The sequence below is a fragment of the Stegostoma tigrinum genome, chromosome 2 (assembly GCF_030684315.1).
Source record: "Stegostoma tigrinum isolate sSteTig4 chromosome 2, sSteTig4.hap1, whole genome shotgun sequence".
Lineage (NCBI taxonomy): Eukaryota > Metazoa > Chordata > Chondrichthyes > Orectolobiformes > Stegostomatidae > Stegostoma > Stegostoma tigrinum.
In genome coordinates this window covers 97,108,238-97,180,326 of record NC_081355.1, presented here as the reverse complement: position 1 = coordinate 97,180,326, position 72,089 = coordinate 97,108,238, and positions in this window count along the sequence as shown.

Sequence of the window (72,089 nt, the reverse complement as noted above, 5' to 3'; positions counted from 1 at the left end):
TCTGATGCCAAGCTATGTGGATAGTAGTGAGGGAAAGGGGGATGTAGAGATGCAATGCTTTCCCCGAAATATTGGAGACAGATGTCTGGAGGAGCACACAGTGAGCTGGAGTTGCCAGGTATCTGCTTGATTTCGAGTTTGGATTTGCCGCTGCCTATTTTCTCTTCAGTGAGTAAATGTATGCCAATGAGCTGAAATTAGGTGAGATGTTAATACATGTAAACACATCTTGGCACTCACTGGCAAGATTCTTTAAAAGCTTGGTTTCAGAATCAGAAGTATTTTTTCTTGAATTTTTAATCAAATTTTTCTGATTTCACCCTATTTTTCAACTGAATCACCAATACTCACACAATGCAGCGGCTGGGAAGATTCTGACCAGAGTTTGAGAATGAGATGGAGTCTTTAAGTGTTAGAAATGAACCCTCATTGCCAGTGAGTGAGTGATGGGTGATGTTGTGCATCAAACAGTATGACAGGGCTTTGAGCAGTGTGTAGGAGATGTCCTATGAAGATCTTTTGCCTGATCCTGACCATCCATCTGAAGTGAATTGCTTCTATCAAAGTTGCTGGTTATTTCGGACCAGATTTCTGAAACTGTGCTCAGTGATTACTGGTTTTCGTTTCTTTCTGAAGGTTTTCCATGAACACCTCCTGATTCTTTCCTCACACCTCCTCCACCAATATCCCTGGTACAACTTTGGAAAATGATCTGTTTTGCTGCTCCATTTGGTATTTGTCCTTGCAGCAAGTTTGTTAGTAGGTAGTCACTGCTTTTGGACTCAACAAGAGTAGTTCCACTCTAATCAGGAAAGCTGCCTTTAGGACATGCAAGCAAGCTGAAACATTTCTTGGCCGTGCAGGCTACTTGGCTCCCTCTTGAGAGTGCAGCGATCCTGGGACTAGTAGCAATTTCTGAAAGCCAAACAGTCGATGTAAGAAAAATATAAGATTATTCAGTTTCTTTGAAAATGTGGTAATGCATTACTAATGGTAAACGTAATTGACATCTACCATAGTGGTTATGCGACTCAACTAGTATTCAAACATTTACACAACTTATTGTAAGCTAGAAAAGAAAAATCTGTCATTCACAGGATGCAGGTTTCACTGACTCTGTTAGAATTTATTGCTCATCCTTAAATTCAAAGAGGGCACTTAAGAGTTAACCATATTGGTGTGGCCACACATAGGCCAGACCAAGAAGGCATCACAGAATAGTTTCCTGTTGAAACATCAGGAAGTCAAATGGGTTCTTATGACAATCAACAGTGGCCACATGGTCATCATTAGGCTAGCTTTTCATTCCAGACGTTTTTCTCCCAAGTCAATGACAGGATTTGTACTCATGCCCCCCGAATATTACCCTGGAAGTTCTTGGTTAATACTCTTGTGCTCATACCACCATTTCATTGGCTCTGCAGTTAAGTTTAATAAGTGGTCACAAAGCTATTCTAAAAACTCAACTGATGTATTTTGGGAAGGAAAACAACTTATTCCACTTATTGTTATATGCAACTTTAGTTTTACACTGACATGATTGCCCATGAGCTATCCTCAGAAGTATCCCAGCAAGCTTTTCAGGTTTATCCCTTTGGTTGGGCAATAAATACTGTTGTTACCAATGATGCTTACATTCCAAGAATTTATTTTTAAATATCTGCTATCAGATTTATTTTGTCACTTGAGAGGTGGATACATATATTTTTGTCCTTCAGTGGTACATTGCAACTGGTTAACGTACAAGGCCCTTAGTTCTACCTGAAAGTTCTTAATAGTATTTAGGCGAAATAAAAGAGATGGTACATTATTTAGTCAAGAGGAAAATGGTGACCCTATGTCTGTAACTGTAAAGACAATTATCTTCATGGCATAGTAATCTTGGTGCCACAGGTTAAAAGCTGATTTGTACACATTCGTTTCACTGAAAACACATATTTATTTTTATTAAGGTGTGATAAGCTTTCAATTTGAAAATTAATTAATGCTAAATTATTGTCCTTGCTTTGCTGTGCACCAAGTTGTAAGCATTTTGTGCCACCTCTCTGAAGATTCTATTTTCTTCATTAGCCTTAGGTTTCATGTAAACACGACAGTAATCAAACTCATATTTCAGTAAATATAGACCATAATATATAACAGCAAAAAAGGATCACAGATACACCTTTGCAACCAATGACTGTCACTTGTAATACTATTGTATTATATGCACCTTTTTGTTATGAAGAAGCAGTTTTCCTTAGTAACAAATGGAACATTAAGCAGTCAATTACAAGCAGTACTCAATTAATGAATAATCCTTAGTTTAAAAAGTAAGGAGTAAATAGCAAGACTATGAAAAAGATATGTGCGCAGGGCACATTTGGCTTCTACCATTGACATGGCAATATTGTCAGCATAGTCTAAATATACCATCAGCAGCTGACCCGACAATAAAGCAGATGCCCTGGAGGAGAAAGCCTTATTTTCTTTTGCTCCAAAATTAAATTGACCATTAACACCACATTTTCAGCACAAATTCAATTTCAATATGGATCAAAAAATTGCCATACTGACAATTTGTGCGAATGCAGCCTTGTATTATCATCCCAATAGATAAACATGTTGTCAAAGATAACCAGAGGAGACAATCTAACATTAAAAATTCTGACAGTTTGTCGTATGTAAATTGTAATTTTGTTTATAGCAATATTTTAAAATGTTAATGTTTTCATTTTAAGTGTGAACTGTTTGGTGCTTAACCTATTACCATAGAACCACATTAACCCCATTCTTATTGCATTTCAGCAGCTGCAATTTGCTTGTTCAATGCATCATTATTTATTATCACTGAACATTAAATAGTACCACATTGGCCTCATGGATATCCTTCTTTATAATTATAATAACAATTACAAAAATCTATCCCTTTTGAGACTTTTAGAGGAGCTGTCATGTATGTACTGGTGCATTTGACATAAATCTTTCCATGTATGAAATGTCAATTTGACAGAACCATCACATATTGTTATGCTTGTTCCAGAGTTTAATCCATTAAACAAAAACAAAATGATTTGTCCCTGTCAAGCCAGCAGAGGCATGAACACCCATAGTTTCTCTAGCTTGACAAAATCCTTGTTATGGTACTAGAAGTCGCATTATAAATAGAAACTGAAATGACATTGGGAACAAATTTCATTCTTGAGATGAAATTAGAATTTAAATAGCAATTTATTGCTCATTTATCATTGATAATATTCAGTTCTATTTAAAATTAATTTATAAAGCAGAACTTCTTATTGGTTTAGTAACACAGCAAGCAATTGTAAACAATAGCAACTGGCGGAAAATTAAGTGTCTGGCATCGATATAAAATGTCTTGCAGATCAGTGGCAGTATTGGGCAAACAGTCAATAACTCACAATTTGCCTTTAATAGCAAAGCTTGCAATCCTGAGCAAAAATAACTAAGAAGCTAATGGCCTATTCAATACGTCCTTTTTTTTAATCCTTACTTGGGAGGTGGGCATTGTTGGATGTTAAAATTGAGTCATACATCAGAAAGTTAAATCCATTCTTATCAATTCATTCCATCCATAGCCAGAACATCCTTCCTCAGATAGAGACCAAAGCAAAGAACAAAGTACAAAGAAAATAATAGCCCTTCAGCCCTTCAAGCCTGCACTGACATGTGGCCTTCATAATTAAAACCCCCTACCCTTCCCGGGATCATAACCCTCTATTCCCATTGAATTCATGCATTTATCAAGACACCTTTTAGAAGTCACTAAAGTATCTGCCTCCACTACATCCCCTGGCAGTGAATTCCAGGCACCAACTACCCTCTGTGTAAAAAAAACTTGCCTCATACATCACCTCAATGTCCCTCGCACCTTCAACATATGCCCCCCAATAACTGAATCTTCCACCCTGGGAAAAAACTTCTGACTGTCCATTCTGTACACGCCCTTCATAATCTTGTAGACAACTCAAGTTTCTCCAACATCTCTTCATAGTTAATGCCTTCCATTCCAGGCAACATCCCGGTAAATCCTTTCTGTACTCTGTCCAAAGCCACCACAACTTTCTGGTAGTGTGGTGACCAGAATTGACCACAATATTCCAAATATGGCCGAACTAAGGTACTTTAAAGCTGCAACATTACCAGCCAATTTTTAAGCTCAGTGCCCCAGCCAGTGAAGATAAACATGCCATATGCCTTGTTGCCTACCTTCTTCACCCATATTGCCACTTTCAGTGACTTGTGTACACCCAGATCTCTCTGCCTATCTCTTAAGGGTTCTGCCATTTACTGTATATTTTCCATTTGGATTAGACCTTCTGAAATGCATTACCTCACATTTTTCTGGATTAAACTCCATCTGCCATCTCTCTTCTCTGCCCAAGTCACCAACGAATCTATATCCTGCTATATCTTCTGATGGTCCTCATTGCTATCCACAATTCCACCAACATTTGTGTCATCTGCAAACTTACTCATCAGACCAATTACATTTCCCTCCAAATCATTTATATATTACAAACAGCGAAGGTCCTAACATTGATCCCTGAAGAACACCACTAGCCATAGCCCTACATTCAGAAATGTACCCTTCCACTGCTACCCTCTGTCTTCCATGACCGAGCCAGTTTTTTAAAATCTATCTTTCAAGCTCACGTATGACCCCATGTGACTTTATCTTCTGTATCAGTCTGCCATGAGGGACCTTGTCCAAGACCTTACGAAAGTCCATGTATGACAACATCCACTGCTCTTCCCTCATCGATCATCTTCGTCACCTCCTCAAAAAAACTAAATCAAGTTAGTGAGACACAACTTTCCTATCACAAAACAATGTTATCTCTTGCTACTATGCCCAATTATTTGCAAGTAGGAGTAAATCCTGTCCCAAAGAATCATCTCCGATATTTTCCCTACCACTGACGTAAGTGTCACTGGCCTGTAATTAGCTAGATTATCCATGCTACCCTTCTTAAACAAAAGAATGACATTGGCTATTCTCCAGTCCTCCGGGGCCTTCCTTGTAGCCAGTGAGGATACAAAGATTTCTCTCAAGGCTCCAGCAATTTCCTCCCTTGACTCTCTCAGTATTCTGGGGTATATCCCGTCAGGTCCTAGGGACTTTTCTACTTCAACGTTTTTCAAGACCCCCAATACCTTCTCCCTTTTGATCTCAACATGACCCAAACTATCTACACACCCTTCCCCAGACTCATCATCCACCATGTCCTTCTCTATGGTGAATACTTACACAAAGTACCCATTTGATACCTCCCCCAGTTACCTCACCCAGTTTCTCTGGCTTCACACATAAATTCCCTTCCTTGCCCTCGAGTGGCACTTGACAATAGCCCCTCCACAAACCATCTTCAGGAAGCAGTGACTGCACTGACGTAAGTCTTCCCCATGTCAGCCACTCTGCTGCCCTCTTGTGGGTCAATACTCCAGGTGCTGTCACATCAAGGCCCTGCATAATTAACATAGAACATTACAGCACAGTACAGGCCCTTCAGCCCTCGATGTTGTGCCGACCTGTCACACCTATCTGAAGCCCATCTAACCTATACTATTCCATGTACGTCCATATGCTTATCCAATGATGACTTAAGTGTACCTAAAGTTGGCGAATCTACTACCGAGTTGGTGAATCTACTACCGTATAATTGCAGCAAGACATCCCTGATCCTTGTAATTGAATCCTCTCGGTATGAAGGCCAACAAACCATTCGCCTTCTTCACCACTTGCTGCACCTCTCTGCTTGTCTTCAGTGGCTAGTATACAAGGATACGCAAGTCGGATTCCACCTCCCCTTTTCCTAACCCACCCCCATTCAGGTAATAATCTACCTTCCTGTTTTTTTCTGCTAAAATAGATAACATCATGTTTGTCAACATTGTACTTCACCTGCCATGCATTTGCCCACTCACTCAGCCAGCCTGAAATACACTGATGCATCTCTGTGTGCTCCTCATAGTTCATGCTCCCACCCAGCTTTGGTCATCTGCAAACGTGGAGATATTATGTTTAGGCTCCTAATCTAAATAATTGATAAATATTACGAATATCTGGGGTACAAGCACTGATACCTGCAGTACTTCTTTTGTCACCGCCTGCAATTCGGAAAAAGACCAATGTATTCCCAAGATTTGATTCCTGTCTGCCAACTCATTCTCTATCCATGTCAGTACACTAATCCAATCTAATGTGCTTTAATTTTACATGTGAATCTCTTACGTGGGACCCACAGACTCCTTATTACCAACATGATTGGTTGGATCCGTGAAAAATTCCAAATTTATCAAGCAGGATTTCCTTTTCATTTATCATGATTTTGTCCAGTCCTGACACTGGTTTCAAAGTGCTCGGCTATTAAGCCTTTCATTGGATAAACATATGGATAATAATGGAATAGTGTAGGTTAGATGGGCTTCAGTTTGGTTTCACAGGTCGGTGCAGCATCGAGGGCCGAAGGGCGTGTACTGTGCTGTAGTGTTCTATGTTTATAAATTGATGCTACCAGTGTCAGGCTGACTAGTCTACAACTCCCTGCCTTTTTCTTTGACTCCACTTTAAATAATGGATTTACATTAACAACCTCCGAACCTGCAGAAACTGTTCCAGAGTCTATAGAATCTTGAAAGATAAGTGGATGATACAAGCTAGGGGAGAAAATACCTTAGGTTGGATTGTGTTATGTGAAAATAAATTTGTTATAAGACAGTATCTGAAATTAGATTTTTAAAAAGTATTAACAGACAACACTGTGACAGAAGAATGATGGTGATTGCTGTTTGCAAGAAACTTGACACCATCCAGCACAAAACAGCCTCCTTAATTGGCACCACATCCATACTCTCCAACACTGATATTCAGTAGAGCAGTATGCACCATCAATAAATTGCACTTCAGTTATTTTAGACTGTATTGTCCAAACCAATGACCATTACCATCTAAAAGGACAAAGGCAAGAAATACATGGGAACACCATCTATGACAAGTTCCCTCCAAGCCACTCATCGTGTTGACTTGGAAATATATCACCATCTCTTCCATGTCACTGGATAAAATTGCAGAATTTCTTTCATAATGGAATTGTGTGTCTACAAACAGCACATGGACTGCAGTGGTTCAAGACGTTGGGTCACCACCAACTTCTCAAAGACAACCAGGGATGGATAATAATAGTAGCCTAACCTGGGCCCCTAACCAAGCTGTTCCAGGTAACAACACTGGCACGGTGGCTCAGTGGTTAGCACTGCAGCCTCACAGCGCCAGGGACCCCGGTTCGATTCCAGCCTCGGTAACTGTCTGTGTGAAGTTTGCACTTTCTCCCCGTGTCTGCGTGGGTTTCCTCCGGCTGCTCTGGTTTCCTCCCACAGTCCAAAGATGTGCAGGCTAGGTGGATTGGCCATGCTAAATTGCACCCCTCAGGTGTGCGTGGGTTATAGGGGGATGGGTCTGGGTGGGATGCTTCAAGGGGCGGTGTGGACTTGCTGGGCCAAAGGGCCTGTTTCCACACTGTAGGGAATCTAATCTAATCTAATCTATCCGTAAATTGTCTAGGTATGTCCTGTGCACAAAAAAAACTGGATACATCCAACCAGTCAGTTAGCATTCCATCAACCTATTCTCACTCATCGGCAAATGTACTGAAGACACTGTGACACATACTTAGCAATAACCCATTTACTGATGCTTTGTTTGGTTCCATCAGGCTGACTCTGCTTCTGACTTCTTTAAAATCTTAGTCTAAACTTGGAAGAAAGAGGTAAACTCAAAAGGGTAAGTGCAGAAGCCTGTGCTTGACATTGCAGCGTAAATTGACCAAATGTGGTATCAAGGAATCTGAGCAAGATATGGAGTTAATATGAATCAAAGTGAAAGCCCTCTACTGGTTGGAGTCACGTCTATCACATGTGAAAATGTTTGTGGTTGTTACAGTTGATACATCTTACCACCAGGTCATTTCTTCAGAAGTGCCTCAGGGAAGTGTCCTTGGTCTAACCATCTTCAGCTGCTTCACCAATGATCATTCCTCCTTGATAAAGTCAAATGTGGCTGTTTATGGATAATTTCACAATGTTCAGCATTAGTTGCAAATCCTCTGTTGGAATTGTAATGAGGTTGGGCAGGTGGACCTCATAGAATGAGTTCTGATTGGGGCTCTTAATCTGGTCCACTGAAGGAGCCCTGGCTGAGAAATATAAACAGAAGTGTCAGAGGTTCTGTTCACTCTGAGAGCTGGCTCTGATGAAGCCGGACCTGTGCCACATACAAAGCATGTCTAAATAAAAGGTAACAAGGTGTAGAGCTGGACGAACACAGCAGGCCAAGCAACATCAGAGGAGCAGGAACATTGACGTTTCAAGTCTGGACCTTTCTTAAGAAAATAAACAAAAGGTGACTTGGTGACAGGATACCAGCCTCTGTGTAGTTATTTCATCCTCAAATACTGAAACAGTCTGAGTGTATATGTAAGTTGACTTTGACAACGTTCTGACATAGGCTTTTAATTGACTAATAATATTTGTGGCACGTAAGTGTCGGACAATGACCATCTCCAATGAGAGACTCTAACCCATTATCACTCAATGGCATTAACATTGCTGAGTCTTTCGCTACTGAAATCTGGGCCATTACTATTGACCAGAAATGGACCTGGACTAGCCACACATATATCGTGTACTAAGGCTGGACAGAGGCTAGGAATTTTGCGGTGAGTAACTCATCTCTTGACTTCTCATTGTCTGTTTACAAGGCATGAGCCTCAACTGCCACGGAATACTCCCCACTTACCTTGATGAATGCAGGGCCAATAACACTTACATAGCTACACACCACCTTGGTCAAAACAGCCTATTTGACTGGTACCACATTCACAATTCATGAAGGTTCCTTGGACAGCGCCTTTCAAACTCATAACCTCTAACTTAGAAGGAGAAACCTAGTGATGCAAGGGAACACTATTACCAGTAAGTTTCTCCCAAGCCACGCACAATCTTTACATGGAAATATATTACCATTCTTTCAGTGAACCACTAGGTCAAAATCCTGGAATTCCTCCTTTAACAGCTGTGGGTGAGCTATATCGTATGGACTGCGGTGGTTCAAGTAAGCAGTTCATCATCATCTCTTAAGGATAACTCAGGAAGGGGAACGAATGCTGGCCCAGCCAGCGTCACCAAACTTTAAAAAAAATTGAAGAGAAGTATCAATTCATATCTGAATTCTACTAATGATTGCTTTTAAAGTTACTTTCCCTCATAGCAGTGAATAAACTACAGTTAAAACATCAGAGCATTGCAGAATGCTAAGCAGTTCAAAACATACGATCTGCAGATGCCACTTCCCTTATTTGTCAGCTGCCTGCTGTGCAGCCATTGTGAGCAGGGATTAAAGAGCCAAAAATAGAAACCGAGAATTGCATAAACTGCATGGTGTTAACACAAAATAGATTGGGGATCAGAATTTGTTATTACAGGACAATGTAACATTTTCCAAAATCAATAGTGGATTTCACCACTTGCTCAACACTCATTCTCACACTATAATGCATATTTTCATGCTTTTCATGGTAGTATGTTTCCACACCTCTACAGATTTAATAGTTTAACCATTATTTAGATCAGATAAAATGGGAGATAATTATTCATAGCTAGGAAAGCAACTGGTGTCAGCATCTCTGGGATAGTGGAGGTAATCCAGCTGGGGCTACTAAATTCATAATTATGCTGAAATGAGGACATCCAATGTGGATAGGCTCTTACTCAGTTGTAAATTGCCTTCCATTGGTTAGTGTCAAACTTCAACATCAATGTTTGGTAAAGTTTCAAGAAGTATTCGGCACCAGTCAAACCCTATTGGGATTAATTATTTTTACAAGACAGGTTAAAAGAGAACATTTTGTGAAATAAAATATACAATGAGCTATTTTATGTACTTTCTACTAATCGATAAGACATAATATAATATTGCGCCATACAGAAGTTACATTCAATTCTGCTAAGTTGCCTGATCTAAGCTTGGGAGACAGTAACTTGCCTCCTCTGACAGAATCTGAAGAATCATCTAAGGCTCCTGCCTCTGTTTGATCCAGGTTGACCCCTACTGGAAGTGCATTGACACCATCTGGATGCCATTGTGCCTTTCTGAGATTGGGAAGCTGAGGGTGAAATCAGTGCAGGTAACAGAAAACAGAAAATCAATGATTGACTCTAAGAGAAGCAATGGCTATATATGCCAATGCAAGTAAAGCCAATGAGCTGACAGTATGTGGCATCACAATCCAATTGCTATCATGGAAATAGTTCAAGGTCAGGCAGCGCTCATTCTCAGCATCTCAAGACAGAGTTTTCAGGCAGAATAGACAGGGTAATAGGCAGATATTTCCGAAGCAACCAGTTGCGAAGATGTTATTACACACTCCTTTCGTAAGTGGAAAATGTCTGCTTGGTGAGAGATAGGGACACTACCACTATACCAAAGTGCCCCTGGCAATGTTGCAGCATTATTAGTTAAAAAAAAGAATCAAAACTGTGAGGGGAGGGATGACATGCCAAATTAATCATCAAATTATCCATATGGAGTGAGCTCAGAAATAAGGGCAGCTGCACTGTTAAGACTGTACTGTAGACCCTGTAGACAGAGGGGTTGAAAATAAAGAGAAACTATGGTGGCAAATTTCTAAATCATAGAATCATAGAATCCCTACAATGCAGAAACAGGTCATTCAGCCAACCAAGTCGACACCAATCTTCTGAAGTGCATCCCATCTAGACCCATGTACCCGCTTCCAACCCTATCTGCTGCATTTCCCATGGCTAATCCACCTAACCTGCACATCTTTGGACTATAGGATGAAACCAGAGCTGTCAACAGAAACCCATAATGAACCCAGGTCCTTGGCACTGTGAGGCTAGTATATTGGGCTATTATTAGATGAGGTCTTCAACTACCTTGACATCAATTAGTTTACCAACAGTGTGAAGGGGCTTTAATAAGGTAGGTCTTGCCTTCAGCAGGGTATATTTACTTCATGCAGCAATGCTTATATTATTCTTCATAACTTAAGAAATTAGATATTCTTAAAATGGTGTTGAAAGATCCAATAGACATTTAATCGAGCTCACTAATATTTCTAAATATTAGATTCTCATGCACATAAAGTCAGGGCTAAAGTTAAGATATTAAATTATTTAGAGCAACATGTTTCCATTTCCATGTCATTCTTCAAACCATTCCAGGTAAGATGGTGTCTGAGGCCATTATACTTTCAAGTCACATGCATGATACAGTAATGATATCCCAAGCATGTTTATTAAAGGTGTACTGCCATAGTGACCATGAGCCATGACCCAACATCCCCTTTTTCCAAATAATCCAAATGAAATATAAGGCATTTGATAAGGTTCCCCATGGCAGGCTGATGGAGAAAATGAAGTTGCATGGGGCCCGGGGTGTGCTAGCTAGATGGATAAAAAAAACTGGCTAGGCAACAGGAGATAGAGGGTAGTAGTGGAAGGGTGTTTCTCAGATTGGAGACCTGTGGCCAGTGGTGTTCCACAGGGATCTGTGCTGGGACCACTGTTGTTTGTGATATACGTAAATAATTTGGAGGAAGCTGTAGGTGGTCTGATTAGCAAGTTTGCAGATGACATGATGATTGGTGGAGTAGCAGACAGTGAAGGGGACTGTCAGAGATTACAGTAGAATATAGATAGACTGGAGAGTTGGGCAGATAAATGGCAGATGGAGTTCAATCTGGGCAAATGTGATGTGATGCATTTTGGAAGATCTAATTCACGAGCAAACTATACAGTAAATGGAAAAGTCCTGGGGAAAATTGATGTACAGAGAGATCTGGGTGTTCAGGTCCATTGTTCCCTTAAGGTGGCAATGCAGGTCAATAGAGTGGTCAAGAAGGCATATGGCATGTTTTCCTTCATCGGGCGGAGTATTGAGTACAAGAGTTGGCAGGTCATTTTGCAGTTGTATAAGACATTGGTTCAACCACATTTAGGGTACTGCATACATTTCTGGTTGCCACATTGCCAAAAGGATGTGGATGCTTTGGAGAGGGTGCAGAGGAAGTTCACCAGGATGTTGCCTGGTATGCTGGCTATGAAGAAAAGTTGAGTAGATTAGGATTATTTTCATTAGAAAGACAGAGATTGAGGGGGGGGGGGACCTGATTGAGGTCTACAAAATCATGAGGGGTATAGACAAGGTGGATAGCAAGAAGCTTTTTCCCAGAGTGGAGGACTCAATTACTCGGGATCATGAATTCAAAGTGAGAGGAGGAAAGTTTATGGAAGACACGCGTGGAAAGTTCTTTACACAGAGGGTGGTGGGTGCCTGGAATGCGTTGCCAGCAGAGGTCGTAGATGCAGACACGATAGTGTCTTTTAAGATGTATCTGGACAGGTATATGGATGGGCAGGGAGCAAAGGGATGCAGACCCTTAGAAAATAGGTGACTGGTTTAGACACAGAACCTCGATCGGTGCAGGCTTGGAGGCCCAAAAGGCCTGTTCATGTGCTGTAATTTTCTTTGTCCTTTGTTCTTTGAATAAACATGGCATGGGTTATCAATTTGGTAGTAAGCAAACAGCCAAAATAGAGTTTACGAGACTAAAACTTCAAACTTCAATATGGCGCTTTGGAGGTTTGACAAATCATCCTGGTCTGGTGATCATTCACCCATCTAGAAAATGTTGTACTTGTTTGACAAGCTAGTTCATTTTACTGCAATGAGAGCTATAAAAGTTCACTAGCAGCTAAAGGCCACTGAGTATCCATTGAAAAAAAAAAGCCAATGACTGGATTTCCAAGGCAGATTTGATCCCTCAAAGGAAGTGACAAACATGTTTCATTCTTGCCTGAAAAACTAAGTTGAAGAGCAGAGTCTGAACATCAAACAATAAGTTAAAAGGTGTTGGAACTATTTACTTGACACCAAAGTTAACAACAACAATTTACGATAACTCTTCAGGCTTAAAGAAACATAATTTGTAAAAGAAAGAAAAAATACACAAGGAAGTTATTGCTGAAACTCAAAGCTAGAGCATAACAGTGAAGATAGTGACATCTTAATATTTCTAATGGTTTGAATAACAAATTCAAAGTTTTATATATAAAATGATTTATTGATGTCATTCATTAAAGTCAAGAAAATGAGATAATTAAAAATAGCACTGATGAAATCACATAGTGTTGAATTTGGCAAGAAAATATCTCGGATAGAAAAAGTCATGGCCAACAAATATCACAGCAGACATCATTGAAACAGTAAAAAAAATTGAATCCAATTGAGAGACACTATTTTGAGGAAGATTGGCCAAAAGATTTTTTGGTAGCTCCTTCAGCCAACTAGGAAAAGGAAAATCTTTATTAATCATCATGAAAGCATAATATTGGTAATGGAAAAGTGAACTTTACATTGAGCAAAAACATTGAAAAGAGCACAAACACAGCTTTCAGTTTTAGTGCTACAACAGCAATCTTTGCAAAAATTACTCTGCCTCCACAACAACTTCAATCAACAAACAAACAAGGTAACAAATCAAGTGGAGTATAAAGAGACCAAAATCCAAGGAATCATCCTCTAAATCAATTAAATGATCAACAAACTCAATGCCTTTCAACAATCAGCCAAAGCAAAAACATTCACTAGTACTAGGCTTTCCTGCAGAGAAATTTAAGATATCAGATCCAATTGAAAGATTAGCTAATTGGCACAGGCATAAAGCACAGTTCCAAAAATTTCAAACAGCATTGGCAACAGTCATCTCATTTTCACATTGAGCATACCTACCCTCTACCCCCATCATGTCATGTGGCATTAGCTCTGTGCTGAATGGGATAAATATTGAACAGATCCATCAACTCAAGCCTGGGCATCCATGTGGCACTGTGGACCATCAGGACTAGGAAACTTGCATTCCAGCATAATTTGGAATCTCTAGGCATGGAATATCCCCACTCTACCATTACCACCAAGCTAGGCAATCAACGCTGGTTTAATGAGAAGTATGGAGCAACATGAGTCATACCTAGAAAAGAGATGTCAACTTGGTGGTGTCACAATATGAGGTTACTTGCCCACCAAACATGATGTGGAGGTGCCAGTTTTGTACTGGGGTGCTCAAAGCCAGAAGTCACATAACACCAGGTTATAGTCCAACAGGTTTATTTGGAATCATGCAAGATTTTGGAATGCAGACTCTTTGTCAGGTGCAGTGAGAGAGTAGGACACACAGACGCAGAGTTTATAGGCAGAGAGATCAAGGCAGAGAAATCAAAAGGTCATACAACTGGTGTGAGTGGAGTGTCTGATAAGTCTCTGCAGGTGACCAAGAGTGTTAGACAGTGAGTAAAGTGTTTATAAAGTCAAAGTCAGTGCTATGCTGTCAGTCAGGGCCAAAACGTCATGTGACTTTTGACTACATGCTGAACAGCATAAACAACAAATGATAGACAGGGCGTAAAGTTTCCACAACCAACGGGACTAAGCTCTGCAGTCCTACCACACCCAATGGTGAATGGATATGGACAAGTAAACAACTCACAGAATGTAGACAATTCCACAAATATTTTCATACCCAATAATAGTGCCGAAGACAGGTTGAGGAATTGCAACAATCTTCAGCCAGAAATGCCAAGTGGGATGATCTACCTCAGTTTCCTCCAGAGGTCTCCAGCATCACAAATGCCAGACTTTAGCCAATTCAATACACTCTATGGGACATCAAAGAATAGCTGAAGAAACTGGACACTGTAAAGTCTCAAGGCTGTGACAACATTCCAACAATAGTAAAACACAATCATTCACCCAGCAATGTGGAAAGTTATCCAGATATTTCCTATACACAGGACAAATCCAGGCCAGAAATTAATGGCCTATCAATCTATTCTCAATCATCAGTAAACTGATAGAAGGTGTCAACAACAGTTCAATCAAGCAACACCTACTCAGCAATAACCTGCTGTGTGAGACCCAGTTTGCTTTCCAGAGTCATTCATTCCTGGCCTCATTACAGCCTTGGTTCAGACATGAACAAAAGAGCTGAAAACCTGAAGTGAGGTGACAGTGCCTGTCTTTGATATCAAATCTGCATTAAACCAACAGTGACATCAAGAAGCCTGGACAAAACTAGAGTTGATGGGAATCAGGGAAAACTCTCTGATTATTGGAATCATGCCTAGCACAAAATAAGATGTTTGTGGGTTTTGGAGATCAGTCATCTTGGTTCCAGGGTATCTCTGCAGAAGTTTCTCATGGAGTTTCCTGGTCTCAACCATCTTCAGCTGCTTCCCTCCATTACAAGGTCAGAAGTGGGGATTCACCACTCTTCAGATAATTAAACAGTCCATGTTTAAATACAACAAAACCTGAGCAATAATATTTGTGCCAATAACTACCTCCAACAAGAGAGAATCTAAGCATTGTCCCTTGACATTCATGGCATTACAGCCACTGAATCTTACTAGTAACATCCTGGTGGTTACCACTGGCCAGAAACAGAACTGGGTTAACCACATAAATAATGTGGCTACAAGAGCATATCAGAGGCTAGGAATCCATTCACAAATAACTTGCCTTCTGTCTCATTAAGCCTGTTCACCATCTACAAGGCCTAGATGGAATAATCCACCCATGCCTGGAGGGGTGCAGCTCCAACAACACACAAATAGCATTACACCATCCAGGACAAAGCGGTCTACTTGACTGATGTCATGCTAATGCCCTCCATCACCAAAACTTTGCAGCAGAACACTGTACCATCTACAAGGTGATAAGCAGGATATCATCAAGGCTCCTTTGACATTGATTTCCAAACCTGTGACCGCTGTCATCCAGAAGTACAATGGCAGCAGATACATGGGATTACCACCACCTGCAAGTACGCATCTAAGGTACTCACCATTCTGACTTACAAATATATCACTGCTCCACACTCTCGCTTTTTCAGTACCATGGAGGTCCCTCCCTAACTGCACAATGCATATAATCACAGCAAATGGACTTAAGCAGTTCAAAGAGAGAACTTGATACCACCTTCTCAAGGGTAATTGGAGATAAGCAATTATAGCTGGCCCAATCCTTAACTGATGAATAAGAAAAAAAGCTTCAGATTTGGTTAAAAACTGAAAACAGATCATTTTGACTAACTTAGGCATAACAAACCATCTGACCCAAGGAAACAGACCACTCATCTGACCAAGATAACAAAGTGTGAAGCTGGATGAACACAGCAGGCCAAGCAGCACCTCAGGAGATGCTGCTTGGCCTGCTGTGTTCATCCAGCTTCACACTTTGTTATCTTGGATTCTCCAGAATCTCCAGTTCCCATTATCACTCGTCTGACCAACAGACTGTATGTAACAACAACAATGTGAAATCTTGCCCTTTTTAATGCTATAACATTTTGTCAAATGTGTGATTCCAAAACTGTTCGTCAATGAAGATGAAATTTCATGGCTCGTCTACCAACAATGTCCTCACTGTAGTAAAAGGGAGCACTTCTTGTTGGTGTGCTACAGCATGAAGAACAAGCGAAACAACAATCAAATTGTGCCTAACATATACGTTCATGCCTTCGAAGGATAGGTTGATGCAGCAAGGAAACAAGCTTTCTAACACGAAGAACAAAAACACATGGATGGACTATTTCATTTGTTCCTAGGCTAAGTAGCAATGACTAATACTGACACTAATGCTGGACAAGAATACATATAACAACCTCATAATTCTTATCTACAAATGCATTTAGATCACTGCAGTTTCCCTCAGTCAGATTGATTGAGTCTCTATGTTAGAAAGCTTCCATACAAAATACAAAACCATCAACTTTACTTCCATTGTGTCTACATTTGGTCATAGACAATCCTGATCTACCTATTGAAACATGAGCCAATTCAAAGACATATGAGAGGTAAGAAAATATGTACTGTAAGTGCTATAAAAATAAATAAGTTTGATAATTAATTGAGAATATATACAACTATTAATCGAGTTTTCTGATGAGGAAATAAACCTTGAGGGTGCTGTTGTGTAAGGGCTTTAGGGCCTTGGAGTAAGCCTGTGATGACATCATGGCACTACTTACACTGACTATGTATGGCATTGACTAGGTGGTTTTAGTGCTCTCTAGAAAGACATTATCAGACTGTAACCCTTCAGAATGAGAGACAGAGACTTGAGAGTACATGGACATGAACAAAGAAGATAGTATAGTCCTTATGTGATGATATGCCTGTGATTTATGTATATAGTTTAATACCATTTATTTTAGGGTTTAACTTTCAAACTAGGGGCACGTGGGTTTTGAATGATTGAAAGGAATTAGTAATTAATTATTCATTATTTTACTAGGCATGATTTCTTTAAAAAGATATTTAATATGAACATGGCTGAGCAGCCAATTCAATATCTTGTTCCTGCTTGCTCCCCATATCCTTTGATCCCTTTAGTCCTAAGAACTAGCTCTAACTCCATCTTGAAAACTGCTCTCAATGGCAGACAATTAAAAGAAACACTTGTTAACTGTACAAATGGGATAAAAAAGCAAACAATCTCTCTGCTTGAGTACTGTAACATTATGACATTGGGTTAGATGTGTTAGGATAGGCTGTTGTATTTCACGTTGTGTTTTGAAGGCTTTCAAGTTGTGTTGTATGTAAATAACTTGGTTTATTCTAATTATTTCATTGCTTTTGCATAATAAACATCTGATTCAATGTTAAAACCAGATTTGCAGCATTGTGTGTAAAGATCACTGTTTAATAAAAAGCAAAATATGATCTATAGAGCCACATTTAAGTCAGGGACGTGACCAGTCCAGTAATAATATCAGCCCTGATCCAAACACTTACCTAAATGCAGCATATAGTATATCTGTGATTATCATGTCTATTAGTATATAATTTTGATGCATAATGAATAGTGCTTCTAAGAAATCTTAGTCTAAGGACAATTCTTGACTTTGCCCATTCCTCAACTTGTTTGTCACGAACTGAGACCCATAATGTGTGGTATCACACCACATGATAATAGATTATGGTATGCATATACCTTTAAGGACGGTATTTTTAATTGCAGTCAATACTCGCCTCTATTCAGAATGTCATATGACATTTCCCTGGGATCAGTTAGTCCAGTTGGCTGAATGGCTGATTTGTGATGCTAACAGCAATGCATTCAATTCTGGCTACTGGCTCATGAGGGACTCTCCTTCTGGAACTCTTCCCTTCACCTGAGATAGAACATAGAACATAGAACATTACAGTGCAGTACAGGCCCTTCGGCCCTCGATGTTGCGCCGACCTGTGAAACCAATCTGAAGCCCATCTAATCTACATTATTCCATTATCATCCATGCGTTTCGCCAATGACAATTTAAATGCCCTTAAAGTTGGCAAGTCTACTACTGTTGCAGGCAGGGCATTCCATGCCCTTACTACTCTGAGTAAAGAACCTACATCTGATTTCTGTCCTATATCTATCACCCCTCAATTTAAAGCTACGTCCCCTCGTGCTAGCCATCACCATCCGAGGAAAAAGGCGCTCACTGTCCACCTCATCTAATCCTCTGATCATCTTGTATGTTTCTATTAATTCGCCTCTTAACCGTCTCTCTAACGAAAACAGCCTCAAGTCCTACAGCCTTTCCTCATAAGACCTTCCTTCCATACCAGGCAACCCTTTTCAATGCTTCCACATCCTTCCTATAAAGGCGGCGACCAGAACTGTACGCAATACTCCAAGTGCGATCGCACCAGAGTTTTGTACAGTTGCAACATGACCTCACGGCTCCGACACTCAATCCCTCTACCAATAAAACCTAATACACTGTACGCCTTCTTGACAACCCTATCAACCTGGGTGGCAACTTTCAGGGATCTATACACATGGACACAGATCTCTCTGCTCATCCACACTACCAAGAATCGTACCATCAGCCCAGTACTCTGTATTCCTGTTACTCTTTCCAAAGTGAATCAACATACACTTGTCCGCATTAAACTCCATTTGCCACCTCTCAGCCCAACTCTGCAGCTTATCTATGTCCCTCTGTAACCTGCATCATCCTTCCACACTTTCCACAACTCCACCAACTTTAGTGTCATCTTCAAATTTACTAACCCATCCATCTACGCTCTCATCCAGGTCATTTATAAAAATGACAAACAGCAGTAGCCCCAAAACAGATCCTTGTCATTGACCCTCAGGTTAAACCACCACAAGTCATGGTCTCATAGCACTATGGTAACTTTATCTTTAACTCAAAATGCAATATCAGTTTTCCAAGGTAGATTTGCTTAATCAGTGTTCCAGTTGTTAACGTATGGTCTTATTTGGTCCTGGTGATGCAATGGTGGAGTCCCTACCACTGACGCAGGAAGCCTGAAGTCAAGCTCCATCTATCCCAAAAGTGCCTCTGAGCAGGTTGATTACAGAATATCTCTAAACCTATCTCTGACTAAAGAACCAGCATTAGTGTTTCATGGCATGGTGGTTCAGGCATTAGCACTGCTGCTTCAGCACCAGGGACCTGGTTTCAATTCCAGCCTTGAATGACTATCTGTGTGGAGTTTGCTCATTCCCCCTGTGTCTGTGTGTGTTTCCTCTGGGAGCTCCGGTTCCTTCCCACAGTCGAAAGATGTGTTGGTTAGCTGGATTAGCCATGGAAAATGTAGGGTTATAGGGAAGTGGGCTGAGTCTGGGTGGGAGAGATAATGGGAACTGGAGAATCTGAGAGAACAAGGTGCAGAGCTGGATGAACACAACAGGTCAAGCAGCATCAGATGAGCAGGAAAGCTGACGTTTCAGGCCTAGACCCTGGTCCTCTGATACTGCTTGGCCTGCTGCATTCATCCAGGTCTAAAACCTTGTTATCTCAGAGTTTGGTTGGGATGCTCTTCAGAGGTTTGGTGTAGACTTGATGGCCGAATGGCCTGCTTCCACACTGTAGAGATTCAATGTTCTATCATTTTTTATTTATGATTGGTCTATTTACAATTATTAGAAAAGCATTACATGAGCAATGTAGTAAAACTTAATTTACTCTGCTCTTGTGCCTATAGTCACAGAATTCTGTTGTTTTGTATTGTTGGAGACAGAAAATGTGTTTCATTAGGTAAATCCATCAAACATTCCAAGTTTTAAGTTGACATTAAGGCTGGCAGGACTGTTCTATGAGGAAAGACTATTGTAACTGTGCTTGTATTTACTAGAGTTTAGAAGGATGAGAATGGATCTGAATGAAACTATACATTTTTGATAGGGTGGACAGACTGGACGCAGGGAGGATATTTTCACTGGTTGGGGTCCCTAGAACCATGGGACACAGACTTAGGATGAAATAACTCTTAAAGGATAGTGAACCTGTGGTCTTGTGTACCACAGAAGGCTGTGGAGGTCTAGTCACTGAAAATGTTCAATAGGTAAATAGGCAAACTTCTAGATTTCAAAGGTATCAAAGGCTATGGGGAGAAAACAAGAATATGGCAATAAGAAAGAGAATCAACGATGATCCAATTGAATTGTGAGGCTGGTTCAAAGGGGCTGAATGCTCTTCTTCTGTTCCTAGTTTATATGCTTTTATAATCAGAATCAGACCAAGGGCAAAACTTTTGCTTGATTTAAATCACAGAAAGCTGAGTCAATCATGAGGATAGCCAGATGGAGTTTGAAGTTATGAGCTTAGAAAAGTAGGAAGTGAGGTTGTTAACACACATTGGTTCATGAATCTAAGGAAATGAAGATGACATATACTCAAAGGCTGAAGATAAGATAAGCATTAAACCTCAACAGTTGTGAATGCTGAAATGTTGAAGATGAAGGCAAGTCTGGAAAACACGCTGCTAATAAATAGCATAGATGCATAAAATGATAGCCATAGAGCAGACTACTTCTTTTTGATTAAAACTTTCATTAGTGATTTTCCTGTTTATTTTTTGCCTAAAATTTCAGGATGCAAAGCACAGTCCTTTGGTGATTGTTAAATATTTATAGAATACTAAAGATGGCTCCTATCTAAAATCAGTATTATGTGGGACTGAACACAAATGTTTTCAGCTAAGCATGGGATTTATATTAAAATTTGACATTTATCTTGCTATGATCTGCATTACAGCAAATGAAATGGATTCACTGTAAAATCAAAACTGTTTTCACAAAATATCTCTATAACCTAGAAAATGCCACAAAAAGTAATCATCAGTATCAGGATACTTAGAACCAAGTAGGCATAAAGTGTACAGCTTGATTTGATAATAATTATATAAAACAAATAACTAGGTTGTTTTAGATCAATTTTAATTTTCCATAATTTTGATATACAATTCTAATTGAGTTTAACAACCACAAGAATGGGTTCACGTAATGGAAATAGTTTATGGTGTGTCTGGGGAAAAAAAAGGACTCACTAAGCAGTTGTTATTTTAAGCAGCAAACATTGGATTGAGGTAAATGCAATGATTCCTGTGGGAACAGGCTCATGTGTTGAAGTTGAAAATTCTGGAATAATTTAGAAAGCTTGCTGCAAAAATAACTTCCTGGATGAACCAATTATGATTAACAAATTGATTTTCCTCAATTGTAGTGATTTTATAGTCTTGGGTGACAATTATCCTGACTTCTTATGCTTTCTCAAGCTCATTTTCAAATGATGCAGATAATTGCTACTGCTTGAGAGCTCAATTGGGGCATTATTTCTACTATCTTAACCTCCACCAGTGTACACCTATGTGTTCTAACTTATTGTCAGCCTAAAACCTCAACGAAGAGAAACCTCAGAGAAGTGATTACAACAAGGTCAGCCAAGTGGAGATCATAGAATATGATTTCCCTGATTGGACAAGATTTACAGCCCCAATTAAGGAAACCTGGCTGACAGATAGGAACAGGAGTGCCAGGGTACTCACCGTATTGAGAGCTGGCTCTGAGGGAGCTAGATCAGTGTCAAGAATGGTCCATGTGCAAATAGGTGTTGGGATACTGGCTTTTATGGAGTTTTTGTTGTTGTTGTAGTAGTAGTCGTCTCACAACAATTGTAATTGAGTCAGGGCAGGCATTTTTGGTATCATGCCATTGTTTGGGAAGCTTGACTTGTTTGATCCTGCTGTCAGACTGCGCTTAGTACATGGAAAGAATGTATTACTTTTCCTGGGCAAATGACATTGGGGCAGATGAAAAGCAACAAGTAATTATCCTAGCGGCTTGTAGACCCACAGCTTTTTCAGTTATTAGGAGGGTAACTTTCCCTGAGGTACCAGATACTAAAATCTTTTAAGAGTTGATGGATTTAGTTCAGGAATTTTATGACCCCACCCCCACCCCACAAATTCTGACTTGCTATTGGTTTTCCTTGGTAAGTTGAGAGTTGGTGGGGGGGTGGAATCTTGGATTTTTGACCAAGTTAGGACACATGGTAGAAGCATGTGACTTTAGTTTAACTCTTAATGAATTGCTGAGTGTATGTTTGTTTTGTATGTGGGATTAATGATGTAACCATGTGTCTACTAGTTGAAGTCCAACTGGACCTCAAACAGGCACTACAACTGGATTTATCATTGGAAAATATAGCATGTGATTCTCAGGGTATTTTGATGGAAATGAACACCCTTGCCAGCCTGACTGAGCTCAGGGAATACCACTTGACTGAAGGCAGTTGCAGAGCTTCACTCAGGCCACATCCTGAACATTGGGTTTCTGGGTCTGCCCACAAGTTAAACCCCCAAAACCAAGCCAAGCCAAGCCTCAGCCAATCAGTGAAACTTTTTTGGGATCCGGGCCAGCAAGGCACTGTAGTTGCTGCTGCTGGTATGCAAAAGACCCCCATGGAACCTGTATTAAGTAAGATAACTCATCGGCCAGATTCCAGGAGAGTGCATACCATGGAACATTCACCTACACCTGGTTTGGAATAGTTAAATTGTTTAGCAGTATCCAAATCAGAACCAATCAAAATAAATGTCTAGTTTAAAATCATCATGCCAATTCTAATGGAGGTTGATACTGGTGCAGCTGTTTCAGTGATTGCAGAACCAGTCTTTAATAAAATTTGCTCTGGACTCCAACCTTTTGGTTTGTGTAAGACCTTGGCTAGACTGCAAACATATACCAGGGAACCTTAGATAACATGGTGTGAAGCTGGATGAACACAGCAGGCTAAGCAGCATCAGAGGAACAGGAAAGCTGATGTTTGTTTATTTTTTTCTAAAGCAGGAAATGTCAGCCGTCAGCCTTCCTCCTCCTCTGATGCTACTGGACCTGCAGTGTTCATCCAGCTCTACACTGTGTTATCTCAGATTCTTCACCATTGGCAGTTCCTACTATCTCTGTCCAGGGTACCTTGACAGGTTAAGGGTACAACTTCAGTTCTAGTCTCTTATGAGAAGAAGGTGGTTCACTGATCCACTGACGGAAGGCTTGGGCCCAAGCTTGATTGGACAAAATTGGTGGAGAAAGTTTCACTGGCAGTGGCTCAACATCTTTCAATTAGAAAATGGCTGCCTGAGTGAAGTCCTAATTAACTAAGTACTCAGATTTTCAAGAAGGTCTTGGGACTATCAAAGAAGTCAAGGCTACCTTGCACATTGGCCAGAAGCAATTCCACAATTTTGCAAGGCCCACCCAGAGCCTTTTGCCTGATGAACAAAAGTAGAAGCAGCAGTCTGAAATCTGGAACGAGAAGAAATCATCAAACCCGTCCAGTTTGAGGAATAGGCAGTACTGGTCATACCAGTTGTGAATTCTCAGAGATAATGGGAACTGTAGATGCTGGAGAACCCAAGATAACAAAGTGTGGAGCTGGATGAACACAGCAGGCCAAGCAGCATCTCAGGAGCACAAAAGCTGATGTAGGCCTGAAACGTCAGCTTTCGTGCTCCTAAGATGCTGCTTGGCCTGCTGTGTTCATCCAGCTCCACACTTTTTTATCCCAGTTGTGAAATCTAACAGGTTAGTTCACTGTTTTGGGGATTTTAAACCAACAGTAAGTTACTTTTCACAGCTGGATAAACATCCAATCTCACCTAATTCCTTCTATTCATTTATAATGCAAACATTCAAACACATGCAATGTTGCATGACTTTGCCAAATGTTGGCCTGGACCTTGTGATCCTTGGTGAAATAAAGATGTTAATCTTTCATCAGCAGACATAAGTCTCACCAAGCAATCTCTCTGGTGAGATGTTCATTTCTATTGCTGTGCAACTGATTGCAGTGTTCTTCACTGTGCATTGACAGCATGGAGCTGCAGTGAGGCCAATGGGCTATCCAAGCGTCCAATCACAATTTTTTTTCACTGACCTGCAAACAGGAAAGAAAACTGAAGAACAATCTCCTTTAAAATAATTTGTAAGAGCATATTAAGGATAAGGATGCACACGAGTGAGGTGAGAAGCTAAAATATACTGAAAAATATTTTCTTTAAAGAATGATTTTCAAAAAATGCTTTGCAATCTTCTGACTAATCATTTGACAGCACTTCACGATTACATATGTATTATTATATGTCCAGGATCAATTCTATTCATCAGTTGTATTAATCACACCACTGTCAAACACATACCTGATTGAACCCTGTATAATTTTTTTTAGGGCAATTCAACAATGATCTGGCAGGGGGGATGTTGGCTTTCTAACTGATCAAAATGTATGTTAATTCTTGCTCGAGGACCACATTGCAGCTTGTGGCAAAACACTAATGGACACAGACTGAAACTTCACAGTTTCCTTACTAATTTGCAGATACATTATAGAATGAATAGTTATGGTGAATGCTGATAGCTTGCAGTCAACCATTACCCCCAACCCTTTGAAGACCAAACATTATATTGACAAGACAGAAACGCATCTCTAATTTCTGACCTTCATAAGATAAAATATTTTAAAAACATTTTTGTGAAAACACGTCAACCTTGTATTTTTTGTCACCATTATGTTAATAAGAATTTTTTTTAGACATAAGAGGGTTAAAAGTCTACTAAAAAGTAGAGACTTAATTTACTGGAAGTTTAAATTTCTTAAATCTGAGGACTGATTCTTGATGATAAATGTTAAAGGTGTTGTCCTATTCCACAGTATTACATTTTCAGAAACAGCTAACTATTTCCTCCCAACTCAATGTGTGAAGTGTAAGTATTTTTGACAACCAAGGTGTCACTGCTCACGATGTACTAATACCAAAGTACAATAATCTGTTCCTTTGAAAATAGTGCTCATGGTAACATTAACTCTGATTCATCCAGGGAATACATCTGACATGATCAATAACTTGGGCCACTTACGTGAATCATCTCAAACTAATAATTTGAAGATCATCCTTAAGAATGTTCACAGTTCAACTGTGAGATCGTTATCACAACTTCATTATTTACTTTAGGTACAATGTCACTGATTTGATCATTTTCTAGCAACTTCTTGAAATGTTAAGGGCTATGCAGTAAAAGGATAAATTTGGTCAATTATAATCCAACTATTGAGAACTTGCTACACTTATGCATCATTACAACTGCCACAAGAAAATCTGAGAGACAAACCACATTCCAGCAAACATATTCTATGTCTCTGAGATAACAAGGTGTAAAGCTGGATGAACACAGCAGGCCAAGTAGCATCAGTGGAGCAAGAAGACTGACGTTTCAGGCCTAGATGCTTCTGTTTATTGGCAATTAAATTTGTCAAATTTAAACCATTTTATTTGAGCATATCAAAGGTTTATAGTGCTAAAGAGACCTGAGCTATCATTTCAAGATTAGATTAGATTCTCTACAGTGTGGAAACAGGCCCTTCAGCCCAACAAGTCCACACCGCTCCTTGCAGCATCCGACCCATCACCCTCACACACCTGTGAACACTACGGGCAATTTAACATGGCCAATCCACCTAGCCCGCACATCTTTGGACTGTGGGAGGAAACCGGAGCACCCAGAGGAAACCCATGCAGACACAGGGAGAATGTGCAAACTCCACACAGACTGTTACCCGCGGCTGGAATCGAACCCCGGTCCCTGGCGCTGTGAGGCTGCAGTGCTAACCACTGGGCCACTGTGCCGCCCAAATAAAACCTAAAAATAATGCTGCCTGTAAATAAACCCTAAAAACAGAGCCCTCTGTGAATAATCATTAAAACAGAGAATGAACATAAATAAACCCTAAAAAACAGAGCACCTTGTAACTAAAACCTGAAACAAAAAGGGGCCGGAAAATAATCCCTAACAGAATTCACTGAAAATAAACCCTAGAAAACACACTCTCATGCAAACAAACACTTAAACTATATCAGAGATAATGGGAACTGCAGATGCTGGAGAATCCAAGGTAACAAAGTGTGAAGCTGGATGAACGCAGCAGGCCAAGCAGCATCTCAGGAGCGCAAAAGCTGACGTTTCAGGCCTAGACCCTTCATCAGATTACATCACATTAAACTGTGACTCTTTTCTCTCACCTGTAAAACACAGAGCCTCTTGGAAATTACCCCTAAAACATACAGCCCCCTGTAAATAAATCCTAAAACACACAGCCTTCCGTAAATAAACCCAATTACACAAAGGCCCCAGCTTATAAAGTCTAAAACACAGAGCCTCCTTTTAATAAATACTAACCCTCCGAGCTTTCTGCAAAAGCAATCTTGAAACACAGAGCCGACTGTAAATAAACTGAAAACACAGTACCTCTTGGAAATAAACTCTACAGCACACATACCCTGTCAATAAACCCTGAAACACTGAATACCCTGTAAATAAGCACTACACCAGAGACCCCTGTAAGTAAATCCTGGAATACAGTGCATCCTCCAAATAAACCCTAAAACACAGCGAATCCTGCAAATAAACCCTAAAATACAGAGACTCCCTGTAAATAAAACATGGAACACAGTCATATGAACAACCATCAAGCAATGGCCCCTTTAAATAAGCTGTTAAACATGAGCCCCCCAGTAAATAAAATCCAAAAACACACAGACCCCTGTAAGTAAACCTGAAAACAAATTTCTCCTGCAAATATTCCATAAGATACAAGGCTCCATGTAAATAAACACAAAAGCTCACAGCCCTCCAAAAATAAACCCGAGAATACAGAGGTTCCTGTAAATAAACCCTAAAACAAAGCACCTCCTCCAAATAAACCCTAAAACACAGCGACTCCTGCAAATGATACCCTAAAACATAGAGGCCCCTGTAAATAAAACCTAAAACAGAGCTCACTGAAAATAAACCCTAAAAAAAACAAGCTCACTGTGAATAATCACTGAAACACTGCACCTTGTAACTAAACACTAAAACATAAAGGGTCCTGAAAATAATCCCTGAAAAACAGAACTCACTGCAAATAAACCCTAGAAACAGACACTCATGTGAACAAACCCTGAAGCAGTGACCCTTTTCAATAACCTGTTAAACACAGAGCCCCCTGGAAATAAACCCTAAAACTCACAGCCCTCTGTAAATAAACCCAATTACACAAAGGTCCCAGGATATAAAACCTAAAAGGCAGAGCCTCCTTTAAATAAATGCTAAACCCCAGAGCCTCCTGCAAAAGCAATTCTGAAACACAGAGCCAACTGTAAATAAACTGAAAACACAGCACCCCAGGAAATAAATCCTAAAACACACATACCCTGTAAATAAACCCTGAAACACTAAGTAAGAACCAAAAGAACTGCAGATGCTGTAAATCAGGAACAAAAACAAAGTTGCTGGAAAAGCTCAGCCGGTCCGGCAGCATCCATGGAGGAGGGGGAGAAAAAGAGCCAATGCTCCAGGTCTGGTGACCCTTCCCCAGAACCAATGATGGCTGGGAAAACATCAGTTTATATGCAAAAAATAGGGAGGTGGATGGGGTAAGGAGTAAATGATAGGATAGAGCCCAAAGAGAGAGAAAGACAGTTGGACAGACAAAGGAGTTGCTAATGATCAGGCTGGGAGGGTGAGTAGTTGTTAATGGGGACTGTTAGTGACTAACAACACGGGGTGTGTAATGGCAGCCTATGTGGCAACAAGCCTGGCACATGGGGTGGGGGGCAGAGACATGGGGGAGTTTAGGCCCTAAAATTATTGATTGAAAATTAAAGATAAAGTATGTTAAATTCCAAAGATATATGTTATTGAAAGTGTTGTTTTTTGGAAATAAAATTAAAATCAAACAGTAAACTTGGCAATTTCTTTCCGGTTGGCAGATTAATTAATGTGAAGTTCCGCGCTGCTGAAGTAGCTAAGGCAAGTTGACTTAAACAAGGATCAAACTTGGTCTTATGTTTTAATTTGGGACAGTAACAAAGCATATTTATCTCTCTTACCATGAGAGATGTCCTAATGGTTCTGGGCATAACCCTAAAGAGCTTAACTCTGACAAACGACCTCAGCATGATACATAGATCATAGGAACTGCAGATGCCGGAGAATCTGAGATAACACGGTGTCGAGCTGGGTGAACACATCAGGCCAAGCAGCATCAGAGGAGCAGGAAGGTTGACGTTTCATGCCTAGACCCTTCTTCAGAAAAAAAAGAATTTCTGAAGAAAAATCTAGGCCCGAAACATCAGCCTTACTGCTCCTCTGATGCTGCTTGGCCTGCTGTGTTCACCCAGCTAGACACCTTGTTGTCTCAGCATGATTCTTCTCAGTTTTAACAGCACAGTGAACAAACAGGGAAGCTCAGCTATGGCCTGGGGAGATATTTAGATGATTTGATTTCTTTACACATGGGACTCTGAATATTGTTTTATTTTTAGTGTTTTCTCTACTCTTTTGCAAATTGATTACTTTGGACCTGAACAACGTGGACATGGTGAAAAATGTGGCTAAATCAGGTGAGGAGTTTGGCAAGACCAGTCTTGGCACTGGGAGCGTCCTGCTGAATCTTTGAAGCAGGTTTGGCTGAAAAGTTGGTATTCTTGTTGGAGAACAGTGAGTTGTCAGTGAAGGGGTACCTATTCTTGTTAACAACCTCATTATCTACAAATCTCACCTCATTAATACACAGTTCTCATTCTAAAAGCCTCCAAATGCATAACTCAACATGGAATTAGAATGGATACCTAGTAAGTTCAGCTTGTAGTTTGTTCCAAAGAATGTTCATCTTGGACATGCACCCCATCTCCATGGGCATTGACATCCAACATGTGCCAGTCTCTAAGAACCCTCATGACATATCTCTGCTTCACTTACAGGACACTTCTGCACTTCAATACTGCACATCAAGCTGCATAGGCAACTCTCAATGTGATGCTGCTCAAGGATACTGTGCATTCAAGGACAGGCACCCAGCTCAAGGGCTGGACCAAGCTATCTCTCCAAACTCTTTCCTTGCTCTCATGTGCTGACTCATTATGAGGCGACCTGAATGTTCAAAACATGCCTACGTTGCTTTGCCTGTTTGCACTTTGTCTCATCAGACAGAGATAACAGGTTCACAATCCTACCACATTGCCTTGCTGCTTAGCACAAAGCCATGAAACATCTCATAAGATAATAAAATGTGAGGCTGGATGAACATAGCAGGCCAAGCAGCATCTCAGGAGCACAAAAGCTGATGCTTCGGGCCTAGACCCTTCATCAGATGTCAGCAATCCTCAATAGATAGCCTTCAGCCAAAGGGCCCTGGCACAGTAAGCCAAGAGCAGTTTCTAATACTGACTGCATCTTTTTATCTGAGAAAAACAGAAAGAACTGTGGATGCTATAAATCAGGAACAAAAAAAAACAAGGTAACAAAGTGTGGAGCTGAATGAATACAGCAGATCAGGCAGCATCTCAGGAGCACAAAAGCTAACGTTTCGGGCATAGATCCTTCATCAGAGAGCTCTCTGATGAAGGGTCTAGGCCCGAAACGTCAGCTTTTGTGCTCCTGAGATGCTGCTTGGCTTGCTGTGTTCATCCAGCTCCATACTTTGTTATCTTGGATTCTCCAGCATCTGCAGTTCCCATTATCACTGATACAAAAAAAACAAAGTTGCTGGAAAAGCTCAGCAGGTCTGGCAGCATCTGTGAAGGAGAAAGGCTCTGTGAAAGGGTCAGCAGACCCGAAACATTAACTCTGTTTTCTCCGCCACCTATGATGCCAGACCTGCTGAGCTTTTCCAGCAACTTTGTTTTGGTTCTTTTTATCCTATGCTTGATTGTGGAATGAATTGGGAACAGGCTGCTGATTGCGTTGTAGACTTGTGACAAACTGTGCATGCCAAAGATTGCAAGCCCGACCAGGACTCATAGACTGGTACCTGGGTAGCCAAACAGTTTGTGGGTATGACTGATACAGTGAAAAGGGTTTGGGCTGCTGCGTGGCATGCTGATGTACCTCTCTCCCCTCTCAGGAGCCAGCTGTTTTCTCTTATCAGACAGTTTGAGTATTATTTTTAACCTGTCAGTCAGAGACTTTAGAACTTGTAAACCATCACTATGCCTCCTGAGAAGAATTTAAAGGCCTTGAAGGAAAATAGCAGGAAACTGGATGACCTTGGGAAATAAAAAAGAACATTCCATTGAATCCTGAGGACTGTACTATTGAAATGTTTCCCCATAAATTTCTTCTTCCATTTATAATACCAAACTTTTTCTGTCTGTATGTGAGTATGTAGGGGCTATTTTAGTAGGGAGGGGGTGTGTTCAAGTTTTCGCTAGTAGGTTTATAATTCAACAGTTCGTCATTGTTTAACTGTGATAAGAATCTATCTATTCCGACAGAGCTATGCATTCCTCCAGACAGCGGAGCCTGCACTGACCTTGGTGGCAGACTTAAACCCAGGATGGCATTACTTGGTATTGTGGCCTACCCTAGCCTACACTACCAGTCTCGGAGTAAGAGGATATCGTGCCTCTGCACCACCCCATCCAACAGGACTTCCAGGACTCCCTGGGGCATAAAATTTTCCTTGGTAGCCAAGTATGATGCAAATGTCAGGAACCTTGCAGGACTGCTCCCCACTAAGATTGCTTCTTTGGGTGCACAACACCCTTTTTAATATTGGCGCAGGTGCCAGGTATTCCGGCTCAGTTCTGGGATATCTTGGCATTAATGAATTTTTCTGGGGATGGTGTATGGTGAGATGAGGATAGAATCAGGCAAGTGGAGTGTGATAAGGACAGGATAGATAGTTTTAGGAAGTATATATGGCAAGAGATTACATTAGTCCTCATGGCAAATACCCTCCAAAAAACTAGATGAAATTAACACACAGCCAAAAAATTTGGGTTTAGACCAATATGTTAATAAGAGCTGATAAATAGCTTAATGCCTTCTAATCATCTCATACTGTTTGATCAAGATAATGACCTTGATCAACAATCTGTAATTGTGTATTAAAGCCCAAACAAATCCTTCAAATGCATTGATATCTTGACTATCAAGCAGGTGAAGTTTGCTGAAGGTCAAAACCAATTATTCAGTATTCTGCGATTACATGAATGAAATTCCTTCAGTTCATCATTTTAGTAGTTGCCTTCGCAGTCATTATCCTGGAACTCCCTTTTTAACAGCCTTTGTGGTTTATGTATATCCTACGCGCTACAATAGTTCTAGAAGGCAGCTTACAGCCACCTTCTCTAGGGCACTGGGGGAGGGGCAATAAATGCTAACCTTTCCAGAGAAGTCCCCATCAAATAAGAGGACCATAAAATTGAGGCATAAATAAGAAATATTTCACACCGACACTGAAATCTATAAAGACTGATGAATTTGATAATGTGAAGAACCTTATTTTCTATTTATAAAGTTCACAATTCTACTTTGAACGGTTGATGGAGGCAATTATCATTGTCATCTACCAGATGATTATAATTTAGGTACAAATCTATTATGCTTTATTGAAATCAGTCTAAATCATAAGAGAACACTCTTAACTTGAATAACTGAAGGCATTCATGTCTCAGTTAGGCATTTGCATTTCCTTAAAATACAAATTGTTAAAATACAAATCTTTAATTATTTTGCATGAACTGCATCAACTACTCTAATGATAACATTGATTGATAGCTTAAGAATTTTAGGTCAGATATTTTGGAGTAGTACATGTTGCATTGAATAATACCAGCTGAATTTTTTTTCCACATCCTCGATTTGACTTAAATTTGTGTAGCAATTTGTTAAAAATTCATATATATTAGTTGGCTATATGACATTGGTGAATGACAGAGCATTAGTCCTGTTATCAATCAATTAAATTTAAGAGAAAAAAATGAAACAAACAGAAGTGTAAATTACAATGAAATTAAATGCAGGGAAGGGAAATAAAGGCAACAAAGGATTTATGAGGTTCATAGGGGTAAGTTATTAAAGTGTGATAGCTCCCATGTTGAAAATGATGTTGGAATGACCAGAACTCCAGAGGATAGCTAAACACTGTCACAGTCCCTACGATAGAATACCACATATCACTTGGCACCAACTTTAAAAATCCCCTTATCCAACAAGCACAGTATAAGAGTATAAAATGAGAGGCTGGATGAACACAGCAGGCCAAGCAGCATCTCAGGAGCACAAAAGCTGACGTTTCGGGCCTAGACCCTTCATCAGAGAGGGGGATGGGGAGAGGGAACTGGAATAAATAGGGAGAGAGGGGGAGGCGGACCGAAGATGGAGAGTAAAGAAGATAGGTGGAGAGAGTGTAGGTGGGGAGGTAGGGAGGGGATAGGTCAGTCCAGGGAAGACGGACAGGTCAAGGAGGTGGGGTGAGCTTAGTAGGTAGATGGGGGTGCGGCTTGGGGTGGGAGGAAGGGATGGGTGAGAGGAAGAACCGGTTAGGGAGGCAGAAACAGGTTGGACTGGTTTTGGGATACGGTGGGTGGGGGGGAAGAGCTGGGCTGGTTGTGTGGTGCAGTGGGGGGAGGGGACAAACTGGGCTGGTTTAGGGATGCAGTTGGGGAAGGGGAGATTTTGAAACTGGTGAAGTCCACATTGATACCATTAGGCTGCAGGGTTCCCAGGCGGAATATGAGTTGCTGTTCCTGCAACCTTCGGGTGGCATCATTGTGGCACTGCAGGAGGCCCATGATGGACATGTCATCTAGAGAATGGGAGGGGGAGTGGAAATGGTTTGCGACTGGGAGGTGCAGTTGTTTGTTGCGAACTGAGCGGAGGTGTTCTGCAAAGCGGTCCCCAAGCCTCCGCTTGGTTTCCCCAATGTAGACGAAGCCGCACCGGGTACAGTGGATGTAGTATACCACATTGGCAGATGTGCAGATGAACCTCTGCTTAATGTGGAATGTCATCTTGGGGCCTGGGATGGCGGTGAGGGAGGAGGTGTGGGGACAAGTGTAGCATTTCCTGTGGTTGCAGGGGAAGGTGCCGGGTGTGGTGGGGTTGGAGGGCAGTGTGGATCGAACAAGGGAGTCACGGAGAGAGTGGTCTCTCCGGAAAGCTGACAGGGGTGGGGATGGAAAAATGTCTTGGGTGGTGGGGTCGGATTGTAAATGGCGGAAGTGTCGGAGGATGATGCGTTGTATCCGGAGGTTGGTAGGGTGGTGTGTGAGAACGAGGGGGATCCTCGTGGGGCAGTTGTGGCGGGGGTGGGGTGTGAGGGATGTGTTGCGGGAAATACGGGAGACGCGGTCAAGGGCGTTCTCGATCACTGTGGGGGGAAAGTTGCGGTCCTCAAAGAACTTGGACATCTGGGATGTGCGGGAGTGGAATGTCTTATCGTGGGAGCAGATGCGGCGGAAGCGGAGGAATTGGGAATAGGGGATGGAATTTTTGCAGGAGGGTGGGTGGGAGGAGGTGTATTCTAGGTAGCTGTGGGAGTCGGTGGGCTTGAAATGGACATCAGTTACAAGCTGGTTGCCTGAGATGGAGACTGAGAGGTCCAGGAAGGTGAGGGATGTGCTGGAGATGGCCCAGGTGAACTGAAGGTTGGGGTGGAAGGTGTTGGTGAAGTGGATGAACTGTTCGAGCTCCACTGGGGAGCAAGAGGCGGCGTCGATACAGTCATCAATGTACCGGAGGAAGAGGTGGGGTCTTGGGCCTGTGTAGGTGCGGAACCTTCAGTTTACCTGAGCCATCTCCAGCACATCCCTCACCTTCCTGGACCTCTCAGTCTCCATCTCAGGCAACCAGCTTGTAACTGATGTCCATTTCAAGCCCACCGACTCCCACATCTACCTAGAATACACCTCCTCCCACCCACCCTCCTGCAAAAATTCCATCCCCTATTCCCAATTCCTCCGCCTCCGCCGCATCTGCTCCCACAATAAGACATTCCACTCCCGCACATCCCAGATGTCCCAGTTCTTCAAGGACCGCAACTTTCCCCCCACAGTGATCGAGAACGCCCTTGAGCGTGTCTCCCGTATTTCCCGCAACACATCCCTCACACCCCGCCCCCGCCACAACCGCCCAAAGAGGATCTCCCTCGTTCTCACACACCACACTACCAACCTCCGGATACAACGCATCATCCTCCGACACTTCCGCCATTTACAATCCGACCCCACCACCCAAGACATTTTTCCATCCCCACCCCTGTCAGCTTTCCGGAGAGACCACTCTCTCCGTGACTCCCTTGTTCGATCCACACTGCCCTCCAACCCCACCACACCCGGCACCTTCCCCTGCAACCACAGGAAATGCTACACTTGTCCCCACACCTCCTCCCTCACCCCCATCCCAGGCCCCAAGATGACATTCCACATTAAGCAGAGGTTCACCTGCACATCTGCCAATGTGATATACTACATCCACTGTACCCGGTGCGGCTTCGTCTACATTGGGGAAACCAAGCGGAGGCTTGGGGACCGCTTTGCAGAACACCTCCGCTCAGTTCGCAACAAACAACTGCACCTCCCAGTCGCAAACCATTTCCACTCCCCCTCCCATTCTCTAGATGACATGTCCATCATGGGCCTCCTGCAGTGCCACAATGATGCCACCCGAAGGTTGCAGGAACAGCAACTCATATTCCGCCTGGGAACCCTGCAGCCTAATGGTATCAATGTGGACTTCACCAGTTTCAAAATCTCCCCTTCCCCAACTGCATCCCTAAACCAGCCCAGTTTGTCCCCTCCCCCCACTGCACCACACAACCAGCCCAGCTCTTCCCCCCCACCCACCGTATCCCAAAACCAGTCCAACCTGTTTCTGCCTCCCTAACCGGTTCTTCCTCTCACCCATCCCTTCCTCCCACCCCAAGCCGCACCCCCATCTACCTACTAAGCTCATCCCACCTCCTTGACCTGTCCGTCTTCCCTGGACTGACCTATCCCCTCCCTACCTCCCCACCTACACTCTCTCCACCTATCTTCTTTACTCTCCATCTTCGGTCCGCCTCCCCCTCTCTCCCTATTTATTCCAGTTCCCTCTCCCCATCCCCCTCTCTGATGAAGGGTCTAGGCCCGAAACGTCAGCTTTTGTGCTCCTGAGATGCTGCTTGGCCTGCTGTGTTCATCCAGCCTCACATTTTATTATCTTGGAATTCTCCATCATCTGCAGTTCCCATTATCTCTGAGAAGACAAATGCTGTGGATAACAGTCTACAAAGGGATACGGACAGATTATGTGATTGGGTAAAAGGTTGGCAGATGGTATACGATATGAGGTTATGCACATTTTCATGAAGAATAGAAGAGGTGAATATTATTTGAATTGAGAAAAACTGCAGAAGGCAGTTCCACTGATGGATTTATTGTACGTAAATCTCAAAAAATATACTAGTACACAATTCAGCAGGAAATAGAGAATGTAATACAGTCGAATTGTTAGATTTTATTTCAGAGAGATAAGATAACAAAAGGGAAATCTTTTAATACTAAATAATTCACTAGTTTGGATCACAGCTGGAATATTGTGAACAGTTTGGGCCCCTTATCCAAGCAAGATATAATGACATTAGAGATAGAGAAGAGAAGATCCACTTTGCTGATACCAGGAATGGAGGGGCTGTCTTATGAGGAAAAGTTGAGTATACTGGACCTGTATTCGTTAGAGATAGAAGACTAAGAGTCAAGCTAATTGAATCTTATAAGATTCTTAGGGGACTCAACAGGGTCGATGCAGAAAGGTTACGAAGTGTGGAGTTGGATGAACACGGCAGGCCAAGCAACACCTTAGGAGCACAAAAGCTGATGTTTTGGGCCAAGACACTTAAGAGTCTAGGCCCAAAACATCAGCTTTTGTGCTCCTAAGATTCTACTTGGCCTGCTGTGTTCATCCAGCTCCACACTTTGTTATCTCAGATTGTCCAGCATCTGCAGTTCCCATTATCTCAGATGCAGAAGATTGTGTTTTGCCTTGTGGGGAAGTCTAGGAGCAGGGGGTATAATCTCAGAATACTTTTAAGATAGAAACAAGGAGTAATTTCTCCTCCAAGCGAGTAGTGAACTTCTATATTTTTGTAACCACAGATAGCCGCAGAAGTTGACTTACTGAGTATGTTCAACACTGAGATAGATTTTTAAACTGTACAGGAATCAAGGGTTCTATGGAAAGGTAGGAATGTTCCACGGTGGCGCAATGGTTAGCACTGCTGCCTCATAGCACCAGGGACTTGCATTTGATTTCAGCCGTGTGTGACTGTCTGTGTGGAGTTTGCATGCTCTCTCTATGTCTGCGTAGATTTCCGCCAGGTGTCCTGGTTTCCTCCCATTGTCGAAAGACGGGCAGGTCAGGTGGGTAGACCCTGCCAAATCACCTGTAGTGTCCTCGGATGTGCAGGCTAGGTGGATTAGCCATAGTAAATGCAGTGCTAAGGAGATAGGGTGGGGGTTGAGTCCGCATGGGATGCCTTTGAAAGGGTATGTGTGGGCTCAGTGGGCTGAATGGACACTTTCTGCACTGTACAGATACTACGATTCTAAATAGAGTTGGGGATTATCAGCTCAGCCATAATTCATTTAACAGTGGAGCAGACTAGTTGAGCTGAATGGCCCATTTCTGCTCCTTTACCTACTGGTCTCTGGTCCAGCAGTGGGAATGGCTCCACTGCCAGCAATAATGAATGACCTGAATTTTGTGGTGAATCTGACTGAATGCCATAAAAGTAAGGATGAGATGTGGTTAGGCAGTTTATAAGGATTATTCAGTCCACCAGATGAACCCGGTGTACCCTCACCAGCCACTTAAGGATTATTGAATAGAAATGGGTTCCAGATGAATCCAGCATAATCTCCAACTCACAAATTCACATACAAGTGTAGACATGGAACATGCCAGCCCGATATTGAATCAGAGAGCAGTACTGTGCACAGAGCATTTGCTCAAACTCCTGCTGGGGCCTAAATTACTCTCCTTTTTCTCTTGCAAAAGGGAGTAGAACTCACTGGAGTGGCCAAGATGGTTGAAGCTGTGGCCTATATCTCTGTTCCCAAGACTGTGTAGATGGAGGCCCTGCAGCTGGATAAAGAGTGAGCTGGTTGCACGGCTTTGGTTTCTGAAATCGGAGAGCCTTTGTAGTGATGGTGCTTCCTGTGTTGAGCTAAACTTTATATGCTTATTCTTTCTTTTGTTTGCTGAGGACTTACTGCTGACAGATAACCAAAAAAATAGGAGCTCTTGTTCAGAGGGTGGAATGTGTTGTAGCTTTAATGAGTCTGATCATCATCTTACCACATATGGAAGGCCAATGTGAGGGTTTGAACTGTAGTGCATGAGTCTTCAAAGGGTGAAAAGGTAACAGTAGAAGTGCCCAGCACTCAATGCCGGCCAGGTCACTTGAAGAATGTGTGGATGAGGTTTCCTCTAGCGTGTAGATGTTCAAGCCCGCTTTCCTGATCTACATTTACCTCTTGATATCCTTGTCAGTTAAGACTGGTGCCAAATCTTCCTCCATTTTTGCATTGACTTGTATGGAGCATGACAGGCCACAATGATCCATGACACCATTACTGGTTCAAAGCTTCCCCTAACTGCCAAGGCAACAGAAATGCATCTCAAACTGAACTATCACCTACTTAATGACAGCCTTTATAGAGCAAAGATTTGCATTTTGTTTTTCCTTATCATACAATGTGCAGTCCTTATAGCCATCAATAGACAGGATCTAGAAAGGGTGATTTTTGTCCTCAAGGATCCATCCATTCAGTTGTGACTACAGAATAAACAGGTATGGAACCTGGGAGTTTTCGGGAAGCATTACAACTACTGCATAGATACCGTTATAGAGTTGTATAGCACAAGAACAGGCTCTTCAGTTCAACTCTTCCATGCTGACCAGATATCCCAAATTAATCTAGTCCCATTTGCCAACATTTAGTCCATATCCCTCTAAACCCTTCCTATTCATATACTTATCCAGGTTCCTTTTAAATCCTATAATTGTACCAGCCTTCACCACTTCCTCTGGCAATTCATTCCATACACACACTAGCCTCTGCATGAAAAAGTTACCTGTAAGGTTCCTTTTATTCCCTTCTTTCCCCTCTCAACGTAAGTCTATGCCCTCTAGCTTTGGACTCCCTCACCTCAGGGAAAAGTACTTGTCTATTTAACCTATCCATGCCCCTCATGATTTTATAAACCTCCACAAGGTCATTTCTCAGCCTCCAATTCTTCAGGGAGAATAGCCCCAGCCTATTCAGCCCCTTGCTATAATTCAAACCCTCAAACCCTGGCAACACCCTTATAAAACTTTTCTGACCCACTTCAAGTTTCACAACATTTTTCCTAGAGCAGGGAGACCAGAAATGAATGCAGTATTCCTAAAATGGCCTAACCAATGTCCTGTGCAGCCACAACACGACACCCCAACTCCAATATCCAATGCACTGACCAATAAGGGCAACTGTACCAAACATTTTCTTCACCGCCTGATCTGCTTTTGACTCCACTTTCAAGGAACTATGAAACTGCACGTCTAGAGTCCCTTTGTTTAACAACATACCCCCCACCCCGACCCTACCATTAAGCATATAATCCCTGTCCTGATTTGCCTTACTAAAATGTAACACTTCACATTTATCTAACTTAAATTCCATCTGCCACTCCTCGGCCCATTGGCCCATTGTACTCTGAGACAAGCTTCTTTACTACACCCCACCATCAATTTTGGTGTCATCTGAAAATTTTCTAACCATGCTTCGATATTTACATTCAAATCATTTATATAAATGACAAAAAGAAATTGATCCAGCACTGATTATTGTTGCACACTGCTAGTCTCCAGTCCGAAAAACATCCCTCCACTACTGCTCTCTGTCTCTTACCTTCAAGACAATTTTGCATCCAAATGGCTAGCTCTCCCTGTATTCCATATGGTCTAACCTTGCTAGCCAGTCTACCATGTGGAACCTTGCCGAATGCCTTGCTGAAGTCCATATAGACAACATTGACGGTCGTGTCTTCACCAATCTTCCTTATCCCTTCTTCAAAAGATTCAATCAAGTTAGTGAGACAATTTCCCATACACAAAGTCATGTTGACCATTCCTAATCGGTCCTTGCCTCTCCAAATAGACATAAATACTGTCCCTCAGAATTCCCTCCAACAACTTATTCACCACAAATGTCAGTCTCACCGGTTTATAGTTCCTCGACTTTTCCTTATCACCTTTCTTAAAATAACGATATTGCATTAGTCACAATCCAGTCTTCCAGCACCTCACTCATGCCCATTGATGATACAAATATCGCAGCAAGGGGCCCAGCAATCTTCCCTAGTATCCCACAATGCTCTGAGATTCACCTGATCAGGTCCTGGGAATTTATCCATCTTTATGTATTTTAAGATGTTCAGCATCTCCTCTTCTCTAGCATGGACATTATTGAATATATCACTATTTATTTCTCCAAGTTCTCCAGTTTCTATATCCTTTTCTATAGTAAATACTGTTGGAGTACACACATAGATGGCCTTCTTGATCTTTAAGTGCGCTATTCTCTCCTTAGTTACTCTTTTGCCCATAATGTATTTGTAGAATCTGCTTGGATTCTCCTTAACCCTATTTGCCAGAGCTATCTCATGTCCCCTTTTTGTCTTCCTGATTTCCCTCTTGATTATACTCCAACTGCCCTTGTACTCCTTGAGGGATTCGCTCAATCCTACTGTCTATAGCTGACATGTGCTCCCTTCTTTTTCTTCACCAGACCCACAATTTCACTAGTCATCCAGTATTCCCTACACCTACCAGCCTTGCCCTGCATAGTAATAGGAACATACTGCCTCTGGGCTCTTGTTATTTCATTTTTCCAACTGCTCCATTATCTGTGAGTAGCTTCTCCCAATGAGTTTTTGAAAGTTTGTGCCTAATACTTTCAAAATTAGCCTTACTCTAATTTATAACTTATAGAGTCATAGGTTTATCCTTTTCCATAACTATTTTAAAACTACTAGAATTATGATCTGGCACACAACTGCACAATTTGCGTTCTGTGTTCACATACAATCTGAATATTCAATGAGTAGTTTATGAATGCTACTAATTGTTCTGTAGTTGTTTTGATGATGATATGGATGTAATTGGTCATACTACTCACTCATTGAAAACCATTCGAGGATACCCTAACTATAACTAGCGTAGAAGCCATGCCAGAAGACATTCTGCCTCTCTGTGGAGTTGGTAAGTGACTTCTATACTTACGTGCAGGATGGCCTGCATCCAAGGGGCAGTGGATACCCAATGCCAACATATGACAACACCATGGCCATGGATCCTATCAAACTCTCTAAATGGCTATCCTTGTCCATCAGGTATTTATTAAAGTCACCAGTCTTGTGACCTCCTTTGTGAAGTGGAGGAAGTTTGCCCAAGACATGTCATTCAAGTCCACAGTCGAACCCTGGTATTATCCTATGAGACAGACTTTCAGTGCTCTTAGCACATTACGTGCATTGGGTATCCACTGCACCTTGCATCCTGCATGAAGGTGAAGAAGTCACTTACAATCTCCATAGAGAGGCAAAATCTTCTCTGGTACTACTTCAATGCTATTTGTGGGTGGGTTATCTTAGAATGGTGAACTCGTTTGGTGAACTGGGTGCCATCATTTGATACACTCGTGCTGTCTGGCCATTTTGCCTTAGGCTGATTCCTGGAGTTGCAAGCAATGCTATTGGAGTGTCCCTTTAGCATTGTCTTCCGCCTACTTACAAATTCCTGCTTTTCAAAGGAGAGCTTTTATTAAAGAGCTCTGCCCACACATCAGACCAGCTTCTGGCTGCGCATTATATTTTCTGCCTGAATGCAGACTTTACAATGAAGACAACTTTAATGAGGGTTAGTTCCACCCTCCCAACAGATATGTAGCCATTTCAAAATTGTCAGTTTTCACTTGGACAGGCTTCCACAATGGACAAAATATATTAACTTAAAGAACCATTACTAAATACCAATGGTTTCACTAATTATAACCCTGAACTGATCATTAGTGAGCCTACTTGCCTTCCTGCAGTGAGCTGGTGAGTTGTACCCATTAACCTTCTCCCTACTAATTTAATGCAGAAGGATTCCCTTCACCAGCACATTGACATGTGGGTTCCCTTATTTACTGAATCCACCCACCATGTTGCCTGCTTCAGTCCATAGCGTCATAAATCATTCTGGACAGAGGAAGATGATATTCAGCCTACCAAATCTGTAATGATGGCGACAATAAGGCTTGTAGATGCTGGAAGCCAGAGTCTACAGCTGGACAGCATCCATGGTGTCTGACCTGCTGTGCTGTTCCAACATCACACCTATAGAAATCTGTGATTGTGGTCTGTACAGTCTCATTCCCCTGCTCTGCAAGTCAAATTCTTTCAAGAGTCTGTCCAGTTTCCGTTCAAATTGTGCATTGTTTCCACTTCCACCACTTTTGTGGGTATTGAGTTCCAGGGCAAAGCGTCAGGGAAACAAAAAGAAACAGATGGAAAAAAGATTTTGAGGTTTAAATTTATGATTGTAAAATGTCTCAAAACAATTTACTATGAGCAGGAGTAAGGCTTGACACTTTCAATTGCTTCTTTTCTAGGAATTTGAGATTGAGCAGAATTGCAAGATCATAAATTGCGTACGCAAAAGGGCTCACATGCTGGAAAATATCAGCACTTCCTGTAGCGAATTAGCCCACAAATCCTTCAATCTACTGAAGTGGGAGATTGATGGTGAGCTCCTGTTTTTGAAAGATCAACAGAGGAATGATGTAAACCTTTGAATATTTGTGGCAATTCATAACTTATGGTATATTCCTCTGGTAAACATTGTTGACTGTTTCCACTGATAACAGCATGCGCCTTTAATTTGTTATTTTCCCAGAAAGTCCTGGTCCAACAGCTAAAGCTTTTGTTTTAGGCTTTACTTTTTGTATAAATTACTGCCTTTGAAAATCATTGTAGTTAATTTCATTTAATCCAAAAATCGGTTAAGTTATGCAACTTCTTGAAGTTTATTTTGCCTTATACAAGACGTAGCATTGTGCTTCTGTTTCAGCTGCACATTATAAGTGTCCAATATAATCTGTATTATGGCAATTAATTCTCACCACACCAGAATACAAACAAAATGTTATTGCGAAAATAATGTAGATTTATTTGGAACAAAATTAGAAGATAACTGGAAAAAATATATTAATAATGATACAACCTCAGATCATCCATTGCATGATTTGCTACTAATCCATACATATTTCAGAATGTCCTGGGCTCAGTTCCCAATTAGTCCTGAACTAATCTCAGTCAGGTTATCAATAATAAATAAAATTCAATTGACCAAAGTTTGTTGTTCAACTGCATGTGTTAATAAAGGAAGATATACTTTTCATTTAGTTTTCGAGTTCTTTGTATGGTGTTCGTTTGTTTGGGAATGTGAATTATGCATTTAAATGAGGCTTTAAAAAATAACTTGAGGTAAAGCATACAGTTCTTCAGAAAACAAACTGTTGAAGAGAAAACAAAACTATGATAATATATTACACAACATGCTAAATGACATCAGGGGAGAGACAGAAACTCACCTTTGTAGATGAATGAAGAGGGCATGAATGGAACTCAAGTAGTTTACTTGTCAGGATATGAAATATCATGTATGCATTTACTGACATGGAGCACATGTATAAGGTCATTGAGTTTTTTTTGTGACTCTGTATTCACGTCCATAGATCGAGACTGCTAGCATTAATTGTATTTGCTTTCTTTCCTTGCACTGCTTTCAGAATAGGAATCTGGATGGCCTCCAGGGTCCTAAGAAAAATAGACCTCTCTCCTACTGGCCAATTCCTGCACCAAGCCTTCTAGTGCTATATTAGAGAAATCAGAGCATAGGCTCTGGCCTGCTGAGTCATTTGCCCCCTGCTTCCTGGTCAAACACAATTCTTCAACAAGGTCCAACACTATCTCCAGCAAAAGCGCACCTTGCACTGAAGAGTTGTAGCCTGGCTTTATGTAATGCAGGCTAACTTCAAGTGATTTTACCCTTAAATATACATTGGACCTGTACTGAGCTTGACAGACAGCTGGTAGTGTGGGTCATACACTTCCAACAGCATTTTTGGTCTGGGAGAACACCCAAGCACTAAATTACAGTAGAACAGAGATGACAAATATTACGGATGAAAACAATAGAGATCATGGCTGGTGACCATAAGGTCATAAGTCAGTGAAGCAGAAGTAGGCCATTCAGCTCTGCCAATTCAATGAGATCATTGCTAATCTGATACCTCACTTGTTACAGGCAGGTATATAACTGGGCTGTACAAAGTAAGAAAATTGCCAGACTGTGCTTGGTCATTGAATTTGATTGATTTTTAGAGGGAATGTTGCAATTGACCCTAGTAATTCTGGCCTAGGTTGGCAAAAACTTGTCCTGGCTTTCAGTTTAGCATTAAGCTTAGCTGTGATGTTTATCTTGACTAAGCAGTCTGTTGACAAGTTCATTTCTCCCACACAGAGTGACCATTAGAATTGTCTTTTGAAGAAGACTGCCACCTGTAGTATTTTGTTCTAGACATGTCCTTAAGGAGAAGGAAGAAGATAAATGAAAAGGAAAAGAAAAGCAAGGAAATGACAAAATTTGTAACCTGAAGTTTGAATGATAGTGGATAGATAATTACCAAGAATCTATTCCGTGTGCATATGTTGTGGGCATTTTATGAATTTTCTAACTCATGGTGGAATTTTGACCACTGGGATCACAGAGATGGATTCATATTCCTCATGATTTTCCATTGATTTAGAAGGAAAATCATGCCAAGTGAGTGCCTGATTCCTTAAGACTAAAAGATTGTAGATATAGGAGCAGAATTAGACCACTCGGCCTACTGAGTTGACACCATCATTCAATCTTGGCTGATGTGTTTCTCAAGCCCATTCTCCTGCCTTCTCCTCATAACCCTTGATCACCTTACATACTAAGAACCTACCTATCCTTGTCTTAAATGCATTCAATGACTTGGCGTCCATGGCCTTATGCAGCGATGAGCTCCACAAATTCACCACCCTCTGGTTGAAGAAATTCTTCTTTTTCTCAGTTCGAAAGGGTCCTCTATTCACACTGAGGCTGTGCTGTCAGGTTCAACTCTCTCTTTGACTAGTGGAAACATCTTCTCCATGTCCACTATATCCCAGGCCTCTTAGTATTCTGTAAGTTTCAATCAAATGTCCCCTTATCCTTCTGACCTCTGTCGACTACAAACCCAAAGTCCTCCACTGGTCAGCATTTGACAAGCCCTTCTTTCTCAGGATCATTCTTTTAAATCTCCTCTGGACTCCCTCCAAGACCAGCACATTCTTCCTTAGTATTGGAGCCCAAAACTGCTCATGATTTTCCAAATGTTGTCTGACTAGAAACTTATACATGCTGAGCAGTACGTTTCTGCTCTTACAATCTACTCCTCATGAAATGAATTGCGTTTGCCTTCTTAACTGCAAACAAACCTGCTTAAAAGAATCCTGAATTAAGACTCCCAAGTCTCTTTGTTCTTCATATTTCTGGAATCTTTCCCGGCTTAATAAAATCTATCCCTCAATTCTATATACCAAAGTCCGTCACCTCATACCTTCCCACGTTAATTCCATCCATTGTATCCCTTAGTAAACACTCCTGATAAGTCCTATGCAGGGAGTGCATAATCACTATGTAACCCCCTTCCTATCTAATACAGTCAATTCCTGGGAAAGACAGTGTATTATTGCTCTGTGAGGCTCACTTTCTACCATTCTGATGTCAAGAATACTGCAAACATCTTTTGCGTCACCTTCCTCCAACATTATAGCCCTGAAGCAAGAGTAAACAGAAGGAGTGGAATGATTTCATTAGCCATTGAAATGTGACTAGGAACAACATGAAATACTCATGCTGCAGTAGTAAAAAAAACTTTCACAGGAGTGAAAAAGGTTTGAGTCAGATGCCAGAGAACATTCAGCTCCAGTGAAGTCCGTAAAATGTAAAATTAACCAAGGTTTAAATCAAGCATCGAACTCAAACCAGTCTGAAGGCTGGACTTTAGATTCTAGACCTTTGGAGCTTCCAGACTTGAAAATGATAGTTACCATCCTTACAAATCCTTACCATCACAAGGCATTCTTGCTAGTATATAGCAGAATCATAGCACTATTAACTAAAAATGAAATGCTCCAGAAACTTTCGTGGAATTATTCCTTACAATTGAAAATATTGATTTATACTTCCATATAAAAGATCCAGATGGGAAAATGTTGTTTAAGAACAAATGTCATTAGGCTATTGTAAACAGTAGGCCTTTTATTAGTATGTAAGCAACAATAAACCCGGTCTATTTAATCTCTTAAGAGTGATATTATGTTACACTCACAGGTGGTTCGAAATACCCTACTCCAATTATCAGACTGGCCACTTTTCAATTGTTTATGAAAAATCAGAATAGCACTCATCATTATGAGTTACAGTAGCTAAGTACATACAAATTAAAGAATGACTAATTATTTTGTTTATAGCACTTACATCTGCTGGTCTAATAATAGAACAGTTTCAGAGCTAAGGATGAACAATGTCTACAAGGCAAAAATCACAGTATGAACTGTTTTTTCAAAATATTATATTTTTTATAGAACCACATGGGAATCAATTGATCTGCATGTTTTTACATCAGAGCAATGTTTATATGAGCAGCCTGCCCATTAACTGGTGAGCATATAAAGTGAAGACTTTAATGTACAATGCAACTGACATTTCACTCGATCTTTCTCAAAGGCGTTGGCCTAGATGTTCCAGTCAGCAGCAATAGGAGGGTCATTATTGCTCCCAGGAACTTTTCTCCTACCTGATTATACTACCCAATTATAGCCATAGCTAAAACAGAAATGGGCATTGTAATCAAACAGCCATTCCTGGGAGTTGCAGGAAGCAGGAAAATGAGAGTGTGTGGGCCTCCATCTCTCCTGGTATAAACTAAACTGGAAACACAACAAAAAGTGACACAAAAACAAAAACAGAAATTGCTGGAAAAGCTCTGCAGGTCTGGCAGCATTTGTGAAGAGAAACCAGAGTTAACAATAGACAATAGGTGCTGGAGTAGGCCATTCGGCCCTTCAAGCCAGCTCCACCATTCATGATGATCATGGCTGATCATCCACAATCAGTATCCTGTTCCTGCCTTATCCCCATAAACCTTGATTCCACTATCTTTAAGAGCTCTATCTATCTCCTTCTTGAAAGTATCCAGAGAGTTGGCCTCCACTGCCTTCTGGGGCAGAGCATTCCTTATATCCACCACTCTCTGGGTGAATGAGTTTTTCTTCAACTCTGTCCTAAATGGCCTACCCCTTATTTTTAAACTGTGTCCTCTGGTTCTGGACTCACCCATCGGCGGAAACATGCTTCCTGCCTCCAGAGTGTCAGGTCCGGTAACCCTTCCTCAGAAATGTTAATTCTGATTTTTCTTCATATATGCTGCCAGATTGGCTGTGCTTTTCCAGCAATTTCTGTTTTTGTTTTTGATTTACAGCATCCGCAGTTCTTTTAGTTTTTAAAATGTCTCACGATGCCAATTTCACCCATTAAAGGTCATCCTCTTCTGGGAGTCTATGTTCCTAATGCAGGACCCCCCAAACTGTGGGTTCCAGGGCATTGTTCTAATTCACCCAAACACACTACCTTACAGACAATTTTGATAGTCATTTAAGAGTAAGTTGAGCAACTGTAGGCGATTCCATGGAAACCAGAAGATTTCAATCATCAATACTGGTTTTAGTTTCAGTCATGTAGGCTTCTGGGCAAAATGTAAATTTTAAAAGAGTGACGTTGATGTTGAGTGATCATCAGACTACAGCAAAGATTCCTGATTTTTATTCCGACTAATTTCAATGGGCAACTGATCTGCAATTTGTTCTGGATGGTCTTTTATCTAACCTCTATTTATTTGGGTCCAAGTTTAGGCGTAGTATCAAAGTAATGAGCTCATGGGGTAACTAGCTTTAGTCTCAAAAACCTGTGCTGTTTACACTGAAACACATAAACTAAGAGCAAGAGTAGGCCATTCAGCCTGCTCCACCACTCGATGTGATCATTGCTGGCCCTCTATCTCTGTGCCATATTCCTGCTTTCTCTCCATATCCCTTAACGCCTTTAAAACCTAAACAAAATTAAAAACTTCTTTCCTGAACGTATCCAGTGACCTGACCTCCACGGATTTCTGTGGTGGAGAATTCCAGAGGTTCTGCCTTTTGACTAAAGAAATATTTCATTATTTCAGTTCTAAATGGCCTAAACCATACAACTTCTGAAACAGTGAGACAAATGTATTCCTCCCCTTACTCCACCTCTTCCTCAAGACAAATAACAATGGGAAAATGATAGCTGTTAGTCGATACTAATTAGGATAGCCAATCGGGAGATGAATCAATACACCCCAGCAACTCTTCTTGTACAGCTGCATGTGGTTGAGTATTTCAGAAGAACTGAAACCAACATAGAGCAATTATTATAGAACCACCAAATATAGCTAGGTCATTTGAAACCAAAATAAAATTTGTGTCACACACCTACCATTCTTTATAAGAGCTGACCTAATTAGGACTTGAACAAAATAGCGGCCTGGATTCAAATATACCCAGACTAATGAGATGAAAAAATCCTGTTCTTTCTATCAGCTGAGTCCCATGAAATGAATTGTAAGATAATAGAGCACAGTGGAGTGAAGCAGTCACAGAGGCATGAATATTTGGTAAGCATTTGTGTTTTATTTGAGATGCAGAAACCTAAAATGTCACATCATCTTCATTTGAATGATGATGAGTATAAATATACAATCATGATTTTCATTGTGATTTTTGTCAGAGTCAAGTATTTAAGATCAAATCAAAAATATTTATCAAAGACTTTTCCATTAGGTTATCTTTCCAATATTTCCTCACAGAAACAAAGAAAAAAGAAGCAGGAGTAGGCATTCAGTCCTCCAAGTATGCTCCACCATTCAATATGATCATGGTTGATCATCCAACTCAGTATCCTGTTCCTGCTGTCATCCCATACCTTTTGATCCCTTTAGCACTAGAACTACATACAACTCTTTCTTGAAAACATTCAATGTTTTTGCCCCAACTGCTTTTTGTGGCACAGAATTCCACAGATTCACCATTCTCCATGTGAAGGCATTTTGTGATCGAATATACACATTTTATACGTATTCTGATAAATTAGCAACATGCATGGTTTGGGTTTCTATGCAAGGTATTCTCCATGGATTCAATGTCTCAGTCTAGTCCCTTATGTTCCCTACAACATACCCACCAGAATTTTTACCTACCAGGGTTAGAGCTGTGGATTATTCAATATAACCACGTAGTCTGCTCCTTTTTGGCAATAATGAAGCATATTGATCATTTGGTAGTCAATTCAGGTTTCGTTTTTGCAATGTTGCAACATTCCTCATAGCCACTGTCTTGCCCTTTCCCCATAACCCTTGATTTCTCTACTGATCAGGAATATACCTATCTTATCCTTAAATATACATGAGGACTCTGCCTCAACAGCTCTCTGCAGCAAAGAGTTTCAAAGACTCACAACCTCTCAGAGAAGAAATTCCTCCTCATCTTAGTCTTAGATTGGCACCCCTTTATTCTGAGATTATGCCCTCTGATCTTAGTCTCTCACATGAGGGGAACTGTCCTCTTAGCATTTACCACGTCAAACCCTTTAGGAATCCAATATGTTTCAAAGAAATCACATCCCACTTTTCTAAACTCTGTCGAGCAGAATCTCAACCTGTTTAGCCTTTGTTCATAAGCCAGTCTCTCCATACTAGAGATCATCCTCTGAAACTTCTCTGAACTGCCTCAATGAAATGCTATCTGTCCTAAAATAAGAAGACCAAAACTGCTCATAGTCATTGAGATGTTGTCCTGCCAGTACCTTGCTGAGTTGCAGCAAGACTTCCTTATTCGTGTACTCCAATTCTCACGAAATAAGGGCCAACATTCCTTTAGTTTTCTTTATTACATGCTGCACCTGTGTGCTAGCTTTCTGTGTTTCATGCACAAGTACTCACAAGTCACTTCAGAGTGTCATAGAGTCAGAGAGCCCTGCAGCATGGAGTTAACATTTCTGAGGAAGGGTTACCGGACCTTTGCCAAATTAGCCCATGCTGATCAAAATGTCCATCCATAGTTAGCCCATTTCTCGGTGTTTGGCCTATATTTTATTGTCATCTGTAAACTTACTAATCATGCCTTGTACATTCTCATCCAAATCATTGATGTAGATAACAAACAGCAATGGGCCTAGGACTGACCCCTGGCGCACACCACTGGTCACAGGCCTCCAGTCAGACAAGCATTCTTCCAGTGTTACCCTCTGCTTCTCACCATGTAGTCAATTGCGTTTGTAATTTGCCAGCTCTCCCTGAATCCCATGTGATCTAACTTTCCGGAGGAGTCTACATTGTGGAACCTTATCAAAGGTCTGACTGAAATCCATAAAGACCACGTCTACCACCTTCCCTCAAGAACTTTCCTGGTCACTTCATCAAAGAACTCTAACAAATATGCGAGGCATGATCTCCCACGCACAAACCCTGCTGACTACTCCTAATCAAATCCTGTCTTTCCAAATGCATGTATATCTTATCCCTCAGAATCTTCTCAAGTAACTTACCTACCACAGATGTTAAGCTTACTGGTCTATAATTCCCAAGATTTTCTTTGCAGTCCTTCTTGAATAAGGGCACAACATTCATTACCCTCCAATCTTCTGAAACTTCTCATGTAGCTAACGATGATGCAAATATATCAGCCAGTGCCCCCGCAATTTCTTCCTGAGCCTCTTGCAGTGTTGTTGGATATATCTGATCAGGATCAGGAGATTTATCCACCTTTGTACATTCTAATATTTCAAACAGCATCTGTACAACAAAATGGACTGTCCCCATGATATCACTAGTAACTGCCCCAAGTTCCGAAGTCTTCATGTCTTTCTCCACAGTAAACACAGAGGAGAAGTATTCATTGGAGACCTTGCCCATCTCCTGCAGTTCCACACATACATGTCCACCTTGGTCTTGGAGGGCTCCTATTCTCTCTCTAGTTGTTCATTTTTCTTTAATATGCTTATAGAATCACTTTGGATTCACCCTAATCTTCTAACCAAAGCTATCTCATGCCTCCTTTTTGACTTACTGATTTTCTTCTTCAGTAAACCTTTAGGGATTCCCTTGATCCCAGCTGCCTGCTCCTGAGTCATGCCTCCTTCCTTTTCTTGTCATCCAGGGTTCCTTACTCCTGCCAACCTTGCCCTTCATCCTCACAGGATCATAAAGATCTTGAGCTCTAGCTATCACACATTTAAAGGCCTCCCACTTGCCAGAGGACCCTTTGCCTGCAAACAAACTACTCCAATCAACCCCTGCATGTTCCTGTCTAATCCCCTCAAAATTCACCTTGCCCCAGTTTAGAACTTGAGCCTGTGGAGTAGTTTTATCTTTTTCCATAACCATTTTAAAATTAACAGAACTATCGTCATTAGTCCTAAAGTGCTCCCCCACTGTCACCTTAGTGACCTGTTCTGTCCTATTTCACAAAAGTAGGTTGAGTTTTGGGAAGACTTTTGCCCCTTCCTGAGCAGGGCCCTCTATATACTGCTTAAGAAAACTTTCCTGAACACAATTAATAAATTCCGCCCCAATTAAACTCTTATCACTATAGTAGTTCCAGTCTATGTGGGAAAATTAAGATCCCCCACTATGACAACCCTATTGCTCCAGCAAGCCTCCTCAGTCTCCCTGCAAATTTGTTCCTCTAATTCCTGTTGACGATTTGGAGGCCGATAGTACAATTCCAACAATGTCACTGTCCCCTTCTTTCTTCTTAGGTCCACCCATAAAACTTCACTTGATGATCCTTCAGTTATTTCGTTTCTGCTATTGTTGAGATACTCCTCTGAATTAAAAATGCAACTCCCCCTCCCTTCTTTTCTCTACCTCTGCCCTGTCTAAAGCACCTGTACCCTGGTACATTAAGCTGTCAGTCCTGTCCTCCCTTAACCTTGTTTCTTTAATGGTTATAATATTCCACCCTCATCCCCATCCACACCCTGAGTACATTGGCTTTACCTGTCAGCTCTCTTGCATTAAAAAAGGTGCAATTTAATCCAACAGGATTCCTCACTCCCTGTCCAGTACCATCCTGGACTGTCTCTTCAATTTGCTATTTTTGAGCATTGCATCTCCTTCCAACCTCACTCTTGCCTCCTTGCTTGTTCGAATCCCTCCGCCCTGACAATCTAGTTTAAACCCTCCCTTGCAGCACTAGCAAATTTGCCCCCCAGAATATTGGTCCCCCTCCAGTTCGGGTGCAACTTGTCCCTCTTGAGCAGGTCACCTCTGTCCCAGAAAAGATCCCAATGATCCAGGGACCTGAACCACTGCCCCCTGCACCAATTCTTTAGCCACACATTCATCTGCCATGTCTTCCCCCCTAGCACATGGCAATGGAAGTAAGTTGGAGATTACCACCATCAAGGTCCTGGTTTTTAACTTTATTCCTAGCTCTCTATTATCACTCCACAGGACCTCATCTCTATTTCTACCTATGTCATTTGAGCCGAGGTGCACACAAGTGGCCCTTCTTACCAGACCCACAATACTCCACTCTTCAGTAGAGCTGCCTGCTTCCAGGCTCTAGTGTATATGCTGAAGTGATGCCTCTCGCTTGCTGTCACCCTCTGATGGATGCATGTCACAGCTTTCTGCAGGTTTTCTCCATTTAAATAATTATTCTTTTGTTCTCCCTTTGAAAATGAATGCCTTTACATTTCCCCACATCAAACACTATTTTCTAACATTTTACCTACTTGTCAATATCTTACACTATCTAGTCATTGCACTGATACCTGTGGAATTCAATTGGTTACTGGTTGCCAGTCTGGAAAAGAACCCCTACCCCAGTTGCTATTCATTCCATGAGTCAATTCTCTATCCATGCTGATACACCACTTCTATCAACATGGGCTCTTATCTAATCACTTAACCTTGGTCGCATACCTTGTTGAATGCTTCTCTAAATCCAAATACAGTGCAACTGCTGGTTCCTCCCTATCCAGTCTGGTTGAGATTTCCTCAAAAAATTCTAATAAATTAGTCAGACAAACTTTCCCTTTCATTAAGCCATGCTGATGCTGCTTGATTAGATTATGCTTTTCCAAATGTGCTGCTATGACCTCCTTAAAAAATGATTCCAACATTTTTCCAAAAATAGATGGTAGACTAATTGTCCTACTGGACTGCATAGGTGTATATTTGTGCACATGTGTTACTTAATGATCCCACCATTTTGCAATATGCCACAATGAAACAGCAGCAACTTTATGCTGTTTGATCACCTGTGTAAGAATATTGCCTCAAGTTCCTTCAAAAAGAATCTTAATGAAACCTCTCTCAAAGATTGTACTGTCTGTCTATTGTCAGCCTGCTTGTCTGACATTAAGTAGTAGTTGAGGACAAAATTCCACCAAATAATTATTGGAAAGGACATTGTCTTTGGTCCTTATTACAAACTCAGTTCCCTATCACAGGCTCCATTACTTTGCTTGTTAGGTGTCAGACACTGAACCAGACTTTTGGCAAGGTCAGCGTCATTTTTGACCCTAAAATAAGCTTCAAACTGTATGTTTGTGTCTTTACTAAGGCCACCCATTTTTGACTCCATCACCCAACTTAACCCTGCCACAACTCCTCTTTACTGAAAGTCCATCCATGTATTTGTTGTCTTAGCTATTCAAACACTATCCGCGTTAGCCTCCTATGTTCAACTAAAGTAATCTAAAAATCTGTTTCCTATGTTCTGTCTTGCAATAAGTTCCATTCACCCATCACTGGTATGATCATTGTATCTCATTGGGCTGTGAATTGATTTTCACATTCAAATCTTTATTTTCTTATTGTGCCAAGGCACCAGCCCTCTCTATCTCTATAATCTTCATCAATCACACAATCCTGAGTTATCTGCACTTGTTTAATTCAGGCCATTTGAGTATCCCTGGTATAATTGCTTGAATTGCACTATCAACTACATTTTCTTGTTTGCCCTCTTTAACCTCTGACTCCCTGGCTGATAAAACATGTCTAACTTGGCCTTGAATAAATCCATTCATCCAGCCTTCATTGCTCATTGGGAAAGATAATTCCACGTACTAGCAACATTCTGAGAGAAATAATTTCTCCTTATCGCAAGGTAATTGGAAGACCCCAATTTTTAAAAAGTGCCCCAAGTTCCAGATGCCTGCATAAGCAGAAACATCCTCTCAGCATTCATCCTGTCAAGTTACCTCTGGATCTTGTATGCTTCAATACGAGGAAAAAAAACCAAAGGAGTTGTGCTGTTGTCATTTATTATGGGGAGAAAGGAATATAAAAGCAGCAGCAACTGATGAGGGAAACATAAGCTGGATTTCTTCTGGCTTGCAGTGGTTTTAATGCAGCGAAGAGACACAGGTCCTTCCTTTTGGCAGATCTGATGCTTTTGCCTTGAACTTTCACATCCAGCTACCCAGGAGTCAATCATGTACTTGTCACCAGGCAGGAGGTCTTCATCATCAAGAAGTGGTCATTATACGATGGACAAATCAGCTGCTTATTACCAGCCAAAGATCCATTGGCTCTGGTTCATCTTAAGTAGACTTCCCCAGTGTATGCGCAACCAGCAGTGTAAACACCACTTACAATAAGTGTCAGGAATCATTCAACTATCTTTAGGTTTGTAAATAATCTCTTTGACATTTCTGTCAACAAATAAAAATACAAAAAAAGGTCTTTGTATGCCACCACAATTTAAAAACAATGAAATATATTTTTAAGAATGTATTCATCATTAAGTATGAAAAATAAAATAAAAGACTTATATCCCTTCAAAATTCATCACCCCCTATTTGTATATCTTATCTGTGAAGAAAATAAAGATTAGTGATGTCAAATGTAGGTCCCTTATAGTCAGGAACAAGGGAAGTCATAGAAGTGAACAAAAAGAAGGCAAACCAATTAAATATGTACTTTTGTTCGATCTTCCAAAGGAGGATATAAATAACATCCCAAAAATTCTGGAAAACACAGAAACTAATGAAAAAGAAAAATGCAAGAAAATCAGTTTTAGTGCAGAAATTGTATTGTGGAATTTGCTGGAATTAAGGGCTGATATAGTTATTAGGGCTAAAGGGATCAAACAGGCCAGTGAATTAAATGATGTCATGATCATGTTGAATGGCTCAAAGGGCCAAATGGCTTACTCCTGCTTCTATTTTCCATGATTCTCTGTTTCTAAAGTCTCCAAACTTGCCCCTCAATTATTTAACAACCAAAAGAACTGCGGATGCTGTGAATCAGGAAGAAAAACAAAGTTGCTAGAAAAGATCAGCAGGTCTGGCAGCATCTGTGAAGGAGAAAACAGAGTTAATGTTTCAGGTCCAGTTACCCTTCCTCAGAACCTGCTGAGCTTTTCCAGCAACTTTGTTTTTGTTCCTCAATCATTTATTTTGCACAGACAGGTTAAGTAAGTCGTCAAACATTTAGCAGATGCAGTATAACGTGAGAAAATGTGAGGTTATGCATTTTGGCAGGATGAATAGAAGAAATGAGTATTAGTTAAATGGGGAGAGACTACAGTAAATTCCAGAACAGAGTCATTTGGGAGTCATTCTCTATGAATCACATAAAAACTTGCATCCAAATTCAGTTGGTAATGGAGAGGGCAAATGGAATGTTGGTCTTATTTCAAAGTGAATGCAATATAAAAAATAGGTGTTTTAATAAAAGTACACAAGAACCAATCAGTCTACAGCTAGAATACTGGAAACATTTTTGTACTCCTTAGCTAAGTAAAGACATACTGGCATTGGAATCACTCCAGAAAAGGTTTACCAAGCTGATACCCAGTTTGGAGGAACTGTCTTCTGGGGCAGGCTTGAGTAGATTGGGCCTGTACTCATTGGCATTTAGAAGGATAAGTGGTGACCTTATTGAAGTATACAAGGTTCTTAGTGGGTTTGACAGGGTAAACATTTGTTTTCCCTTGCTGGAGAGTCTGGGATCATTGGGTTTAATCCCAGAACAAGGCTTGCACATGTAAGACAGGTATGAGGAGGAATTTCTTCTTACAGAGAGTAGTGAATATGTGGAATTGTGTACCAGAGAGGGCTGTCAAGTCTGGGTCATTTGTGTATAAATGTTAAGATACTCACAACAACCTAGTGCCTATCTACAACTGGAGTGCTGATCACACAATCAGGGAGCAAAACGTAACTTCTAATGTGCGATCCTACATGAAGTGAGTAACTGAGGAAGGGTTTACATTTTTTATACTCCTCTGTTCAGAACTTGTGTGAATCAGGCACTCTATACATTATCAGCTCTCTGACAGGTCAAGGGTGATATCACCTCTTATGGATAAAAACCTGTGAAGTGTTTCAAAATAATCTCTTTTCCTATTACATGACTCCCTAAAATTCCAAACAGTTGATAATCATCATGCAAATTGGCCCTTCACAGTGTTTCAAACCTCTGCACCTCTCGCTTTAATAAAATCAGAAACCATTTCAAGGTTCCTTAAATGTGATTTTTCCTGGGAGTTTCTTAATAATCATACACATTGGTATCATTAACATGTTTCCTGACACATTATAATCACAGGCTTCTTGGTCATTTTATTGCCTTTCTCTCTTCTAGGCATTTTGTTCCAATTTCAGTGCTTGCTTGCCAATGTAAATTGACTGTTACTATTTTTCATCCACTTAATCCTTGTGCTCTTTCAAAGATCAAGCTAATAATGTTAACTGTAGCCATTTCAATTTAATCCCATTGTGGTTTATCAATATTTTCGAAACAGAATTGTAGGTATAATATGCAGCTGAAAAACATGTAGATTAAAATACAAATGTTTTCAAGTTCTTTATTCCACCTAATCTACAAGGGACCCTCAAAACTCAACATTCTAATGTGCTAAATATTACATTGCTTGAAGATAGGCTTATATTTGTATAGCTCCTTTCATAACCTGTGGATGGACCAGAGCGCTTAAGTTGCTTTCTAAGTGTGCTCACTAAAATGATTGAAAGGGTACGTATCGATAATACATTCATAGAATCATAGTCATAGAGTCATACAGCATGGAAACAGACCCAAAAACAAAATTGCTAAGAAAAGCTCAGCAGGCCTGGCAGCATCTGTGAAGGCAAAAACAGAGTTAACATTTTGTGTCAGTTCTGAACAGTTTTGAGGAAGGGTGGCCGGACCCGAAACATTAACTCCAATTTTTTCTTCACAGATGCTGCCAGACCTGATGAGCTTTTCCAGCAACTATTTTTGTTTCTGATTTACAGCATTGGCAGTTCTTATGGTTTTTATATGGAAACAGACCCATCAGTTGACCAAATTTCCAAACTAAACGAGAACTATTTGCCTGCATTTGGCCCATATCCCTCTAATCCTTTCCTATTCATGTTCCTGTCGAAATGTCTTAAATGTTATAATTGTACCTATATCTACCATTTCTTCTGACAGTTCATTCTACATACAAACTACACAAGAACCAATCAGACCACAGCTAGAATACTGTAAACAGTTTTGGGCTCCTTATCTAAGTAAAGACATACTGCCATTAGAATCAGTCCAGTAAAGGTTTACTAAGCTGATAACAGATTTGGAGAAACTGTCTTATATGTGAAAAAGTTGTTTCCCAGGTCACTTTTAAAGCTTTCTCCTCTTACATTAGTAATATGCCCTCTAGTTTTAAACCCCCCTAAACTAGGGAAAATTCCTTGGCTATTCACCTATCAATGCTCCTCATGATTATATAAACCCCAGTACCTCACCCCTCAGCTTCCTAGCTTTTCAAGGCACAAGGACTTCATCATCATTGTCTTCAGTCAAAATGGCTTCTCTATTCTTCTCAGATTTGAACATGGAGTTTGTTCCTGATGTCATCATCAGATTGTAACCCACCTGCTTAAGAGGAAAGAAGAATTAACTGACAATTGTATAGCCTGTCATGACCTCGGGTCAGATCAAAGCATTTATGAAGTATTCGTGTACAAAAACACTATTGTGTTTAGGATTTGAAGCAGCCAATTTGAACATGACAAAGTGACACAAACGACAACAATAAATTTGACCAATTGATCTATTTAAACATTAAACATTGGCCAGAACATAGTATGAACTCACTGCTCATACTCATTTAGTACTATAATTTTCTGTTTTACTTCTCCAGTGAGCAAGTTTGATTTTCATTCTAATACCAGTTTGGGATGTATGGGTGATTTTAATCCTTGAAATCCATTTCTATCCATTCTATCATGCTGCGTATTGTGTGTGAGTTCTTTCAAGCTAGAAGTGTTAAAAATCTGAGTGAGGGTAGTCACCCTTCTGGTCCACCTCGAAAAAAAAAAGTCTTGTTTAATTAATGAGGTGAAGTTTACTGTATTAGTGCAACTATTTATAGATAATATGCATATGATTGGCTTGATTTGAGAACACACAGGGCCCAGGAACACACTGGGCTCAGGTCTGTCTCCTATGCGCTCTTTCTTTACTGTCTAACTATGTCTCCATGACATCATCACAGTGAGAGGTGCTGACTATACTCGATCATATTGGAACCCTTGCGGGCAGCTGTAGTGTTCTATGTTGTATGTTCTATGACCTGTTTAGTACAATATGGGTTTCCACAACAACTACAAAAACAGAAGTTGCTGAAAAAGCTCAGCAGGTCTGGCAGCATTTGTGAGGAAAAAAAGAAATCAGCATTAACATTTTGTTCTGAGGAAGGGTCACCGGACCTGACATGTTAACTCTGACTTTTTCTTTGCAGATGCGGCCAGATGCACTAAGCTTTTGCAGCAACTTCTGTTTTTGGTTCTGATTTACAGCATGCGCAATTCTTTCAGGATTTTTTTTTAAACGGGTTATCCACTGTAACGTATACTGATTCTTGCTGAATTTCTGAATAGACTTTAACCTCACACATCGCAAACACAGGCCCAGGTACTGGTGGGCCTTGACCTAAGGTTTACAAGAGATAGTTTGCAAAGCAAAAGCAAACATTTTGAGATAAGGGCTTCTTTTGTCTTACAGCTCTGAACAGAAGTGAAGGCCAGCTGCAATTTCCACCTGAACCACATGTGGAAAGCTAGTCCTATTTACAGGATCAAAACTAGCACAGTGAAATCAGATGGACAATGAACAGATCAGTGAATGTACTATCATAGGAACAGGGGCCTCAAGGAAGTTTTCACAGAACATTTGAGACAGTAAATAGCCTTCAAGGAGATAAAGATGGAGTCTTAAATTGAAATACCTGTTTCGCCTGTGTTCAGCACAAGACAAGACTTGGCAAAGGAGCAGCTACCCTCAGACTCATTAAATAGCTGATTGCTGCCTAAATTGCATATTTGTGCTCATTAACAGGTTACATGGCACTTGGTGCTTAACACTTGACCTGATGTCCTTTCCCAGGCAAACAAATTGTTTTGGAGCAAAGCCAATGCTGCTGTCAGCATCAGGCACTAGTTAAAGGGATATTCACCATTTCATGTTCACAGCTGCTGGATTTGTGAAAAGAATCTCTAACCACTCGGGGACACTATCACGAATTTATCAGCGTTTAAGCTACATGCATTCTGCAAATTATTGAGGAATTGGTCCAAAAATTAATGAGCACTGCAGTATTCCACTTTAGTGGAAACTTTTATAACAGTCACTGGAACAAAGGGAATGTTTGTCCATGAGCAATTTGATAGGAGTCCATCCTGGCCTGTGCTGGGAATGGTGAGGGGACATGAGGTCAGTTAGAGCAGCATCAGCAGCTGCAGGCTAGAGGAGCAAGAGTGACATCCATTCACCCTTTGGTTCCACTGGACCGCCTCCACCAACATCTCCAACGCAGCATCTGAGAGCCTGTGCATCGTCTGTCAGCCGCTGAACGGTGTGGTGTTGTTGCTGTCTGCCAGCTGGAGCTAGTCACACTGTCAGGGAAGGATGGTGACAAACCATCTTCATGATTTTTAATCTGCTGAGGCTAAACATTAGTTGGTCCAATTTCTCAGAAATGGGGTTGCTGTGGGGTTGAGGGAAGCGGGTGTGGGACATGATTTATGACCCAGCTGACTTCCTTTGCAGGTAGGCAAGACGCGGAATTGATGCTGTCGCTGCATGGAGCTGATGGAAACATTATCCGAACGACTTGTGGGCTGCTGTTATTGCACTCTGTGCTGACCAGGGGCTTAGCTGTTGCTCAGATAGTTTGTGGCACAGCAGCTTTATGATCATTAAGGTATCTGTCCATCTTAAAACAAAACTGAATAACTAGACCCTGCTGCTGAAGGCAGTTGCTGCAAGGAAAATAAAAGGAGGAGGTGATGGCCTTATGGTACTATCATTGGACTGTTAACCCAGTGACCCAGATAATCTTCTGGGGACCCAGGTTCAAATCCTGCTTGGCAGATGGTGGAATTTGAATTCAATAAAATACCTGGATTTAAGAGTCTAAGATGACCATGAACACATTATTGATTGTGGGAAAACCCATCTGGTTCACTAATGCCCTTTAGGGAAGGAAAGTGCCATCCTTACGTGGTCTGGCCGACATGTGACTCCAGACCTACAGCAATGTGGTTGATTCTGAACTGCCCTCAGGGCAATTAGGGATGGGCAATGAATATTGTGTAGCCGGTGATTTCCACATCCCATTAATGAATTTAAAAAATACGTGGCCAGAGTAAGGATCCTGGACTCATGAATGGAGTGTTGGAGGTTCCAAATGTGGAGTTGAACAGTATGGATCGAGTCAGCTCAGACTGACGTCCAGCAGAACTGCCTCAATATCATGATAGCCTCGGGTCTAAATACCACTGTTTACAGGCTGTGGTTGGCTCCACCTGCATACATGATGTTACCCAAGAGGTTCCTGTAGATTCTCCCAAATGTCCATTAATTGATGTGCTTCATTCATTGCAACAAAAATTAAACTGCCTAAAAAGTACTTAATTGATTCTAAAGACTCTAAATAGTACGCTTAATTAACAGCATCAAACTTTATATCCTATGAAAAGCACTAGATAAAACGCAATACTTTGTAAAATGGTTTGTCAGAGAGCTGTTAGCTACACAATGAATTGAATAGCTTCCTTACGTGCAGTAATAATTTTATGATATCGTGATGACTGCAAGCCCTTCTTTCTCTCTCTTCAGTGGCTTGTGGAAGCCAACATCATGCACTGTCTAATCATTATGCCATCAAAGCACGTTCATTGGAACACCAAAGTGTCAGAGTGGAAGCTTAAGCAATTGGTATATGCACTCCTCAGTTGAAAGGATTTTACAGAATGTTTGTCATTCCTTGAGATCTGTCTTCCAACTTGGTGGACTTAAACCCAAAAGCAAAGTGGTGTGGCATCAGGAACCTACAGGGCTCAGTCCAATTGCTAGCATTTCTGCTCTCTATCCTTGGCACTGCTCAGAATGCTGAAACCAATATTGAGTTAGTCTTCTCTGAGGATGAGCAATCAAGACCCATTTGAGGGTATTTGAGCCTTTTGAGGGTATCCTTGGAGAACAACTAAATTGCCTTCTTCAGGTTCTCAACAGCAATTCACTTCCCCTGCTGCAGCCAATGGATTTGCACTTGTTGTTAAAAAAAACTCTATTAAATCAAAGTGTTTGGAGATAGCCACTAAAGGTGAGCATCAGTCTGAATAGTTTAGCATTTGTAAATGCCGATAGTTGCATTATGTTTCCCTTGTTTCTTTTTGATGGAGATAAAGAATGACGTTGTTACTTGGGTAGTGATGGAATTAGTGACTATTTTTGTTGGGTGGCTTCATAGGGAAGTGTTGAAAGGATTGTGTGCTGATGAATCCTAATTTGTGGATGACACAACATGCACCAATTATACTCAGAAGAACTCTTTGAAACCTGCTGCTGCCTCTAGTATGTGCTCATCGCTTCTGTTTTTCTTCTTCACCTCTTCCTCCTTTTTCCTCACTAGCTTTCAAATCCAAATTAAAGTATTTTCTCTTTTCTATCTGTTGGCAACTTGAATTCTAATTTCCATGACTCCATTCTTTTCATTTCCATTGCTATTTCTCTTTTCTTTAGAACAGAAGAACATAACAGCAGGAGTAGGCCATCTGGCCCCTTGAGCCTGCCCCACCATTCAATAAGATCTTTTTGATCTTTTTGAGACCCAGCTCCACTTACCTGCCCACACCATATCCTTTAACTCCTTTCTCTGCCCCTTGCTTGTCCTTTTTTATTATCTCTCTTTATTCATTCTTGCTTCATGATCAAGTTATTTTAGCCATATCTGAATATCACCAGATACCAATGTTTCATTACACAGAGTTTCTGGTCTCTCTTGTGTTTCCTACAAACCCAAGTGCCATGCTAAAAGATCAATGTTTCAGTGTTGGTAGACCATGAGCAGGACACTGTCAAGTTTCTATTATAATTGGCAGGATTTCAGATACATCTGGAGGTGAACAATCTGTGCAGTATTGTCCATCATGACACAGTGACAGTAAAAATTTCATAGTGGAACATCAATAGTCAGCTCCACTTATGTAAATATATTGGCCCAATTACAGAAATTAGCTACATGACCTTTGCAATTTGTATTTCTCTCAATCTGCGCAGGTATTAAGTAACAGAAAACTATTTGAAATAAGTACACTTGGTAAAACTTCCGCACTATCTCAATGGTTTGCAAAGTTTTGGTCCAAGAAATTATAAAATTGTTGTGCAAAATTTGGTGGTCATCTGCAAAGCAATATCTTTCACTGTTGATCTCAAAGTAAACAGCTCAAACTTCCAAAAAAGTAGAAAGAACTCTCCACACCTGTGGCAGGGATTTCCTTTTCTCTTATGGCACTTTAAATTTAGTGATAAATCAAGGGGAATTTTTCAGCATTCAACATCATTGGTATACGTAACTAGGGTAAATAACTTTGATCCAATTCTTTTCACAGACTGTAAACCAGAAAGGTAAAAACATTTCATCTTTTCTTTCACCTCTGACGTAAATGTTAAGGTAGCAAAAATAAATTCTTGCAATCAGGTTAAGATAAAAGCTAAAATATCATAAATTATAAAAGCAACATTATACTATTCTGAAAATGTCAAATTTTATATGGCGATGGAAAAATTTGGCATTCTACAAATTTGCAGTGGAAAATGAGGGCTGAAATTCCAGTGGCTCTGACTCAATTTTTGATTTCTGTTTGGCTGCAGGGAAGGTGCCAAAGGACCAAGGAACAGCTAATGTGGCTCTAATTTTCAAGGGAGGTGGAAAAGTAAGCCATAGAATTACAGATCATTGACACTCACATACTTGAAGCTATTTTACAGGGAAACTTTGAGAGAAAATTCTGAAGGAGACAATGAATCTCTGCTTGCAAGGGCAAGCTCTGATCTGGGATAATCAGCATGAATTTGTCAGAGCGATGTTGTGCCCTAACAAACGTGAATTTTTCATGCAGATGATCAAGTAGGTGAGGATAGTGGAATTGGTGTATTTTATCAGCTACGATGATCCAAAAGAATGGGATTACAGGCTCAAGGTGCCAAATGGTCCATTCTGTTCCAATTTCTATTGTCTGATATGGATTGCTGTCCTATATGGATTGATAAGGCCCCACATTGGATGCTATTAAATAAGGTAAAAGCATATAAGATCCAGAGTAACTTGGCATGGTGGAACCTAAATTAGCTTGTGGTAAAAGGTTGTTGTGTGACTGAAGGCTGGTATCCAGTGTCATGCCACAGGGATCAGTACTGGGCCGCTTATTGTTCATGAGATAATGGGAACTGCAGATGCTGGAGAATCCAAGACAACAAAGTGTGAAGCTGGATGAACACAGCACGCCCAGCAGCATCTCAGGAGTACAAAAGCTGACGTTTCGGGCCGAGACCCTTCATCAGAGAGGGGGATGGGGAGAGGGTTCGGAAATAAATAGGGAGAGAGAGGGAGGCGGACCGAAGATGGAGAGAAAAGAAGATAGGTGGAGAGGAGAGTATAGGTGGGGAGGTGAGGAGGGGATAGGTCAGTCCAGGGAAGATGGACAGGTCAAGGAGGTGGGATGAGGTTAGTAGGTAGGAAATGGAGGTGCGGCTTGTGGTGGGAGGAAGGGATGGGTGAGAGGAAGAATAGATTAGGGAGGCAGAGACAGGCTGGGCTGGGTTTGGGATGCAGTGGGTGGAGGGGATGAGCTGGGCTGGTTTTGGGATGCGGTGGGGGAAGGGGAGATTTTGAAGCTGGTGAAGCCCACATTGATACCATTGGGCTGCAGGGTTCCCAAGCGGAATATGAGTTGCTGTTCCTGCAAACTTCGTGTGGCATCACTGTGGCACTGCAGGAGGCCCATGATGGACATGTCATCTAAAGAAAGGGAGGGGGAGTTAAAATGGTTCGCGACTGAGAGGTGCAGTTGTTTATTGTGAACCGGGCAGAGGTGTTCTGCAAAGCGGTCCCCAAGCCTCTGCTTGGTTTCTGCAATGTAGAGGAAGCCACACCGGGCACAATGGATACAATATACCACATTGGCAGATGTGCAGGTGAACCTCTGCTTAATATGAAAAGTCATCTTGGGGCCTGGGATGGGGGTGAGGGAGGAGGTGTGGGGGCAAGTGTAGCATTTTCTGCGGTTGCAGGGGAAGGTGCCGGGTGTGGTGGGGTTGGAGGGCAGTGTGGAGCGAACAAGGGAGTCACGGAGAGAGTGGTCTCTCCGGAAGGCAGACAAGGGCGGGGATGGAAAAATGTCTTGGGTGATGGGGTCGGATTGTAGATGGCGCAAGTGTCGGAGGATGATGCGTTGTATCCGGAGGTTGGTGGGGTGGTGTGTGAGAACGAGGGGGATCCTCTTTGGGCGGTTGTGGCGGGGGCGGGGTGTGAGGGATGTGTTGCGGGAAATGCGGGAGATGCGGTCAAGTGCGTTCTCAACCACTGCGGGGGGAATGTTGTGGTCCTTGAAGAACTTGGACATCTGGGATGTGCGGGAGTGGAACGCCTCATCCTGGGAGCAGATGCGGCGGAGGCGGAGGAATTGGGAATAGGAGATGAAATTTTTGCAGGAGGGTGGGTGGGGGGAGGTGTATTCTAGGTAGTTGTGGGTGTCGGTGGGCTTGAAATGGACATCAGTTACAAGCTGGTTGCCTGAGATGGAGACTGAGAGGTCCAGGAAGGTGAGGGATATGTTGGAGATGGCCCAGGTGAACTTGAGGTTGGGGTGGAAGGTGTTGGTGAATTGGATGAACTGTTCGAGCTCCTCTGGGGAGCAAGAGGCGACGCCGATACAGTCATCAATGTAACAGAGGAAGAGGAGCGGTTTGGGGCCTGTGTAGGTGCGGAAGCGGGACTGTTCCACGTAACCTACAAAGAGGCAGGCATAGCTGGGGCCCATGCGGGTGCCCATGGCCACCCCCTTTGTCTGTAGGAAGTGGGAGGAATCGAAAGAGAAGTTGTTGAGGGTGAGGACGAGTTCGGCTCGGTGGATGAGGGTGTCGGTGGAGGGGGACTGGTCAGGCCTGTGGGACAGGAAGAAGCAAGAGGGCCTTGAGGCCATCTGCATGAGGAATATAGGTGTATAGTGACTGGACGTCCATGGTGAAAATGAGGTGTTGGGGGCCATGGAATTGGAAGTTCTGGAGGAGGTGGAGGGCGTGGGTGGTGTCACGGACGTAGGTAGGGAGTTCCTGGACCAAAGTTGAGAAAATGGAGTCCAGATAGGTGTAGATGAGTTCGGTGGGGCAGGAACAGGCTGAGACGATGGGTCGACCAGGGCAATCAGGTTTGTGGATTTTGGGAAGGAGATAGAAACGGGCCGTGCGGGGTTGGGGAATAATAAGGTTGGAGGCTGTGGGTGGGAGGTCCCCTGAGGTAATGAGGTCATGAATGGTGTTGGAGATGATGGTTTGGTGCTGGGGGTGGGGTCATGATCAAAGGGGCGGTAGGAGGAGGTGTCGGAGAGTTGGCGTTTGGCCTCGGTGATGTAGAGGTCAGTGCGCCATACTACCACTGCGCCACCCTTGTCTGCGGGTTATTGTTCATGATGTTTTTAAACAATACAGATAAGCATGGGCATGATTAAAAGTAAGTTTGCAAATGACATGAACATTAACTGGGAAGTTAAAATTGAGGAAAATGGTCTTAGGTTACAAGAAGATAAAGACAGGTTGGTCAGATGGGCAGATCAGGAGCAGATGGCATTTAATCCTGAAAAGTGTGAGGTGATGTATTTTGGAGAAATAAATTAAACAAAAAGATTACTCAACGTCTGGCAGGAAGTCAGGAAGCTCAGAGGAAAGGAGGGATTTTGGAGTACTTGTCCATAGATCCCTGAAGGCAACATGACAAGTCAAAAGCATGGTCAATGAAGCAAGCTTGCCTTTTTCAGTCATGACATGGATTATAAGAGCAGGGATGTTATGTTGAAGCTGTTCAGGATATTGCTTATGCTACGGTTGATGTATTGCATGTAGTTCTGGAGGCCACTCTATGGGAAGGATTTGGTTGCATGAGATGAGGTGCAGAGGAGATTCACCAGGATGTTGCTTGGGTTGGAGCATTGCAGCTATGAAGAGCTGTGTGGATTGGCTCGTGTTGTCTTGTTTAGATTAGAGAAGGCTGAGGGGGTGACTTGACACAGATGTATAAGATTATGAGGGTCATGGGCATGCTAGATAGGAAGCAGCTGTTCCCCTAAGTGTCAATAACGTGGGGGTAAAATTTTAATGTGAAGAGCAGGAGGTTTAGTGAAAATTTAAGGAAAGACTTTTCATCCAGAGAGGGATAGCAATCTGGAATGCACTGCTTGGGAGGGTAGTAGAGGCAGGAAGCCTCACAAACTTTAAGAAGTACATGATGAGCACGAGAAATGTTATAATATTCAAGGCTATGGAAGTGCAGGAAAATGGATTAATGTCGATAAGTAAGCGCAAAGTCAATGGGCCTAAGGCCTCTAGTGTTCTGTATGACTCTAAGGCAAACATAAAAGTCAGCATTCCTGAACTAGTGAGATTTCAGCAGTAACTGTGAAGTTAAAAATCCATTTGCACTATTTTCAAGAAAGTAATATTTTAAAGGATTTTGAAGATAGACTGAAGCATAAAGTTAGAAGATTCTGCCAAATCAAAGATTATTCAGGGATTACATTGTACAGTGATCTCAACAGTGAAACTTATGGAGAAATCACTGATAGCAAGTTCTGAATTCCCATGTTAAACCGAGATTGTGCTGGCTCCTGGATGTAGTTATTTATTTTGGTGGAGGAATGTAAGAGAATGTTGATAGTTTCATCATCATTATTGCTACAAGGGTTCAAATAGTACACATCACTTATAAACTTGTACTGAAAAAAATCACAAAGGTAAAATATTGGCAAAAATGTCACTACAAATTCAAATATAGTTTAGAAAATAACTTATCAAAGTGTGCAGTGATAATGGGAACTGCAGATGCTGGGGAATCCAAGATAATAAAATGTGAGGCTGGATGAACACAGCAGGCCCAGCAGCATCTCAGGAGCATAAACGCTGACGTTTCGGGCCTCGACCCTTCATCAGAGAGGGGGATGGGGTGAGGGTTCTGGAATAAATAGGGAGAGAGGGGGAGGCGGACTGAAGATGGAGAGAAAAGAAGATAGGTGGAGAGGAGAGTATAGGTGGGGAGGTAGGGAGGGGATAGGTCAGACCAGGGAAGACGGACAGGTCAAGGAGGTGGGATGAGGTTGGTAGGTAGGAGATGGAGGTGCGGTTTGTGGTAGGAGGAAGGGATGGGTGAGAGGAAGAACAGGTTAGGGAGGCAGAGACAGGTTGGACTGGTTTTGAGATGCAGTGGGTGGAGGGGAAGAGCTGGGCTGGTGGTGTGGTGCAGTGTGGGGAGGGGAAGAACTGGGCTGGTTTTGGGATGCGGTGGGGGAAGGGGAGATTTTGAAGCTGGTGAAGTCCACATTGATACCATTGGGCTGCAGGGTTCCCAAGCAGAATATGAGTTGCTGTTCCTGCAGTCTTTCCACTCCCCCTCCCATTCTTTAGAAACCATTTCCACTCCCCCTCCCATTCTTTAGAAACCATTTCCACTCCCCCTCCCATTCTTTAGATGACATATCCATCATGGGCCTCCTGCAGTGCCACAATGATGCTACCCGAAGGCTGCAGGAAAAGCAACTCATATTCCGTCTGGGAACCCTGCAGCCCAAAGGTATCAATGTGGACTTCACCAGCTTCAAAATCTCCCCTTTCCCCACCACATCCCAAAACCAGTCCAGTTCGTCCCCTCCCCCCGCTGCACCACACAACCAGCCCAGCTCTTCCCCTCCACCCACTGCATCCCAAAACCAGTCCAACCTGTCTCTGCCTCCCTAACCTGTTCTTCCTCTTACCCATCCCTTCCTCCCACCCCAAGCCACACCTCCATCTCCTACCTACCAACCTCAACCCACCTCCTTGACCTGTCCGTCTTCCCTGGACTCTCCTATCCCCTCCCTACCTCCCCACCTATACTCTCCTCTCCACCTATCTTCTTTTCTCTCCATCTTCGGTCCGCCTCCCCCTCTCTCCCTATTTATTCCAGAACCCTCACCCCATCCCCCTCTCTGATGAAGGGTCTAGGCCCGAAACGTCAGCTTTTATGGTCCTGAGATGCTGCTGGGCCTGCTGTGTTCATCCAGCCTCACATTTTATTATCTTATCAAAGTGTGCATGCTGTTTATGGTTCACTTTTCCCAATGCAGCTGCAAAGCAGGCAAGAGGGATTATGAATGATAATGGGAACTGCAGATGCTGGAGAATCCAAGATAATAAAATGTGAGGCTGGATGAACATAGCAGGCCCAGCAGCATCTCAGGAGCACAAAAGCTGACGTTTCGGGCCTAGACCCTTCATCAGAGATGGGGATGGGGTGAGGGTTCTGGAATAAATAGGGAGAGAGGGGGAGGTGGACCGAAGATGGAGAGAAAAGAAGATAGGTGGAGAGGGGAGTATAGGTGGGGAGGGGATAGATCAGTCCAGGGAAGACGGACAGGTCAAGGATGTGGGATGAGGTTAGTAGGTAGGAGATGGAGGTGCGGCTTGGGTTGGGAGGAAGGGATAGGTGAGAGGAAGAACAGGTTAGGGAGGCAGAGACAGGTTGGACTGGTTTTGGGATGCAGTGGGTTGAGGGGAAGAGCTGGGCTGGTTGTGTGGTGCAGTGGAGGAAGGGTTATGACATCAGCACTCAGTAGGCAATTAATTAACTAGAGAAGAATTGTAGTCAACAGTCACCGAACATCAAAGGAAGAGATTTCACAGTGTTTATATTCTAGGATATTTCATTGTTTGTTTTCTTATCTCACGGATAATCTAATTAGAAACAAATTATCAACCCAGAAGCTAATGAAGTGCTGAAAGTTTCGGGTGCCAATTCCCAACAGAATCAGATTTGTAAGTGAAAGCCAGATATACACAGCAAGAGATGTAATAAAGAAGTATTTGAACATGAAGGTTCTTTGTGAGGAAAGCAGAAAATATTCGAAGTAATGTAATGTTGGTGGAGAGGGAAACAAAGTTTAATATCATTAAAAAAAATACATTTTATCAAGGCTTCTTGTCTTGCACTTATCAGGACAATTTACAAGAAGTACCAATGTAAAAGGAAAATATTTTTAAACCTTATGAGAAGGAAGATATTTGATTAGTAGGTTGACTCTGATTGGGCCACAGGACCATTACAGAGCACTGGGCAAGAATTATAGATTGGGGGAAGGGCAATTATAATGCGATTAGGCAAGACTTAGGAGGCACAGAATGGGTTAGCAAAATGCAGGGGATGGGGACAATCGAAATGTGGAGCTGGTTTAAGGAACAGATATTGCATGTCCTTGATAGCTACATTCCTGTCAGGCAGGGAGGAAGCGATAAGAAAATGGAACCGTGGATTACTAACGAAATTGTATCTCTTGTTAAGCAGAAGAGGGCGGCTTATGTGACAATGAGACAAGATGGTTCAGATGAGGCGATGGAGAGCTACAGCTAGGAAGGATTTAAAGAGACAGTTAAGAAGAGCAAGGAGGGGACATGAGCACACATTAGCAGGTAGAACAAAGGAAAACACTAAAGCTTTATTTCGGTATGTGAGGAACAAGAGGATGATTAGGGTAGGAATAGGGCCAGTCAAAGACAGAAGTGGGAAGTTGTGTGTGGACCCTATGGAGATCGGAGAGGTGCTAAGCGAATATTTCTCATCTGTTTTCACTGAGGAACAGGAGAATATTGTAGAGGGGATGACTGAGTTATGAGCTACTAGAATTTGAAAGGATTAAGGCTAGTAAGGAGGAGGTGTTATCAATTCTAGAAGGTGTGAAGGTAGATAAATCCCCTGGGCAGGATGGGATTTTTCTGAGGATTCTCTGGGAAGCTAGGGAGGAGGTGGCTGACCCTTTGGCCTTGAGCTTTGAGTCCTCATTATCTACAGGTTTAGTACCAGAGGTTGGAGGATTGCAAATGTTGTGTCCTTGTTCAAGAAGGGCAGTAGGGATGACCCAGGTAATTGTAGACCTGTGAGCCTTACGTTTGTTGTAGGAAATGTTTTGGAAAGGATTATAAGAGATAGGATTTATAATCATCTAGCAAGCAACAATTTGATTGGAGAGAGTCAACATGGATTCGTCAAGGGCAGGTCATGTCTCACAAAACTCATTGAGTTTTTTGAGAAGGTGACCAAGCATGTAGATGAGGATAAGGCAGTTGATGTGGTGTACATGGACTTCAGTAAAGGTTCCACATGGTAGGCTGTTGGAGAAAATACAGAGGCATGGGATTGAGGGACATTTAGCAGTTTGGATTAGAAATTGGCTTTCTGTAAGAAGGCAATGAGTGGTGGTTGATGGAAAATATTCAGCCTGGAGTCAGGTCACTAGTGGTGTGCCTCAAGGATCTGTTTTGGGACCACTACTGTTTGTCATTTTTATAAATGACTTTGACGCAGGCATAGGGTGGATGGGTTATTAAGTTTGCAGATGACACTAAAGTTGGTGGAGTGGTGGACAGTGTGGAAGAATGTTGCAGGTTGCAGGGAGACTTAATAACCTGCAGAATTGGGCTGAAAGGTAGCAAATGGAGTTCAATGCAGATAAATGTGAGGTGATTCACTTTGGGAAGAATAATAGGAAGGCAGAATACTGGGTCAATGGAAAGATTCTTGGTAGTGTTGATGTGCAGAGGGATCTTGGTGTCCATGTACATAGATCCCTGAAAGTTGCCACCCAGGTTGATAGTGCTGTTAAGAAGGCTTACAGTGTGTTAGGTTTTGTTGGTAGAGGGATTGAGTTCCAGAGCCGTGTTGTCATGCTGCAACTGTACAAAATGCTAGTGCGGCCTCATTTGGAATATCTGATGAAGAGTCTAGGCCCGAAACGTCAGCTTTTATGCTCCTGAGATGCTGCTGGGCCTGCTGTGTTCATCCAGCCTCACATTTTATTATCTTTACCAGGATATTGCCTGGTCTGGAGCGCAGGCCCGATGAAGAAAGGCTGAGGGATTTGGGTCTGTTCTCATTGGAGAGAAGGAGGATTTAATAGAGACATACAAGATGATCAGAGGATTAGGTAGGGTGGACAGTGAGAGTCTTATTCCAAGGATGATGACTTCAGCTTGTACAAGGGGGCTTGGCTACAAATTGAGGGGTGATAGGTTTAATGTCAGATGTCAGAGGCAGGTTCTTTACTCAGAGAGTGGTAAACGCGTGGAACACCCTGCCTGCCAATATAGTTAACTCAACCACATTAGGGGCATTTAAACAGTCCTTGGATAAGCATATGGATGATGACGAGATAGTGTAGGGGGAGGGGCTTAGATACGTTCACAGGTCGGCACAACATCGAGGGCCAAAGGGCCTGTTCTGCGCTGCATTGTTCTATGTTCTCTGTTAAAGCTATTGCTGTGGAGACTGCACGAGTTATGCGATGGCTGACAGTTGACACCAAAACTTTGTTTAAATTTAAACCATGAAGATTTCCAATAATTGGTCAAGGTATTGTCCTGAAGAATGGCTGGAACCTGTTTTGTTATGTTGAAACAGGCACAATGTGCATTTGAGACAACAAGGTATAGAGCTGGATTAACACAGCAGGCCAAGCAGCATGAGAGGAGCAGGAAAGCTGATGTTTCATGCCTGGACCCTTCTTCAGAAATGCTTCATCCAGCTCTACACCTTGTCATCTCAGATTCTCCAGCTTTGGCAGTTCCTACTATCACAATTTGTATATATGTTCTTTATGTCTGCAAAGAACAAGTTTCTGGATGTTAATATGCGTATGAGTGACAAATCTGAGCTCAACTGACCATCTTAATTTGGTTGTAAGTGTAGCTTCTACCACATTGAGCATTTACTTTTCAGATCAACAGTCATTCATAAGAAAAAGTCAATCCAAGCAGGGACAGAAACATCAACAGAGTGAAGGAGAGTGAACCTGGGATGGGCGGCAGGAGTAGGATAAATTCCTGAGGAGCAGGATCAGTCAGTGCAAATATGCAACTGAATCTAAGGTTGGCTAGTTTTGAGAAGCCCCTGTCAGACCCATTGTCTCGTTATCGGGAACACTAACGTACAGATTAGCCAAGGAACTACACCAAAGACTAAAACACCTCGTAGAAGACTCACACCACTGTATTCACTCAACCCAAGAATTCCTGAACACCATCAAAGCCACCAAGATAGAAGAGGATGAAATAATGGTCTCCTTTGACGTAACAGCCCTGTT